The sequence below is a fragment of the Dermochelys coriacea genome, chromosome 3 (assembly GCF_009764565.3).
Source record: "Dermochelys coriacea isolate rDerCor1 chromosome 3, rDerCor1.pri.v4, whole genome shotgun sequence".
In the NCBI taxonomy this organism is placed as follows: Eukaryota; Metazoa; Chordata; order Testudines; family Dermochelyidae; genus Dermochelys; species Dermochelys coriacea.
The window spans coordinates 201,181,740-201,244,921 of NC_050070.1; the positions used below are offsets into that span (position 1 = coordinate 201,181,740).

The 63,182-nt window shown below is 44.3% G+C and overlaps 1 protein-coding gene across 2 annotated transcripts; it reads right to left on the reverse strand.

Annotated features, from left to right (window-relative positions):
* Window positions 1-24,271: 24,271 nt before the first annotated feature.
* Window positions 24,272-58,291, reverse strand: ANKEF1 (ankyrin repeat and EF-hand domain containing 1). 2 transcript variants are annotated; one of them, XM_038396231.2, is made up of 10 exons: window positions 58,148-58,291; window positions 51,982-52,369; window positions 51,118-51,317; window positions 47,242-47,391; window positions 45,422-45,545; window positions 43,673-44,492; window positions 37,279-37,505; window positions 33,565-33,746; window positions 30,893-31,027; window positions 24,272-28,947 (listed from the first exon to the last, which is right to left on the reverse strand). In XM_038396231.2, exons 2-10 carry the CDS (start codon window positions 52,325-52,327, stop codon window positions 28,795-28,797), a joined length of 2,337 nt encoding a protein of 778 aa, XP_038252159.1. In that variant the 5' UTR covers window positions 52,328-52,369; window positions 58,148-58,291; the 3' UTR covers window positions 24,272-28,794. The 2 variants fall into 2 exon arrangements, with proteins under 2 accessions (XP_038252159.1, XP_043368045.1); XM_043512110.1 differs by lacking the exons at window positions 51,118-51,317; window positions 58,148-58,291 and having other exon boundaries at window positions 24,280-28,947; window positions 51,982-52,127.
* Between the last annotated feature and the right edge of the window lie 4,891 nt (window positions 58,292-63,182).

Below are 63,182 nucleotides of genomic sequence, written 5' to 3' on the forward strand. Positions count from 1 at the left end.
GAAACAAACTGGTTTAGTCTGAATGGGATTTTCGGACAGAAAGAGTTTCAATGAAATTTCTCCACCATCTCGATTTCTGGGCTCTATCTCTGCCTTGTTGTCTGTTAGAACAGGAGTCAGGATTGGTGGTTTCTCTTTCTGGCTCTGCCACCACCTTTCTGTGTAGGTCCTTGGGTAGGTCACTTCCCTTCCCTGTACCTCAGGCTCCACATCTGTCCAATGGGAACAGGGACACTTCTCAAACTCTGGGCGGTCATGAGCCTGGGTGAGATAAGGAGCGTTAAAGCCCTTTGTGAAGGAGAAAGGGGAATTCTAAACTTTGCTAAAATATCTAGTCTGAGGAAACAAGAAATGGTCGGAGCCAAATTTTAACCATTGTCTTTTTTAAAGTCCATTCAGGGATGTGAGTCCCACTCTTTTAGGTACCTGGGGTTCTTTGCCAGGAGGAGAGAAGAGCATTTTTGTGGCCTTAACAAACCAGGTGCTGTGCCCCAGTTCTCATCTGAGATCCCAGAAAAAGAACATCTTCCCATCCATTAACAAGACAGTATCTATCTTTAAAGGGGGAACTAAGAGAACTCTGGGACTTACATCTCTAAGGGGAGGATTGTAAGGAGCAGGGCATTGTCCTTTGTCAAACAGAGACCTGTCCTAGGTCTTATCACAAACCTGGGAGAGAGCTGGGAACTTGACTAGGTCCTACCCCAGCACTTGCCCTGGTACACTCTCTTCTCTCCTCCCTCCTTGGCTCTATGAACATGAAACAAACAGGAACTTCTCCATCTCTAAGCCAAATTGGTTTATCAAGTCTGACTCCTCAATATATTTTAGGGGGTGTAAGTCCAGTACATTTACAGAACTCATTATACCCCACTCAGACCTACATCACACAAGGATATTCATGACCAGAGTGTTGTCAGCTTTCCAAACATAAGAACGGCCATACTGGGTCAGAACCAAGGTCCATCTAGCCCCGTATCCTGTCTTCCGAGAGTGGCCAATGCCAGGTGCCCCAGAGGAAATGAACAAAACAGGTAATGATCAAGTGGTCCATCCCTGTCTTTCTATGGTCTGACTAGGGCTCACCATGCATTTTGGTGCTGAACATCAGATGGGAGCTGATAGATTGTTCTTGATGGGCCATGTTCTTGTGTGTGATGGAGCTGTATGCCAGAGAGGGCCAGGAGCAGATGCACCACATATGGCCAGGCCTGGGCTAAACAGCCTGTATTGCTAGGGTGAGTCAAACCATGGCCACACATAGACACCTTGGGCATCCATGGGGACTGAATCTGAGCCCTTCACCAACAAGAGCACAACTCACTCCAACTTGAGTCATTAAGGAAGTGACCCCTGCCAGAATTAGTATTATCTCAGTATTTCTCTGTTAGCTGGCACACAGAGGTGGAAAGCAACTGGCTATAAGGTTACTCACAACATCACTGCCAGAGGCAGGAAGGAAGCATGGTACTGATACCAGTCCAGCTCCAACCACTAGACTCCACCCACTTCCAAAGCCAGAGAACCCAGGAGCACTGACTCTGACAGCTAGGCCTTAAATGACAAGATCAACTTCCCTCCCACTCAGGAAGCCATAGAAGGGACTATCTGCTGAGCTCCACTTTGCAATGCCACTGCCAGAGACCATTGCTAGTGGGTGACAAGTGACTGAGCAGGGAACTCCTAGAGAGACTCCTAGAGACTCGCAGGTGTTTCACTGTGACCCTCTGGGAGACATAGAAAGACAGCTGCATTGAAGAGACTCTCCTGCTACAACAAAGGGTTTCTGTTCTCCTAGATAGTCAGCCAGTGAGGCAGGATTGCAGAATTCGGAAGAGCCGTTTGGTCATGGGCTGGAGAATTCATCATGTAGGTGGCAGCAGCTGCCGTGCCTGGTGTCACCGTGGGCAAGCCTCCATTCCTGACACTCCAAGCTAATCTTCCACTGCTCTCAATGGGGCTTTGGCTTTAGCTGCTGGGCCTGCATACCTAGACAGAGGACTCAGGTATTTCCATCAGGCTGCTCAATGGTAAATGCAGCCATCCACAGAAGTGAAGAAGAATGGAAGTGAAAGAGCAAAGCCGGACCATCTGCTGAGCTGCTGCAATCAAGTGAGCAGCGCCAGGGAGAGAAGAGGGAGAACTGAAAGGTGGCTGACGGCAGTAGTGAGGAAAAGCAGTTTGGGAGCCAGGAGAGTCAAAATAAAGAGTTAATGATGAATACTGCAGGCTTTGTCTTGTGTGGTGAAGGGTTGAAAACGGGTCTCTTTACTATCACACTAAACTTTAAAATAGCTGTGTACGATGAAAGGGCAGGTCTCTAAAGGTAAGAGTTCACTCTAGGGGTTTAAAGTCCCAGATTCTGTGGCTATTGCATGCTTCTCCAGCTGATCTCAACCCAACAGATCCCTGAGGTGGTAGCAATAGTGAGCTCTTGTCCTCTTTTTCTGGACTAGCCACCAGAAAAAGGACACAATACATGTGGCCAAGGAATAGAGGGGCATGGGGGGTCACTTTCAGTGTTGCCTGGTAATATGGCTCTTGCGGGGGAGCCCAGCAGGTTACTTTGGACTAGGTAGGAGCCCCATGTCTCCAAACCTGCACATCCCGAGGCTCCAGAGACCTCTCTCCAGATTCCAGAGCTTCCTCAGAGTCCTACGGAGCCAGATGGAATCTGGCCTCTCTTCCCCCCCACCTCAGCAGTCCAGAAAAAGCTATTTGTAGATGTGTTATGTGTCCTGTCCTGCCACATTCCCCTGTTGGTGACTAATGCAGTCCCAGAGTCCAGGCTCAGTGTCCTACATTCCTCTGGGCTGTGACAAGCAGGAGGATGTGAGCTGCAATGGATCCTCCTGGGCATGGGCTGAGTGGGCAACCTCTCTACGGCTGTATCTGGTTTCCAGCCCACACGCACTAAGGAGGAGGTGATGGACTTACCCCAAAGTGGGTGTGGGAAGAAGCAGAGTGAAGAGGTGATCAGAGAGCCATCCCCTAGCATTCCTCCTTGAGTCACTCTTACAACCGCCTGGCTCCTTCCTGCCGTAGGCCGCAGCCCCTCTGGCTGTCTACAAGCTCTCCCACAGCCCTGTCATGCGAGGTAAGGTATAAGGTACTGCGGACTACGTGGCTCTGGGAAGAAGGATAAAGGAGTTGGAGGCGCAAGTGGTGTTCTCGTCCATCCTCCCCGTGGAAGGAAAAGGCCTGGGTAGGGACCGTCGAATCGTGGAGGTCAACGAATGGCTACGCAGGTGGTGTCGGAGAGAAGGCTTTGGATTCTTTGACCATGGGATGGTGTTCCATGAAGGAGGAGTGCTGGGCAGAGACGGGCTCCATCTTACGAAGAGAGGGAAGAACATCTTTGCCAGCAGGCTGGCTAACCTAGTGAGGAGGGCTTTAAACTAGGTTCACCGGGGGAAGGAGACCAAAGCCCTGAGGTAAGTGGGAAAGCGGGATACCGGGAGGAAGCACAGGCAGGAAGGTCTGTGAGGGGAGGGCTCCTGCCTCATACTGGGAATGAGGGGCGATCAACAGGTTATCTCAAGTGCTTATATACAAATGCACAAAGCCTTGGAAACAAGCAGGGAGAACTGGAGGTCCTGGTGATGTCAAGGAATTATGACGTGATTGGAATAACAGAGACTTGGTGGGATAACTCACATGACTGGAGTACAGTCATGGATGGTTATAAACTGTTCAGGAAGGACAGGCAGGGCAGAAAAGGTGGGGGAGTAGCACTGTATGTAAGGGAGCAGTATGACTGCTCAGAGCTCCGGTACGAAACTGTGGAAAAACCTGAGTGTCTCTGGATTAAGTTTAGAAGTGTGTGCAACAAGAGTGATGTCATGGTGGGAGTCTGCTATAGACCACCGGACCAGGGGGATGAGGTGGATGAGGCTTTCTTCCGGCAACTCACGGAAGCTACTAGATCGCATGCCCTGATTCTCATGGGTGACTTTAATTTTCCTGATATCTGCTGGGAGAGCAATACAGCGGTGCATAGACAATCCAGGAAGTTTTTGGAAAGCGTAGGGGACAATTTCCTGGTGCAAGTGCTAGGGGAGCCAACTAGGGGGAGCGCTTTTCTTGACCTGCTGCTCACAAACCGGGTAGAATTAGTGGGGGAAGCAAAAGTGGATGGGAATCTGGGAGGCAGTGACCATGAGTTGGTTGAGTTCAGGATCCTGACGCAGGGAAGAAAGGTAAGCAGCAGGATACGGACCCTGGACTTCAGGAAAGCAGACTTTGACTCCCTCAGGGAATAGATGGCCAGGATCCCCTGGGGGACTAACATGAAAGGGAAGGGAGTCCAGGAGAGCTGGCTGTATTTCAAGGAATCCCTGTTGAGGTTACAGGGACAAACCATCCCGATGAGTCGAAAGAATAGTAAATATGGCAGGCGACCAGCTTGGCTTAATGGTGAAATCCTAGCGGATCTTAAACATAAAAAAGAAGCTTACAAGAAGTGGAAGCTTGGACATATGACCAGGGAAGAGTATAAAAATATTGCTCGGGCATGTAGGAAAGATATCAGGAGGGCCAAATCGCACCTGGAGCTGCAGCTAGCAAGAGATGTCAAGAGTAACAAGAAGGGTTTCTTCAGGTATGTTGGCAACAAGAAGAAAGCCAAGGAAAGTGTGGGCCCCTTACTGAATGAGGGAGGCAAGCTAGTGACAGAGGATGTGGAAAAAGCTAATGTACTCAATGCTTTTTTTGCCTCTGTTTTCACTAACAAGGTCAGCTCCCAGACTGCTGTGCTGGGCAACACAAAATGGGGAAGAGATGGCCAGCCCTCTGTAGAGATAGAGGTGGTTAGGGACTATTTAGAAAAGCTGGACGTGCACAAGTCCATGGGGCCGGACGAATTGCATCCGAGAGTGCTGAAGGAATTGGCGGCTGTGATTGCAGAGCCCTTGGCCATTATCTTTGAAAACTCGTGGCGAACGGGGGAAGTCCCGGATGACTGGAAAAAGGCTAATGTAGTGCCCATCTTTAAAAAAGGGAAGAAGGAGGATCCTGGGAACTACAGGCCGGTCAGCCTCACCTCAGTCCCTGGAAAAATCATGGAGCAGGTCCTCAAAGAATCAATCCTGAAGCACTTAGAGGAGAGGAAAGTGATCAGGAACAGTCAGCATGGATTCACCAAGGGAAGGTCATGCCTGACTAATCTAATCGCCTTTTATGATGAGATTACTGGTTCTGTGGATGAAGGGAAAGCAGTGGATGTATTGTTTCTTGACTTTAGCAAAGCTTTTGACACGGTCTCCCACAGCATTCTTGTCAGCAAGTTAAGGAAGTATGGGCTGGATGAATGCACTATAAGGTGGGTAGAAAGCTGGCTAGATTGTCGGGCTCAACGGGTAGTGATCAATGGCTCCATGTCTAGTTGGCAGCCGGTGTCAAGTGGAGTGCCCCAGGGGTCGGTCCTGGGGCCCGTTTTGTTCAATATCTTCATAAATGATCTGGAGGATGGTGTGGATTGCACTCTCAGCAAATTTGCGGATGATACTAAACTGGGAGGAGTGGTAGATACGCTGGAGGGGAGGGATAGGATACAGAAGGACCTAGACAAATTGGAGGATTGGGCCAAAAGAAATCTAATGAGGTTCAATAAGGATAAGTGCAGGGCCCTGCACTTAGGATGGAAGAATCCAATGCACCGCTACAGACTAGGGACCGAATGGCTCGGCAGCAGTTCTGCGGAAAAGGACCTAGGGGTGACAGTGGACGAGAAGCTGGATATGAGTCAGCAGTGTGCCCTTGTTGCCAAGAAGGCCAATGGCATTTTGGGATGTATAAGTAGGGGCATAGCGAGCAGATCGAGGGACGTGATCGTTCCCCTCTATTCGACACTGGTGAGGCCTCATCTGGAGTACTGTGTCCAGTTTTGGGCCCCACACTACAGGAAGGATGTGGATAAATTGGAAAGAGTACAACGAAGGGCAACGAAAATGATTAGGGGTCTAGAGCACATGACTTATGAGGAGAGGCTGAGGGAGCTGGGATTGTTTAGTCTGCAGAAGAGAAGAATGAGGGGGGATTTGATAGCTGCTTTCAACTACCTGAAAGGGGGTTTCAAAGAGGATGGCTCTAGACTGTTCTCAATGGTAGCAGATGACAGAACGAGGAGTAATGGTCTCAAGTTGCAATGGGGGAGGTTTAGATTGGATATTAGGAAAAACTTTTTCACTAAGAGGGTGGTGAAACACTGGAATGCGTTACCTAGGGAGGTGGTAGAATCTCCTTCCTTAGAGGTTTTTAAGGTCAGGCTTGACAAAGCCCTAGCTGGGATGATTTAACTGGGACTTGGTCCTGCTTTGAGCAGGGGGTTGGACTAGATGACCTTCTGGGGTCCCTTCCAACCCTGATATTCTATGATTCTATGATTCTAAGGTCCTGCCTTCCCCAACTGCTTGGGGAAATCCTCTCAGAGCAATCAGTGCAGGGCTTTATGCATCTCTACAAACAGATCACTTTGTGTGATGTTGTCAAGAAGCTGCACACCCCTTAGCCGCTCATTTTAGAGCAACATTAACTCCCACAGGGATTTCTGCTCTAAATGCTCCAGGCCTGAGGGAAGGATTCTGTGGAAAAGAGGCCTTTCCTTTGCTCCAATCCAGGCTCTGCTGTCCTGATTCTGCAGAGGCTTGAGGGTTCCTGGAGAGAGTGCAGCAACACCACCAATCCCATGCTGCAACACCACCAATCCCATGCTGCTTTAGCCCTGGGGACACGTTCTCTTTCTCCCCCGGCACCTTCCAATGGAGGGAAGAAAGGGTCATGTGAGGTGGAGTCTCTCCCTGGCTTACAGATAACCCGTCCTGCAGTAACCCAAGTGTGGACTCAGGGGGATGCTGTGCTGTGGTATGTATGTGCCCTGCAAGATCTCACTCGTGAAGGGAAGCAACACCGCTCTTGTCAGCGGAATCTGGGCAATATGGAAGAGGAGTTGGAAATTCTCCCTGGGGAGGGGAAATGGGGAAACCCGGTGGGATGATGCGTCTGACTGGAATGTAAGTGTCGCTGGTTACAAGCCATTGAGGTAGGGAAGAGAGGGTAAAAGTGGTGGGCAGGGTGGCACTTTACATTAGACCAGGGGTTCTCAAACTGTGGGTCAGGACCTCAAAGTGGGTTGCAACCCCATTTTAATGGGGTCACTGGGGCTGGCTTAGACTTGCTGAGGGCTGGGCCAAAGCTGAAGCCTGAGCCCCACTGCCTGAGGCCGAAGCCAAAGCCTGAGGGCTTCAGCCCTGGGCAGCCAGGCTCAGATTACAGGCCCCCTGTTGGGGGCTGAAGCCCTTGGGCTTCGATTTTGGCCTCCCCAAGCAGGGTGGTGGGGCTCGGGCTTTGGTTTTTTCCCCCAACCTGGAGCGGTGGGGCTCGGGAGGGCTCAGGCTTCGGTCCCCCCTCCTGGGGTCGTGTAGTAATTTTTGTTGTCAGAAGGGGGTCAGAGTGCAATAAAGTTGGAGAACCCCTGCATTAGACACATCATTACCTGTTTTACGTCCTTGGTTATTGAGAACCCCAAGACCTCGAATGCATAGGGATCAATCTGCTAACTAACACAGCCCAGCAGATGAACCAGTTGGGGGCTGGCACAGTTCACTGAATCCAAACCAGAAAGCAGGAAATGTTTCTCCTTTTGCATCTGTCTGTGACTTGTGGGAAGAAATTAGGTTAGCACAGGAGACTTCCTATTGGGAGACAGACGGGGGAGGTCTCACGTAGCCAGCAGTAAATCATCCTTGGAGATTTTGAAAAATTATATATACTTTTCTAATACCAAGTTTTGTACCCAACTAGGGGTGACTCTACTGTGGGCCTCCTTGTGGTGGATAAAGATGAACTGATCATTGGACTGGATGTTCATGGTTGCTCTGGAGCCACTGATCATGACTTGACCGTATTCAGTAAGGACTAGTAAGGAGGTTTGGGAACAAATTGCGAAATTAAACAGCAATAAGTCACCAGAACCAGATGGTATTCACCCAAGAGTTCTGAAGAAACTCAAAGGTGAAATTGCAGTGCTATTAACTAATTGTGCTATGTAACCTATCCTTTAAATCAGCTTCCATACTAGATGACTGGAGGATAGCTAATGTTTAAAAAAGGCTCCAGAGACGCTCCCGGCAACTACAGGCCACTAAGGCTAACTTCAGTACCAGTCAAATTGGATGAAATTATAGTAAAGAGCAGAATTATTAGACACATAGATAAACACAATTTGTTGGGGAAGAGTGAACATGGTTTTTGTAAAGGGAAATCATGCCTCATGAATTTACTAGAATTCTTTGAGGGAGTCAACAAGCATGTGGATAAAAGTGATCCAGTGGATATAGTGTACGTAGATTTTCAGAAAGCCTTTGACAAGGTCCCTCACCAAAGCCTCTGAAGCAAAATGGGGTAAGATGGAAGGTCCTCTCTGGGATAGGGAACTGGTTAAAAGGCAAGAAAGAAAGGGTCTGACTAAATGGTCAGTTTTCAGAATGGAGAGAGGTAAATAGTGGTGTCCCCCAGGGGCCTGTACTGGGACCAGTACTGTTCAACATACTCCTAAGTGATCTGGTAAAAGGGGTAAACAGTGAGGTGGCAACATTTGCAGATGATACAAACCAACTCAAGTTAGTTAAGTCCAAAAGATACTGCAAAGTGTGACAAAGGAATCTCACCAAACTGGGTGCCTGGCCAACAAAATGGCAGATGAAATTCAATGTTGATAAATGCAAAGTAATGCACATTGAAAAACATGATCCCAACTCTACATCTAAAAGGATGGGGTCTAAATTAGCTCTTACAACTTAAGAAAGAGATCTTGGAGTCATGGATAGTTCTCTGAAAACATCCACTCAGTGTGCATTGGCAGTCAAAAAAGTGAACAGAATGTTGGGAAATCATTAGGAAAGGGATAAATAATAAGACAGAAATGTAATATTGCCTCTCTATAAATCCATGTGTAGTGGGGCAGCTGCTCCACTCCTGCAGAACAGGGGATAAAAGCAGCTCTGGAGAGGGCTGCGGTTGGGAAAAGGAGTGAAAGCAGCTGAGGGAGTAGCTGACCACAGATGTGGCCACCCCAATTAGGCCACAGCTGGCCCTATAAAGGGGCTGTGAGCCAGGATCTGAGGGAGCACTCTAGCTCTGGAGTAGAAAGGGCTAGCTGCCTGAGAGTAAGGTACCTGGGAAGTAGAGCAATGTTGGGGCAGAGTAAGAGGAGCTGAGGAGCTCCAGCCTGGTAAAACCCCGGTTGTAGGCCTTGGGGAAGGCCTACAAAGGTACTGGGGCTACAGAGGTGCAGCGTGGGAATAGGTAGAGGCTGCTGGTCCTAACCCCCTTGCCAATGATGAGTGGCCATTACAGACTGCAGTCTGCCCCAGTGAGTGCGGGCTAGCTGATGACTGGCGGTAGCCACTGAGGCAAAGTGGGTTTAGAGAGTTGGGGGTTCCCCTGGGAGGGGAGACCCAAAGTGTGGGGGTACTGCTGGGGCAGAACCCCCAGGTAAAGGGCACTGGGGTCTGGGAGGGACATGGGGCCAGCGGCAGGTGAGACACTGGCCTGCAGAGGGTGCTCCATATGCTAGAAAAGAGCTAAGTCCCAGATGACCAGCAGGAAGCGCTGTGCTGGTTAGTTGTCGCTTTGCTACACCATGGTATGCCCACATCTTGAATGCTGGTGCTGGTCTCCCCATCTCAAAAAGATGGTATTGTAACTAGGTTGCATCCAGTTAGTTTCCTGGCAAAATCCCAGAGACCAGACAATTCTGGTGCTTGTATTTTGCCTGTTGCTAATGTGTTGCTGGCAAAGGGTGTAGCATCTCTGTCTGATCAGGGTGATACCCTAGCTGGGGCACAAGGAGAGCAGAAAGGTGATCTGATTGTATTACCTACTGATGGTTTGAAAACTTGTAGCAAGAGGGAAAAGACTCCTGAACTTGTGTGTGGCAAAGGGAAGGAGGATGCTTTTGACTATGAAATATAGCAGTTTGCCTGAAGGGATTGTGTAGGAATCTGCCTGATGAGCCAAAGGTGATTCTGGATGTAAGTGAAACTCTGGAGTTAGTAGTGGCTCAGCTGAGCAATGCGGCCTCTGGCAGGACACTACTGAGAGTATCCATTCAGGACAAACTGCATGGAGAAGGACAGTCACAGCCCAAGGCTGGATGTCCTTTACTATTAAGGCACGCAGGCAAGCAGAGAGGACTTTGGTTTTACCCCACTGGCTAACCAGAAGTCATACAAGCAATTCCCTCAGATACTCCAGTTCCCTTGTATCACCACCAGCACCACTCCTTATGGGGTTGAATGGTTATGAAAACCCATACCCCAGTAAAAGAAAAAGGTTCTCCCAAGGACCAAGCCCCAGACCCAGGTTAATAAACAAGTCGGCTATTACCCACAAATCACAGTGTTGCCAGTCCTTTAGAATTTAAAATCTAAAGGTTTATTCATAAAAAAAGAAATTTAGATGAGTTAAAATTTTTAAAGGAATCAATTACATACAGCAATGGCAAAGTTCTTGATTCAGGCTTGTAGCAGTGATGGAATAAACTGCAGGCACAAATCAAGTCTGTGGAGTACATCCACAGATCTGGATGGGTCATTCAGGCCATTGTTCAGAGCTTCAGTTTGTAGCAAAGTTCCTCCAGAGGTAAGAATCAGGATTGAAGACAAAATGGAGGGGTTTCCAGGGCCTTTTATAGCCTCTGCCATCTGGCAGGACCCCTTTGTTCTTACTGTGAAAAATCACAGCAGCAAGGTGGAGTTTGGAGTCACATGGGAAGTCGCGTGTCCATGTATGACTCGGTTCTTTACAGGAAGAGCAGCCATTGCTCACGTGCTACCTTGAACATTCACAGGAAGGCTTCTCATATGTGGATTGGAGTCTCCCAAGGTCCATTGTCAGTTAAGTGTTTCTTGATTCAGCACTTAATCTGAAAATTCCTTTCTCAAGAAGCTGACTAATGCTACTTAGAATCAAACACATTGAGATACAAGTACGTAGCCAATACTCATAACTTCAAATGCAAATATGATACACACATACAGACTGCATAATCATAACCAGCAAATTAAACCTTTTCATAGACACCTCTCTTGACCTCCTTTGTACAAGATTTGGTGCAACTATAGGACCCTGGTTGCAACAATGATCTATACGGTAGCAGTTCACGTCAATAATGTCACAACCCTGCATTTGTAACGCTGACAGACCCCGGTCATCAGCGGGCAAGATCGAACCTGGGACCTCTGGAGTTTAGTGCATGAGCCTCTACAGCATGAGCTAAAAGCCAACTGTCTATTAGTTAAGGCTAAAGAGCAGACTCATTTAACGCTCTCTAAGTGGTCTCAGTGCCTCCAGGCGTGGTCCAGCATTGCGAGGGAAACTTGTGCTCACCTTAAAGTATAACCTTTTTTTACCCACTGATCTTACCAGCCATGCCCCCCGCCCCCCCCACCACTGGAAAAAAATCAGGGTGCACAGAATACAATAAGTAAAGGGACCATATGTATTTAATCATTGGCGCCAACTCCGTGGGTGCTCTGGGGCTCATCCAGCCACAGTGGTTCCATGGCCCCGGGGGCTGGCTGCCGATCAGCTGTTGGGCAGCAAATAGCTGGCAGGAGGCACTCGAGGTGGAGAGAAGCGAGCAGCAGGTGCGTGGCGGGGAGGGAATGGGGTGGGAAGAGGCGGAGCAAGGGTAGGGCTTTGGGGGAGGGGGCAGAAAGGGGCGGGAAAAGGCAGAGTGGGGGTGGAGCACCCACAGGGAAAAGAGAAGTCAGCACCTGAGCATTTAACCACATAGCGGGTTTCTGCCGAATGCCAATTTTGTGCTTTCCTGACTGCACACGGGAGAATGTCCCAATAGCAAAGCCCCACTGGGATGGTTCTGTGATGTTATGTTTTCTCCAAGCTTGTGATCATGAACTTTAGCAAATTAAGAAAGTTAGCTGTTCAGCGGAGGTAAGCAGCCCAGCTCCACTGACTGATTATTAGCTGCTGCGGAGGATCCGGCCCTAGGATTCTAATGATTTCTTTTTGGCTACATCGGCTAGCCGGGGTGTGTGTGTGTGTGTCAGATTCCACCAAGAACCAACAGTCACCTAAACACAGAGACCCTGCAGAAACCAGCTACCACCTCCCCTCCACCAGGGAGGGGTTCACACCTGCCAAGTGTGTGGGCAGTGGTTGCCCAGAAAGCGGTGCAATCCAGCAGGCTGGGGGAGACACTAACTCAGCAGTCGGCGTAATAGGCTCCAAGGGCAGGAGGCTCCCTAGAGCTATCCCTTGGAGAAGTTAAGGTGGCCTCTCGGGCAGGAGCCCGAAGGAAGGGCATGTACCACCACTTGCCCTTCCTTGGAGCACACCCCGCCTCAAAGGCAGAGGGTTCAGCTAATGAACCGATGCATAACTTATAGCTCCTGGATGAACCTGGACAGTAACCCAGGCTGACTCCCTGGGAACACAGGCTTCATTGAAGGGAAGTGGAGAACAGATGTTTTTAATGAAGGGCAAAGTGGGGTAGCTGGACTGATGGGAATAGAAATGTGCATGCCGGGGAGGGATGATTTACAGGTAGGCAAACATATTACAAAAGTTGAATTGCCATTCAGCACACACCACCACTTTACTTGCATGTTGCAGCCATTTTGCCCATTCTTCATCTCTTTCAAGCTCCGTAAGGCAGGGAACATGTTATTTTATGAAACTCTCATAATCTTCCCGTCTGTGTATGGTTTCTGCAGCCATTGCTTCATGGCACCTGATTGGAACAGGACAGTGCATTGCCCCACTGACAGACTGGACTGGTTTGGGTCTGTCCTGTTTTACAAGCTATTAACCATTCAACCATGTGGTCTCCATGGATCTGGAAATGCAAGCCTGATGACCCTTAGCTAGATTGGCTCATTACTCTTCTGCAAAGGAGGAGAATGTTTGGGAAAGGACCCCACGCTTGGGATAAGATGAATGGTTTACTGGAAACCATAATTAATACTTAGCTTTTATATACCACTTTTCATCCATAGAGCTCAAAGCAGTTTTTAAAGGAGGTCAGATCATCCCCATTTTGCAGGTGGGTAAACTGAGGGACAGTGACTTGCCCAAGGTCAGACAGCTGACCAGTATGACATCTGTTAATATCCAGTATCAGATCAGTGCAATACACCCAGGCCAATGGGTGATCTGCTGTTTGCCGGTTATAGCCATTTTTACAAGTTCTGTCAAATGTAACATGTCCGGGTCACCCCCTTGGAGTGAAGGCAGACCCTTCATTCACCTCACCCATTATTCCCTGGGCAACATCAGTTCTGTTACCCAGTCCTGGGGTGTGGCCCTCAAGCTGTACATTTTAGCAAGCCCAGCTCCAGTGGGTGGGTGTAAGGTGTAAGACAGTCCAAACCAAAAAGAACATGGTTCCAAAGCCCACTCAGGGCAGGGTCCCCCCCGCCCCTCAAACAAAGGAGGAGAAGCAAGCTTTCAGCCTCTACAGGGAATCTCAGCTCCCAACCTCCTGGATGGGTGAAGGCCAAGAATTACATTTGGGGATTTCACCAAAAGAAATAAGCCAGCCCATCTTCTTTCCTCAGAGGACCCAGGCTGGCAGCACTCCCACGCTGATCCTGGTCTTGGGGCAGGAGCTCTCATCGGCTCAGGGCACCACCTCAACCACTGAGCATCCCACCCTTGGGGCCTTCCCCCAAGCCTGACAAGGCCCATAGGTGCAGCAGGTTGGGTCTGATTGTGACCACAGGAGTTCTTTAACCCCTTCTTGCCTCTCCTCCGATGTATTATTACCTTTGAACAGGAACTGGCTGCTTTTGGAGAATGCCTCCCTTTTATATTGCAAGCCAACTGTTCAACATTTGGGATAAAAGTGTTCTGAGGACACCTGGTTGTCCCTTTTCCTCTCTGCCCTGGGGAATGCCTTGGCCATCCTTGCCCTTTATAAATGGTGTTTCAGCACTAGCCCTATCATGCTATCCAGCCCTCTCCCTCTACTGAGGCATGTGCTGCAGAAGGCCCAGCATATATTTTGAGCACCAGTGTAAATAATGTGAAGTATACGCTGGGCTGCTGATTGCTCCGGGCTTGTGTCTTGCCCGTTGAGATGTGACCTTGATGTGCACCTTTGTTGCTTTTTTGCTCTGCTTCTGGGCAAACTTTGGGTCGTGTCAGGGTCCCAGCTGGAAAACCTGGTAAAAAGCTGTGAAATACACAGGCCTCTTATCACTTATAACTATAAGAGAATGTTTACTATGGGAACCAGGAATGGGATTTTTACTAGATCTGGGTTTGGGATGTGTGCACAACCACTGACCCTGCTGGCCCTTTAAAATGGTTCCAATCTTGTAGAAGGTTTCAGAGTAGCAGCCGTGTTAGTCTGTATTCACAAAAAGAAAAGGAGTACTTGTGGCACCTTAGTGACTAACAAATTTATTTGAGCGTAAGCTTTATTATTTACAGGAATTCTGTTGTTCAAGGTATCGCACATGGACATCACCAGAGGACCATTTAAGCCCATGTAAGGTTGTAAGAGACATGGCTAACTCAATATCATCCCCGGGTCTTCTACTTTCCTGTCAATGCTAGTCAACAGCAAGCTTTAAAAAAAATGCCTTTTTTTAAAAACTGCTAGACAAGATAGATTTCTTTGACAACCATGGTATTTGCAGTCATCCACGCGTATTTAGGACTTGCCCAGCAGCTGTCAGCCTCTGATTTGTGATCCTATCTTTCCAGTGGTCCCCGGTAATTGAGTACGCTCTGGTTCTTCTGTCCCTGCAGCTACAGATTTATTCATTCTGCTTTTAAAATAACTCAGAAGTGACCTGGAGACGTCCACGTCAAGGTCTGCGTTTGAGAAGAGTGATGAACTTTGGAGAGGTGTTGTTAATTTGGGGGTAAGGCTAGGAGCTATGGAGTCTAGGGCTGGGTGGAGAAAGATAATTTGCTTTCCTGAAGGATTTCAATATTTTGACATTTGCTTTTGTTCCAAACTGGAACAAAACCTCCAACATTTGGCACAAAAGGGAATGGAGCCCCGGGCAGTCCATCAGGCAGCCTGCCCCAGAGCCATAGACCCAGTGCTTAATTTGTAATGAAAGAGGTGCCAGGGCTCAAGCAATATTTTTACTTTCATAACCGAGGCAGTGAGCCCACAGGTGCTGGGGCTCTGCCTTCGTAAGCCCTGGCACAAATTAAGCCCTGCATGGACCCTGGAAGTCTGGACCGCCAAAGAAGCCGATAGCCCAGAAGCCAGCCAGCACTCTGCTGGACAAGGTCTGCGGCTACAGAACAGCCCACCAAGTAGACTGCCCCATCACCAAGCTCCATTCCCTTTCATGTTAATTTTTGGTTTTCATTCCAAATTGGAATTTCAACTCCTATTAAACCCTGATGGAACTAAAAGATCTCTCTGAAAACGGACTGAAAAAACAGAATTAAAACTCTAGCTTTAAAGTTGTGCCTAGAATTTCCAGTCACAAAGACAAAACCAATATAACCACAACATAGGAGAATTACAACCCTCTGCATACGCACAAACAGGTAGCATCTCCAGCTCATCAGTATGCAATCAAGGTCACCCCATGAAACAATGAAAGGTGACAGCAGCTGATACTTAAATCCAGCCAAGCCCTGGAAAGAGGTGTGTCTTCCACCTTTAGAGACACTGTGGAAAAAGAGTACAAATTCCTCTGATCTGAGACATTCACTCTCTTACCCATCTGCATTCTCATGTTTATATTTTCTCATTTACTTGTACACTTACGCTCTTATGCTTACTTATTGATTTTTCAATTCAGTCAGTGTACTGAAAAACCAGGGAACATATTTGGTTTGGCTCTGATAATTGTCAAACTGGAAAAGTCTGTTTCAGGCCGGCAAACTCATGAATGTGCCTGTCACATGGGTGACTTAGGTTTGAGTAGGTCACATTCTGGAGCAGGGACTTGCACTCAGATCCCCTGTACAAGCAGCCCCACCATATGCTATTCTGGTGGGTTGCTCTTAATCTCTCCTTTTTGAAGCAGTTTTGCTTTTTCTAAGATACTTGAACATTCATTAGGCCAGAGAGCACGTGAATGACTCAATTAAAGTACTCCCCTGGGAGGGAAGTAAAGTGGCTTCAAATCCCTCTTTTGAATCATTACTCAACAGAGGAGTCCTATATCCACAATGCAGGCTTCCAGACTCTCCACCCAATCACACCCAATTGTGTGTAAATTGAACAGGAAAGGAGTTTACTGTGCAATGCTTTATAGGTTACCGGAAAATGCTGGGTTACCAGAATCACTGGCAATTTGGTCTAGAGCAGCGGTTCTCAAACTATGGGTCATGACCCCGTTTTAATGGAGTCGCCAGGGCTGGCATTAGACTTGCTGGGTCTGGGGCCAAAGCCTAAGAGCTTCAGCCCTGGGTGGTGGGCCTCAGGTTACAGGCCCCCTGCCTGGGCCTAAAGCCCTTGGGCTTCGGCTGTGCACCCTCCCTCCCCCCGAGCAGCAGGTCTCTGGCAGGTTCAGGTTTTAGTCCCCCATCCTGGGGTGGTGTAGTAATTTTTGTTGTCAGAAGGGGGTCATGGAGCAATGAAGTTTGAGAACCCCTGGGCTAGAGACCACAGTGTTTTACTTCCAATTTTGCCTTTCATAAAAACTCACACCGTTTACTACAAATTAAACCAAGCTGAAATCTGACATCAGTGCTTTCATAACACCATAGCTACATAATGAAACTCATGAGGAAGACCTTAGTTTGCTATTCATTTCTAGAGGGAAAATAAAAACAGCCCTGGCAATTAATGGTTTGCATGTCCACATTTCAAACTGACCTTGTGATGCTCTTACACCTTTCCACATAGCTGAATGGATAGCATTCCATCTCCTGCTCTGATTGGAGTGTGGACTATAAACCCATTCAATTGCACTGGAAACCAAATCAGAGAATCATATTACTTAAGGCGCCAGTCCAAAACTATAAGTGATCCGTGGTTTTGCTCCTCGTGTGGCTGTGTAGCGGATAATAATGGCCTGTTGAAAGTCTGTTTGCATCGTTAGATGAAGGCATATAACAATTCCAGGGCTAGGCTTTGTCTTGGACCTCATGCTCGCATAAGGAGTAAGGGAGAGTATGAACTCCCCCTGCATTCCTGCGCCAGCTACCCAGACTTTGGGTCCAGGCATGTAGGAGGAAGCCATGAGCCCATTTTCTCCCTCCCTGCCCTGCAGCCAGAGAATTTGGGTTGCAAGTGGTGTGGAATGGGAAGAGCAGCTTTGGGTTCATACCCTCTGCCCTCTGCCCACAGGACTGATGAGCCAAGCCCTTGAGCTGTAATTAGGGCTGACTGGAAAATGAAAAATTGTGAGGTTTGGGAATTTGTTTGTGTTACTGGAGTGAAACTGAGCCCTTCTAAAATTTAAAACAGGGGAATGAGACCTAGCCCATTATAGCCAATAGGTAGAGGTGAAAGTAAGCTGGTACTGTCATACCAGACTGGCTTCCCTAGGCCAGTGATTTAAAGGGCCCGGGGCTCCCTGCAGCAGCCGGAGCCCGGGGCCCTTTAAATTGCCACCCAAGCCCCGCTGCTGGAGCCCCCGGGGTAGCGGCAGTGGCCGGGGGCTCCGGAGGTGATTTAAAGGACCCGGGGCTCTGCCGCCCCCGGGCCAGGGCTCCCAGCTGCCTCTGCAGCTGGTAGCTCCAGCGGTGATTTAAAAGGCCTGGGGCTCCCAGCCGCCACTGCCGGAGCCCCAGGCCCTTTAAATCTCGCTGTAAAAGGGCCCGGGGATTTAAAGTCTCCGCCTCTTCTGATTGAGGCCATGCCCCTTCCAGTTGAGGCCCCGCCCCCCTGCTCAGGACTCCAGTGTACTGGTAAGTCCTTTAAGTTACTTTCACCCCTGCCAATAGCTCAGTGGTTAGGACACTCTCCAGGCATGTGAGATACCAAGGTTCAAGACCTGCTCTGAATCAGAGAGCCCTAGCTGTCTCTCTTGTTCTGGCCCAATGCTTACATAAAGTAGAACAGCTCTGAAAGGAAAGCTTGAGCGAGCCCCATCCCAGATTGTAGTCTAATAGCTATGGCACAGAGCTGGGAGGTGTGGGTTCAAGTCCTTGCTCCCAATGAGGCAGAAAAGGGACTTGAAACAGAGTCCCCCACATCCCAGGTGAGCACCCCGACTAATGTGCTATTGGCTACTCGAGGCTGTCGCTCTCCCACCAGAAATTCCACCTTGAGAAATCTTCCCAACACAGCCAATCACAGGCACCAGCTTCCCGCAGGCCCTGGGGGTGCTCAACCCCCCACTCCACCCCAGGCCCTGCCCCACCCCTTCTCCCAAGCCCCCTCTCCCACCCTGCCTCTTCCTGCCCAGCTCCACCCCTTCCACCGAGCACGCCCTGTCTCCACTCCTGCCCTGCGCCTGCCGCAGAACAGCTAATTGCAGTGGGTGGGAGGCGTTGGGATGGAGGGGGAGGAGTTGATTGGTGGAGGTGCTGGATGGGAGGGAGGAGCCGGCTGCCAATGCGTAGTAAGCACCACTAACTTTTTTCCATGGGTGCTCCCACCCTGGAGGACCAATGGAGTCAGCGCCTATGAAGCCAATATGTTTCTGCAAAAGCTTTCAACAAATGGGTATTTTCCAACAAAAAGTGTTTACTTGAAAGATTCCTGACCGCCTCTAGTTGTAATAGCTTGTGACTAGGATAAGCCAGCAGCAAATCATTGTCCCCACCCTCTGGTACAAGGAAGAAGCAGAGGAGAGGTTATGACTCTGAAGCACTATCCTCCTGGGGCTATTCTAAGGTGCTGCTGCTTATTCGCCATCCCTTGTTCAGATCAGAAATGAAAAGTCACAGTTCGGGCCCTGGACCATTGCTCACATGGATAGTCCCTCTTTCTTGAACTACACTCAGCATATTACACCACTGACCTCTGCGAGATTACTTGCACGGATATGGGTTTGCAAGATGAGGCCCATAGTCAGCATAGCAAGGTCATCCTCCTCTGAGATACATGTGAAACAGAAAAAGCCTGCAGAAAAATGATCTGTAAGGCACAAGATTTCCACCTGAAACTTCTGCCTCTGCGAGGCAAGCTAATGGCTGCCCAGCCAATTACAATCAGACATTTGATTCAGCGAATCCCAGTCAATGTTTTGGAGAGGGATTGGTCATGGTGTTTCAGCGTTAGGATTATCATGTCATTCACAAGCAGATATGTTTGAGTGAGCAGTCACTGCTCATCCAGAGGGTGCTTTAGAGGTTGCTGTAGAAATGTATTGTTTATTGGCGCTCTGAACCATTGACGATCTTTCAGTTACCCATATCCCATTACCTGGTTGTTCATGGGCGGGATCTGAGTCTATTCTTCTTCCAAGAAGAGATTTTCTGCATGAACAAAGAGACATTTGAAAAACTTCTTAAGAAAAGACAGAGTTTTGCTCACACAGATAATATGGAAAGCATACTAAATATTTAAATGGCATTTACAATAACAATACCCAATGTCAATTAATTTCATTAGTTTGGCCAAAGAATTAATCATGGCACACAGGACAATGTGTAGGAAGATGGGGTAGTGGGGGGAATGTAGCAGCCCTTATCATGCAATGGAACAGTGTAAGAGAAACCCTTTTTTGGGTATCAAACCAAAGCTAATATCAGCTTCCTCTATCCCAGGTAAAGCGATGTGAAGCCACCCTTGAAGGATTCCATAGGTAATAGAAGAGACCTTGAACTCTAAACAAGACAAATGCTAAGGATGATTAAGGCACATTTTAGGATAACTTAGTCATTTCATTCACAACAAGGACTTAGGTATGCTGTAAATACACTGCTGCTACTGCTGTGATCTAACCTGGCTGTATTTGCTAACTCAGCCTCTACATCTTGTTCATGTCTCTGCGTCCACAGGAAGTGAGGTACTGCATGGTGCCCTGAAGAAGCTGTGTCAACATTCAGCTTCCTGCTGAAAGAGTGCTGCTTTATCATCCTCCAACGGACAAGGCTTGTTGTCCCAATGGAGGGGAGAGCAGTTAAAGAAAGATCTGAAAATGGTCCCTCCAAAGATTACATGCCTAGGGAAAGAGAAGGTAAGTACCTGGAAAATCAAGCCCAGATAAGGAATGTGAATGTGTGCTAGGCTTTTTGAAGCTGGACAGTGAAACTGAGCTGTTATATACTGAAAAAAAGATTACATGATACCTCTGAGAAATCCATGGGGGAAGGCAAAGATCCAGCCCTGACTGCTGTTGGGAATAAGGGAGGTATTTTTATGTGGGCAATATTATTCATGCATTTCCAGCCTTCAGCCCCTCTCTATTTTTCAGACTGGTCACTTTCTTGCCCATCAAGAAGGCCTTTTTGTAAAAAGATATTCAAGTAGCAATTCTGACTTCCACCTGATTTCAGGAAGCATCACAGCTAAAGGCAGGGGTGAAAGTAACTTAAAGGATTTACCGGTATGCTGGAGTCCTGACTGGGGGCATGGCCTCACCCAGAAGAGGCATGGCATCAACTGGAAGAGGCGGGGCTTTTAAATCAAGATTTAAAGGCCTCAGGGCTCCGGCTGTGGCTAGGAGCCCCAAGGCTTTTAAATCACCCCAGAGCTACCAGCTGCAGAGGCGGCTGGGAGCCCCGGGGTTCAGGGGCGAATTAAAGGCGCTCAACTTTTACAGACTACTGTACCCCTTTCAGGAGTCTGATTTGTCTTGCGTACCCGCAAATCACACCTCACTTAACAACTACTTGCTTACAAAATCAGACATAAGTGTCACAGTATGCTATTACTGAAAAATACTTACCCTTGGCTGAGAACCACTGCACTAGCCTATGCTATGGAAAGAGAACTGAGAGACTAAAGGCACTGAATAGTACTTCACACTTACATAACTCTTTACATATTCAGTGGACTGACATTGACTTAGTCTACATGGTGCCTCTGTGAGGTATGTGTTATCTTTGGGTTACATACAGGGAAACAGGCCTGGTCTATACCGAAAACTTAAGTCAACCTCGCTGCAGCATTCAGGGGTGTGAAAAATGTTGCACTCTGAGCTCTGTAGTAATGTTGGCCCAACCTCCAGAGTAGATGCAACTAGATAGACAGAAGGATTCTTCCACTGAATTAGCTACTCCCTCTTGGAGAGGGGGATTATCTACATCTATGGAAAAACCTCTTCTGTCGACGTAGGCAGCGTCTACAGCGCAACAGCTGCTGTAAATGCAGACATATCTTGAGACCGAGAGAGAGGTTACGTGATTTGCCCAAGGTCACGCAACCAGTCAGTGGAAGAGCTGGAATGAGTACACAGCACTTCCTGACTATATATTCAGGTGACTGGGCCAAGCAGTGAGGGTTACTAGATTTCAAATTCCCCAGGTAGAGGGGAGGGGAGCTGGAAGGGGCATTTGGGAGGTTCTTGAGGGGTATGTGTGTACTGGGAGGGAGTATTTGGGGGTGTTGGAGGGGGTACTTGCAGCGGGGGTACACATTGGAGGTGGGGGAAGTGTTGCTTTCTGTCATGGTGTCAAAGTCGATCACTACCAGGGCTGCCAGGGGGTCAGGGTGGACAAGAGGGGCAATTTGCCTCAGGCCACTCATTTGAGAGGGTCCCCAAAATGACAGAGGCATGGCTGGGCCCCATTTGAGAGAGCAGTGATGCAGCCTGATGCATGGGGTCGCACTGCCACTCAGGTTTGGCGCCTGTCAACAATAATACGAGGAACAATTTGTCTGCCCCCGCTGGGCCCAGATCCCACCATGGCCACTGCTAGCATCATTGTACCAAGCCTGAGGTAACCCACAGGCTGAGAGCCTGGAGGAAGAAGCAGGGTGAGGGATATTGCCATGACTAGCAGAAGGGCCAAAGCTCAGGAAGAGGTGTAACCAGGAGCAGCTGCCAGGCTGCATGCAGGGCAGAACCTCCCCATCCCTGTGGGGAAGACAGAAACTCCACAGGCCTGGTTCCCCTCTGATCATGCACCCCTTCCCCAACTCCTAATCCCCACCGGGAGGCCAGAGATCACACAGGCCTCAGCCGTCTCTGATTCCCCAGCCCCTCCTTTCTTCTTAAACTTTTGTCTCCATGATAATTTTTTTGGGAAGGACAGGGCAGAGGTGTCTCAGGTTCACATTTTGCCCCAGGTCCCAAAAACCTCTGTGCAGCCCGTCCCTTGGCTAGGCCACTAATGTTCGTAGCTTGGAATAAATGCGTGCTGTGAGGATTAATTAATGTCTGTACAGCGCTCTGCGTGAGTTGAGTGCAAAGCACTTCCAAACTTTAGTGGTGCTAGGTTTATGCTGTTATGTTTTCATTCCACTATAAGTTATTCAGGCCCATTTGGTAACTAGGTATTTACTGATTTTTCCCCCCTCTCTTTTCTTTCTTTACTTGAATTTCCCATTTTGTGGTCTGCTCTGCATTTGCTAGTCTTGAGTATTGCATTGCTTCTTGAGCAGTGTCACTGAAATCAATAGGTTTATTTGATGAGCAAGGTACTATTTGATCTTTATTAGCCAAGAATGTGGCCCATTATGAGTAAAGATGGTAGACACTGGGTTATATGTGTACTGCAAAGAAATGTTGACTCCAATAGAGGCATTTTACTGTAGATATTTATGGCTGAAATCACTTTTGATATCTCCAGCTCTCTCATATCTATTTCTTGAGACTAGATCAACTTTGTTTGTTTTTTAAAGCCCACTGATTTGGAACTCCTTCGGCATGATTGCCATTAAGGCAACTTCCCTGTTAAGGGTACTGGGGCAAAGGCACAAATATATATTAAAAGTGGGCACTTGCAAAACTCTGATTTCCTTTCATTCTTGTTATGCCAATGCAGGTTGCACTGCCCAAAATATTGCCAAAGTCTTCAGCCCTACTGGTAGAAGAAACCAAAACCATTGCTCTAAATATGTGAGTATGTTTCTACTCAGTCACCTTTAAATGTTAATTAACCTTTGCTTAAGACACATGACAGTTGCATCCATGGAAGAGAATCTTTTAGCAGACCCTAAGTGTTCTTTAGCCAAAAAGAAAAAGGGAAGATCCCTGTTATGACGGTAATTGTGTAAGTGGGATTATTGGACGAGAGACCAGAAGTGCCTCTTGTGTCATGCAATGTCTATAAACACCGTCTTACATTTTATTGGCAGGGCAGTTGTCCTCACTTTTCCCCTTGATTTATTTGCTTTGGTGCTATGAAACTGAGAGCCCTCTAACCTAGATTAAAATTGTTTGTCACTGCATGTATCTTTTGCTGTATCCATGTATTGCAAAATGGAAATTCACTGCTGCGATAGTTTGTGCAACTCAAAATAAATCACCACAATAATCCAGTCAACTGGCTGTCTTAATTCTTATGGCCTAACACAACTTTTGAATCTAAAGCGAAGGCCCCAAAGGCGTCTATATGATCTTTCCAAAGTAATTTAGTATCAGATATGACCCCTAAGAATTTGAACTTTTTAACTATATCTCTTTGTTCTCCACACAGATACTGTTCACGTACCTTTGTAACTTTCCTTTCTGTAAAGATCAATCCTTTCATTTTAGCAATGGAGAACTTGAAACCCCAGGCACTTTCTTGTCAGAGGTCTCTCGTAACTCTTTGTTGGTTCTCTTTTCTGCCACCTCAATATTTCCTACTCCTAATCCACAGGGCACAACCATTTGCAAATAGTGACACCTTATTCACATAAACAATAATACAGAATCACGCAACATATGCAAAGTTCATTAAACACAATAACCTACAAAAATAAAATTTAAAAAGTCCTAAGGGCTACAGAGGCCAGAATGCCATCCCCTCCCCCCCCCCCCGTATTTTTGCTGAAGATCAGAGAATTCTGCAGAACTGTTCCTAAATGGAGAAGAATCTACCTCTTGATTTCTCCAGAGGGATGGTAAGCCGTTCCATCCTGGCCAGTCTCAATTTCTATGAAGGGACATAAGGCAAACAATCCCTTAGGCAGATAGACCTTCTTATTTAGGGCTTAACTCTAACTGCTGAATAAAAGCCACCCAAGTGCAGATCACAGAGCAGAATTTAGAGGCAAACTTGTCTCTTTTCTGTCATGTGATGCAGGTCATTTTCACAATTACATACAAGATTTTGATTTGTCTACACACTTGCAGACAGGTTTCTGTTCACTATCTTCATACTGGCACTCTCGCAGAAAATCATGGCTCATATCCTACGCTCCTCTATAGCATAGATGGCAATTACTTTTGCCATTGAAAGCCCTTGAGGAATCAGGATGCTGCATTCTGCATTAGCTTTAAAGATTTTATTTAATACATACTAATTTGCTATTAAACATACAAGTAACAAAAGTTTTTCCACACACATCCCTGGGCTTCCTGAACAAGAGCTTGAGCTTTTCAAACATATAACAGGTACAAATACCAAGTGGGTAATTTTAAGGCAGAACATTCCCACATATTTCATAGTTTCATATTTATATATAGCAAGTCATGTCAGACACAGTCAAAGGCAACATGACCCTGAAAAGCTCTCCTCACTTGAGCAATCTCTATTCACATGAGGAGATTCACTGAAATCATGCAAAATCCTTACTCACATAAATAGTTTTGCTGAACGAAGCTCTAAATGATACTCCCTTTTCTCTGCCAAACTGAGAATATGTAACCTTGGCATATGAGTGGCCTTCAAGGATAGCTCCAGATAAATCATTTAATATAGTGCAGTAGCACTCAGTCAGGGATCAGGGCCCCAGCACGTTAGTCAGACTACAGAGTAAAACACAATCCCTGCCCTGAGTTTACAATCTAAGGCCCCAATCCTGTAAACACTTATGTATGTGCTGACCTTTACTCACATGAGTAGTTTCATTAACCCCCAATGGAAATGGACTGCATTCCACATGACTCTGCACAATGTGGTCTGTTAGTCTGTGAGGTTATAAAACACCTGAGGTGTGCTTTGAGGTGTGAGGTAAAATCCTGAATGCCTTCAAGTCTGAGTGTAGTAATCCCAAGAAATGCAGCACTTGGGGTGACTTACTGCAGCTGCTGCATCAAATGGAAATGATGTCTCCACATTAAAAAAAAATATGTTGGTTGCTGTGCAGATTGTTGATTTGCTAAAAATCCCTGGTACAGATGGAACAAAAAACATAACAGGAGAAAATTGTGCCACAAAAGGACTTGATTCTGCAGGCTCACACTGTACCCATTACTCATGTGAGCATGGATTTGTAGGGTCAGGTCCAAAATTAACCAAACCAGGTCTTTACAAACTAGTGTTGCCTCTGAATTGCCCTTCAGTACTGAAAATTATACTTATATAGGTTATAAATACACAACCCCCCCCCCACACACACAAAGGAGTTTTACTTTCAACATTTACTTTAGGGCTGTGGTTCTCAACCTATTTACCATTGTGAGCCACATATGCAGCCCACAACGTGTTACGTGGGCCACATCCAATACTACCTGTATTGCTCTGAGGATGTCACATGGGCCGCAGCTCTGTGCTGATTGGGTTGTAAGCAGCACGTGGGCCACAGGTTGAGAAGCTCTGTTTTCGAGGGTGCTTTTTATCCTATCCCCACCTTAGAACACTATGGGCCAAATGGTGCCATAAATACACTGGCACCTGTTGAGAGGTGGGGCAGAGCCTCCCTGAGCAGCCTGCCGTGCAGACGGACTTCCCAGGCTACCTGAACACAAACTGCTCCTCCCATTGCACCCAGCATGTTGTTCCGGGTTGAGCTGTGTCTTCACCTCCTTCTTAACCCCCTTCCCTTCCCACTTTTGGGCAATGTGTAAGAAAATGGTGGATCCCTACACGGTCCCTTCCCCCTTTTTTTGCCTGCGTGCACAGAGGGGTCAGTCACAAGTGCCCAGGGGTTGCAACTATGCACTGGAGAAGTTTTTTGCATGCCTTTCAAAGGCCAGTCACAATCAAGCCTCACATTGCACAACACAAAACAATGGGAGAAACAGCATTGTACACTGGTTAGGTTAAACTCTTCTACTGCATCCAGACAAAATCCTTCTCCCATCCAGTGGAGCCACTCATCTGTGTAAGCCAAACAGGACATTGCCCTTAGTTAATCATAGCAGTAATTACCTAACGGTAGGCTATTTATTACGGTATTAATGAGTAGCTGACATTAATGCTGAGAAAACTCTCCCAGCTGATTCCCATGATACGCCCGTGTCCTGAACATTGTTATTTACTTTCTGAAATAATTGACTTATGAATTTCCCCGCTCCCCTCACCCCCATTTCTATCTGTGAAGTCTGCTTTATTCTAGCGTGTATGATTTATCAAACTGATCCTGATACTTTTTCTGTATGTACAGATACAGCTTTATTTTTGATCATTTGTTGTCTGCCACCTCATCCTCCTTTGCATGGTTCTTTCTGAATAGTTTTAATGCAATTATTTTATTATTTTGAACTATCTGGGTATAAACTGACGATCAAAGATACCATGCCCATATATTGAGAATCCCCAAACAACTTATGTCAACCCAGGACACCCTATTTCCCTTGAAAGGCCACCATTACTCTGAAATATACAAACTACAATACCAGTAGTATTGGGGCATTCTTCCATGCGAAGCAACTTGCCCTGAGAATTTTCATCAGGGCGAAGATGCCAATTCCATTCTAAATAATTACATGTTAAATAAGGTCATTTTAAATTGCACGTAATATTGCACTGGGTGTGTTCATCTTCAAAAGAAAGGAAGCACAAGGGCTCTGTTGATGTAAAATCAATGGAACTATGTGCATTTACACTAGCTGGGAACCTGGCCCCAAAATTTTCAAATGTCAAGGACATAGCTCATTAAGAATTATTTTAATAACAAAAGGTGTCTAAGTCATTTGCTTCAAGTTTCTGTCTCCGTATCAGTGAACAGAACGTCTATCGTTCTGCATGCAACTAGGATAAAAAGCATTGGGCTCATTTGGGTAACTGGGCCAGTAAGAGGCATGGGTAGAGAAATGTAAAGTACCACCACTATTAAGGTCTCAATCCTGCAGTCTTTACTCAGGCAAAGCTCCCACCGAAGTCCATGCTATCCTCAGCAGTGCCTGTGCACACCCATTAAGGGCAATGTGGCTGCACAGATGTCATTGAGGGCAGAATTTGGTCTACAGAATCTTTATTACTGGAGATGATGCACATGGAGGAAGGAACCCAGCCTGACTCTCAGATTCCATGTAGAGTTGGCAGGACTGACAGAAAAAAACCCAAATATTTTTACCCTTGTAAACTGAAAAAACTGGATCTAGAGCTCATGGAGACACAAATATAAATACAAGCACCGTCACACTAGGTCAGACCAATGGTTATTCTAGTCCAGTATCGTGTCTCAGAAACATACTTCTGATGGAGATGCCAGCATCTCTGCAAAGGAAAATTATAGAATAATCTAGCCACAAGGAAACTTTCTTCCTAACACATTCAACTACTAATTAGCTTAGGCTCTGAAGCATGAGGGTTTGTATCCCTTATATATATATATATATATACATATATATATAAAAAGGTCATCTCTGAAGTAACTATGGCTGTTCTCATAATCCATATAAATGTCTACATCTTGTACTAAGTTATTGTCCTCAGATATATAGTAGCGGGGAGTTCCACATGCACTATGGAAAAATTATGTACTATTTAAATGACACACAACATCACGCTGGGCGTTTTCATCTTCAAACAAACAAGGTGTCTTATAATTCTCTTTTTAAGTATGTTTTCAACCAGTTTTTCTGGTGCTAAAACAAGGCCCCCCAGTCTATAATTCCCAAGATCACTCCTAAAGCCTATTTCTAAGGTAGGGACAATATTCACTGGTCTTCATTCCTTGAGTATAGGACATCCACTGACTTCAAAAGGCCTTGTATCAAGCCCCATGAGAGCAAAACTACACTCCCAGTACTGATTATTTTTGAAACAACATAAGAACAGCCATAGTGGGTCAGACCAATGGTCCATCTAGCCCGGTATCCTGTCTTCCAAAAGTGGCCAGTGCCAGATGTTCCAGAGGGAATAAACAGAAAAGGGCAATTTCAAGGGATCCATCCTCCATCATCCAGTCCCAGCTTCTGGCAAGTTTGTTGAAAATACACCATGGCCTGAGTCACAAGTGTGGTGCACTGGCTCAGAACTCGAGTAATGCAATACTGAGCGAATCCCTGCATGTGTCCATTTTGCAAGTGTGTGTAATGGGATACGAAAATATCAGTTCAGGAATTAATACCAGAACTACTCATTACTCGTCTATTTTCAAATTTTAACTAATAGGAATGATGCCATATATCTCTCTGGAGGATGATGCTTTGCTCTTGACTGTCCCGTAGCACTGGCTAAGGACATCCCAATAGAGGACTTATCCTGCTTGCAATTTACCCTGTTCTTTTTTTAAAAATATCCTAATAAGAGAAAGATAAATAAAAAGCTACTTGCCCTTGGATGAGTCTTGCCCTGTGTTCAAGAATATGGCAGCATAAAGCTGTAGCCAATAGTGCCTATGTTTATAAATTTTAAAGGATGCATTGTTTTATGGAACTAGAGTCTGTATACACTGGTAAATCAGAGCCTGATCCTTTCAGGATTCTAGAATCTTGGTGTAGCTCAGCCTCTTAGAAGATTAAGCCCTTAACTACAGGGAAACTACATAATTGTACAAAGGAAAAAAAAAGTTTTGCTACAATTTTATCATAATTGAGGGGCATTAAATAAGGGTAACATGATTCTGCCTTCAAAAAAGAGCCTCTACTTTTAAGCCCTTTCTGAACTTTGATGCAAAGAAAGGCACGCATTAATTTAAGACGCCATTTCTAACGCCCGGGCTTTTCCCATGAAATTCTTCTTAAAGGGCATCATGAAGTCTTCAAAGTCCACCTCGTAAGTAAAGCGCTCACGATGCAATTCCCGCTTTCTTATTAGACTAGCTGTTGTCGCTTCCGGGGTCCAAGTCTGAAAAACAAAGGTAAATACAATTGTAATAATTAAGCGCTAGTATGTTCTAATTAACGAATAATGCTTATGCAATTGTCTCAACATTTTTGATACAGTTTTTTTTTAAATTAGAATCAATATCAGACAGACAAACTATTGGTTATTTAGTTGAATATTTTCTTTATCAGCTGGGAGATCTGTGATTTGAATTCTGAAATTCACCCTGATATTACATTACTTCCAGCCAATTGAGGGTGGAATTTTTACAAACACCTAAGGAAGTTAGACACCTAACTTTCATGGACTTCCAGTGGGAATTGGAATTCACTTATAAACTTTGGAAAATCATACCCTGTGTCCCTTAGACACTTTTAAAAATCCCACCCTAAAAATAGTCTGTACAGTTACAAAACCTCTTCCTCACTGAGTAAAATATTAGTGCACATGGGAGGGCACATCCAGCATTGCTTCCTGCTTCCATACCTGGCACAACCAACTAGCTTTCCCTGCTAAAAGACGTCATAGTGACAGAGAGTTACCCAACGTAACTTCCAAACGTCTTTAATAGCTGCAGGGAAGCATATGCCACAGGCTCTTTACCATTGTCACTTGACAACAAATATCTGATATAGAAAAAAATGGATGTCCAGCACTCCTGCTGAATAGCCACTGATGGCATCAGAATCTGCAGCTCTGTGTGACAAAGGAGGGCACAGGCCTTTATTGCACATAGCGCATTGTAAGTGAGGACAAACGTTTACAAACATGCTTTGAAAAAGGACTGGGGCCTGACTGTTCTTTCAGTTTGCATGTGCAACGCCCACAGCTTTCACCTGCAACTGATGGATTAATAGGGGTCCTGGTGTGTATCTTACCTGTTAATTGTTACAGTAACACAGAGACTGTCATTCCGGATCTGAACAGTGACCCATCGAGCCCAGTATCCTGTCATCAACAGTGGCCAGCACCAGCTACTTCAGAGGAAGGTGCAGTCATGGGATAACTTGCCCAAAGGGAAAGTTTCCTCCTAAGCCCCATCAGTTAGAAGTCAACTTATGCCTGAAGCATAAGAGTTTACAGCCTTTAAAGGTGTTATTTATTTTTAACATACATTTAATATAGTTACAGTTGTAACTATGGATCCACATTAAATGTCTAATCCCTTTTTGAATCCTGTTATGATGTTGACCTCAGTGACATTAGGTGGCAATGAGTTCCACAGGCTAACTGTAATTTCTTTAATTTCAACAGTGCATATCTTGAAGGAGAGAATGACTCAGGGAAAAAAATCAGTTGTCTTCAGCAAGGTCTTTTCCTCAAAGATTATTGTTTATAACAGGAAAGTCAAATAAGCTAATAACATAACTGACAAGTAAGTAGAAAGATTCCCTAGAATGGATTTAAGCCAGACAAATGACAGCCCTGCTCTTCTAAAGGTACTCGCCCCCCTATCTCCAAAGCAGCCCTTCTTATAGCTCTTCCTCTTAATAGCTGTAGAAGAGGTGAGGAAAGCTGATCTGGAGTTAACCCTTGGTACACTAGGATCATCCTTACACCCTGATACAACTTCATTGTCAACATTGTAAAGCAACTTTCTCAGAGAGAAACCACCTGAATTTTTACAAGGTTGTTGCTCTTTGATCAACTGATTTGTAATAAAAATACTGAAGGCTATTAATTTCTAGAGTCAGATCAAAATGATTTCTCTTAAGCGGAGCAAGCAAAGTGATACTAGTTATGAAAGCCATGTTTCCAAATCATGCAAACAAAAGTTGTATATTTTTGATATTTCTGAATATATTGGGCCAGATTCTTTGCTGGTGTTAATGGGTTCAGCTCCACTGAATTGACTTTGACTTCAATCAAGCTGTAGATATTTACATCAGCAGAGAATACAGGTCTATTGTCATATTCATTTCAGTGTCAAAATGCAGCAGTATTGAGGCTCTGCTAATATACTTACTTTTCTGGGTATGAATGTAATATTAACTTTCTTAGTAGTGCCACTGGTTATTAAAGAATTCAGATGAATAACATTGCCCTTAAAGGATTCTTTCTTTTCTTCAAAAATAGATTTTTCTGCGATTGGTGGAGGTGGCTGCAAAAGTTTAAGCACAAGACAAATATGTCACCCTTTCAAACACTGTTCATACTAGTTGTTGTAGGATATTTCTTTTACCAGCCAGCCAAATAGATGTGTGTGTGTGTGTATCCATTCTAGAAAGGATTTTTGTTATTGAATCATTTAAAAAAAAGGTTTAAGCATTTATATTGGAAATAAAAACAAAGGAAGCATTTTAAGAATCAGGCAAGTGGATGCAGTTCTTAGGAATTTATAGATTGAACACTCATATTTTCAAAAGAATTGGTTGACAAGTTTAGAAAGCTTGATGCTTTTTCCATGTATCACAAGTATTAACTAGCAAGCCTGCAAAGAAAAAGCCCGTAGGGCATCAACACCAAAGGGGTAAACCAGAGTTTGACTTCTAGTCTCAGTCACATTCTCCCTAGGTTGTCAAGGGCAAGATTATTGTAAGGAAAGCACTTTTAGTCCCAGAGGGAATAATTGCATTGCATCTCTAAATAGCATCCCCTGGGGCTGATTAAGAAGCAGCGCTGATAAACTCCGAAGAAAGTCACAATTGAAAATGCCATAACTATGATGAAGCTGCTAAGGCTGGTGTTAGAATGTGTATTGGGGGAAAAGATCAGGTACTCAAGGCTCTGGCTGGGGTGCAGAGAACACACCAGGGAAAAGAACACTCAGAACAGAGGCAGGGTTTGAAAAATATAACTCAAATAGTTCAATATCTGAAGAGGTGGAATATGTGATAACTGCAGACTCACTACTGGGAAAAAAGTCAAGGGGCTTTATCCAAAGCCCACTTAACTCAATGGAAGTCTTTCATTGAGATTTCGAGGGCTTTAGGTCAGGCCCCATATGCCAGATGTAACAAGGTCTCCTTTAAACATATCACAATCATGATGACAGTAAAGATTATATGAAGGAAAAGGACATTTCTCTACCTTGTGTTTAGGTACCACAGAACACACAATCCCTGGAATATCACACACCAAGCAGGACAGTGGGCGACCCTGCACTAAGATAATTACCCAATCCACAGTTGTAGCTGATGAATGAGTATGACATGAGTTCAAAGCAGCAGGAGAGTGTCATTCAGAAACCACATGTTGCAAAGTATCGACTTTAAACAAAGTAAATACTCTTGGTGAGGGTCAAGTGCTACAATAATACATTTGGATGTCCATAACTAGGATAGCAATTATGTTCCTTGAACGTTCTCAGTGGCCAGATCTGTGGATACAGCCAAGGCCACGAAAGTACCAGAGGGTTCTGGGTACTGACTGTGCGGCTTAGCAGAAAGGAAGGCTGAAGTTTTGGGTAAAGGTCTGACTCTGATGATCTGGGTTCTGTTCATGGCTCTGACACAGACTTCCTGTGTGACCTTTGGAAAGATACCTAACATACTTAGATTGAAAATTCTTTGGGACAGAAAACGTCTTTTTGTTCGGCGTCTGTGCAACACCTTGCATAATGGGATCCTGGTCCATAACTGGCACTACTAGGTATACAGTAATACAAATAATAAACTCTGTGTCTGAGTCCCGCTAGCTGCAATGCTCTGCACTCTCATGGTCTATGCTGCCAGCCTCTTGCTCCCTCCAGAATTCTCTACCCTGGCCCTGAAGCAAACTGTAGCTATTCCTGTTCTAGTTTGAAGATCAGGCAGAATGCTTCCCACAGCTCCTGCTAGGCCAAAGGGGTTGCACTAAAGAGCTGCAGCTAAACACTGACAATTGATCTCTTCTTCTGTAACATTCTCCATATCTGTGAGGTCCAGACTATCCCTCAATCACTACGTCCGCTTGGTATAAACCTCTGGCACACCCTCTCACCATAGGTCAGCTCAGAAGCATGCAGACTTTACAAAGAACTAAATTCCAACCCAATCCAGCCCGCACCACCATCAAGACTGTATTTTGGAAAGTCTGATCTGTAATTTCCTTATCTTGTGCTGAATCTGCCAGGATAGTAAATAAGGGTATTGCAAAACTTTTTTAAAAATGGAGTCATGTTGGCAAAAAGTGATTTACATGATGCCAGTAGGTAGGTGTGACAGGAGTACCTGACGGGGCACTGGTAACCATGAGAAGAGTGCTGCTAAGCACTAGTTCAGAGACCAGAGAAACAAAAAAGCAAGCTCAAGTTACTGTGGAGATGAAACGGTCCTTATACCATTTGGCTGGGGACGTGCCACACGTGCTATTGTTAATATGAAAATAGCACCTAGAGGCCTATGTGACGGGCACTGTCCCTGCCCCCAAAGAGTTTATAGCTAAATAGAGAAGGGGGGGGGAATGCCCAAGATCATACAAGGTAGCCTGAGTTAGGAGATGGGGGTTCAATCCCAGATACCCAATGCCTTAATCCTTTCTCACAGTCACTAGTTATAGGGCTAGAGTGGTTTGTGTAAGTATTTTGTAGAGCATCTTTATAGCTTTTGTCTGGAAAATAAATGAAGAAAACAAGCATCTTAGTAACTGTTGGCAAATCAAAGCAGCTCCTTGGCTGTATTTCATTACCCTCCCCCCCCCCCCCGCTATCTATCATACCTCCTCCTTTGCAGCGTCAGCCTCCCCCCGCGCGGGCTTAGCAGCTGATTTAGGCTTGCCAGGTTTCTTCCCTTTATCTGCTTTGGTTTCTGGTGGTTTTGGCAAACGGTCCAGTTTTTGTTGAAGCAGGTCAATTAGTCTAAAGTCAGCGTACGCCTTCGCAATGTCCAAAGCATTTTGGCCTTTTTAAAAAAGCAAAAGCAAAAGCAAACAAAGTTCACGATAAGAATCACTGTCAGTAGCTGTATCAGCCATGAAAATAAAAGGTGACACTGATCACCATAATGACACTGCAATTCACTGAGCTCAGTTACAGCTCGAGCCTCCTAACCATGAAACACACGAGTTGTGCTCACTCATGCTATCAGCCTTGCCGACATCAGTGGGAATACTTGCAGGAGTAGGCACTATTTTTGTGACTAAGGGTTTTCAGGATCGAGCCTCTAAACTGTGTATCACATGTATTCTTTGGTTGGTCATTTTGCTTGTAATAGTTTTTGACATTTGTTGTTTATATTTGAACTCCTGTAGAAGCGAATTCAGCAAGATGACGACTTTACTTGGAGGCACTCAACATCTCCCAGGAAGCGGTCAGCATATTGCAGGGCCAGGGCTTTAAAACAGGCTAGAGTAGATCTCCACCTCTTTTAGGGCCCTCAGTGGAACACCATCATTTTAAAAGTTATTCCTCTGTGGCAAGACTCAGTGGAGCTGAGCACCTGCAATTCCCTGTGCACTCAGTAAGTATTACAAGGCTCTGGCCTAGAATTGGATGGGGAATGGTTTTGGGGCCACACAAAAATTTCTAGGATTTCAAAAAAATTTCCAGTTTAACACAGGGGGAAAAAACCCCTGAAATCATTAGAATTTGTTCCTTTTTTTTGAAAAATCAGAGAGACATCCCTCCCCACATCCAAGAACAGCTTATAGTCTGGTAGGTAGGACTCTCCACCGGGATGTGAGAAAGACAGTGACTTGAACCCCCATCCCAAGTGAGCACCCTAACCACCAACCTATTTGCGGGGGCTGGAGAAAGAGGGGGAGCACACACATTTTGACCAGATAGTGCCCCATGGACCTGAGAAACCTTCCCATGCAAGCTTCATTGAAACTGACCCTTTCTTGCAAAGTTTCACTTTTAACAAAACTATGTTTTTGGACAAGCTATGGTTTCCAAATCAGCTCTACTGAGGGCCCCCTGGATCAAGCATTTCATTCCCTCACAGATGCTCCCATGTGTTTAAAAAAAGAAACCTACAAGATTAAAATGTTCAGTAACAGAAATAGAAGTTTTCATTTTAAATGATGCCAGCTACATCGATCACATATAATCATTGTTTTAGTTGAACAGCTGCTGTGCATCTCAACCCCAGAAATAAAGCCACATTTGCCAACAATTTTGACATTTCACGTAATCATACCTTATAGAAAGTACTAAAACGTTTCACAATAGTTTAAAAACAAACAAACCCTAAATGTGCACTATAGCTGATGAAGGGAATGGTTTTAAGTTTGTTTAACAATTAGAAAGGGCTAGTATGAGAAGTTTTCCCCCACTACTTACAACTGTTTGCACACAGAGGTGTGATTAGAACAGAGCGGAAGATACATATACATAGTCAGATTTTCAAAAGAGCTCAGCTCCCAGTTGCAGACCTAAATAAGGGCCAGATTTCCAGATTGCTCAGCATCCGGCAATTCAAATGCTCATTTGAAAATCCAACTACTTATTTAGGCGTTGGATGCTGGGCTATTTTGAAAAACTGGCCCACAGTGAAGTTTACAGCTGGAGCAAGTTTTTCCTCTTTTATTCAGAACAAACGTGTCCCCTTACGATTACTTAAACAGCATGGATTAAAGAGGACTTTAAGCCCCCTTCGTGGTGTTGGGATTTTGGTCTGGTTGGCGGGTAATGCAGCCTCCAGCACAATGTAGAGTGGCCTCCAGGGCTGCTCTAACTACAGCAGCCTGCAATCTGGAGTTGTCCAGAATCCCTTTCGAGGAATGAGCTATGAAATCTCCCTTCTTGCCCCAGCATATCTTCTATGCCAAGGCTTCTAGGGGGACCTGTGTAGAGCTACTGACCTTCACCAGAAGAATTGTCCTGGAGCCCTTTTCTGACCACTGCATGGTGACATAACAGTGCATAGGGGCTGGAGTACAGGTGCAGAATTCCTTCCCTGGAGTTTGCCAGCTGAGGTCAATGGGGACAAGACTGCATCAATAAATACCAGCAGCTGGCCAAAACACCCAGCCAATATATTTTTAATTTAATAATATTTATTTTACTGGGAGTAGTTTCTGATGTATGACATCTATTGGACACCTCTGAAGACTGAAGTTAATGAGACTCTCCCACTACATCATGTGAAAACCAAGGAAACTAACAGAGCTGCACGAGATCCCTGTCTCTACTGCTACTAAAAGGTAATAACTTCTGTATAAATTCAGATAATTTTTGTTGTCATTTTTGCTAATGCAGAATAATATCTATCCAATTGCTAAACAGGAAGAAGCACATCAAACAAGTGCCACATACAGAATTAAAAGTAAAAACACAATGGCTATTATAAGTGGGTCACAATTAAAACCTTTACAATTTTGCTTTACATAATTAGCATTATCTCATTATACTACTCACTAATAACCATTTGCAAACCAAGAGAGCCACTACAGTCCTAGCAGAGTTGTTTTCAATGACACTCTATTTCACTGCAAAAAACTTTGTTAACCTAGAGTTAAGCTTGAATTTTTACATAAAGAATAAATCAAAACAAAAAAACCCCAAAACTCCTGAGAGCCACTTTTTTCAAAAAGCACAAAATGATAGAAATCCTGAACAGAACATATCATAATGCCACTATATAAATCCAAGGTATGGCCACACTTTGAATACTGCATGCAGTGCTGGTTACCTCATCTCCAAAAAGGTACATTAGAATTAGAAAAGGTGCAGAGAAGGACAACGAAAATTATTAGGGGCATGGAACATTTTCACACAAGGAGAAATTAAAAAAACTGGGATTATTCAGTTTAGAAAAGAGATGACTAAGTGACATGATAGAAGTCTATAAAATCACAAGTAGTATGGAGAAAGTGAATGGGGAAGTGCTATTTACCCCTTCACGTAACATAAGAATGAAATCCACTCAATGACATTAATAGGCAACAGGTTTAAAACAAATGCACGCACAAGACACAGTCAACCTATGGTTCTCGTTGCCAGGAGATGTTGTGAAGGCCAAAAGTATAGTGGGGTTCAAAAAGAATGAGAGAAGTTCATGGAGGATAGGTCCAGCAATGGCTGTTAGGCAAGATGGTCAGTGACAGAACCCCATACTCCAACATCTGGCATTGGCCATTATCAGAGACATGATACAGGGCTAAATGGACAACTGGTCTGACCCAGTATGGCCGTTCTTAATGTTCTAAAATGTGGGTTCCACGTAGTAAAAACTGAACTCCTAAACACTGGAAAATAGGAACATACCCACTAAATTTACTAAGACAACTTTAACTCTCTCCCCAGAGCACCATGCTGACAACCACCAGAAATGTAATACAGCCAGATCCTCAAAGAACATATCACTTCATTTTACTTCTTTCACAATATGATCCACTGTCTCATCAAAGCTTACGTGTAACTGAGAAAAACTCCAAACCCTCCCCCTGCCTTTTTAATCGAAAGTGACCACAAATAATGTGGATATTTACCTTTTCTGTTTTCCATCTGGACTTTCGCTCCAGAATCAATTAAATATTGCACTGAGTCCAATCTACAGCTCTCAATAGCTCTCATCAATGGGGTGGCACTGTTGATTGTAACTGCATCTATCGCTGCTCCATACTTCACAAGCAGTTCAGTAATGTCCTGTTGACCTGCATGGCAGGCATGGTGCAGAGGAGTCCACATGAAATTGTCAGTTGCATTTACATCAGCCCTGTAAATAAATAAAACATAAGAACATATGAACGGCCATACTGAGTCAGACCAATGGGCAAGCTAGCCCAGTGTCCTGCCTTCTGACAGTGGCTGGTACCAGATACTTCAGAGGGAATGAACAGAACAGGGCAATTATCGAGTGACATCCCCTGTCATCTAACCCCAGCTTCAAACTGTTTCACCTCTAGGAACACCCAGAGCATGGGGTTGCATCCCTGACCATCTTGGCTAATAGCCATTGATGGATCTGTCCTCCACGAACTTCTCTAATAAAGAGGTACTGGGTACATATAAAGATGAATACAACTACTGTATCTAGATTGATTGTTTCACAGTTTCAGGTCCAGTAAACATTAAATGCATGATGTTACTTTTTAAATGTAAGAAGCCTTTTCATGGGTTTTCATCTCTCTGTCATACAGCTTTGAAATATTTTAAAATACCTGACGTGGCTTATCATGGAACTAAATGAATTTTAGGAGTTCGTATGGCTGATGACCACTTAGCTAACTAAGAGCAACAAAAATTATTAAAGGTCTAGAAAACATGATCTATGAGGGAAGATTGAAAGAAATTGGGTTTGTTTAGTCTGGAAAAGAGAAGACTGAGAAGAGACATGATAACAGTTTTCAAGTACATAAAAGGTTGTTACAAGGAGGAGGGAGAAAAATTGTTCTTTTTAACCTCCGACGATAGAACAAGAAGCAATGGGCTTAAATTGCAGCAAGGGAGGTTTAAACTGGACATTAGGAAAAACATCCTAACTATTGGGGTGCTTAAGCAGTGGGAATAAATTGCCTAGGGAGATTGTGGACTCCCCATCACTGGAGATTTTTAAGAGCAGATTAGACAAACACCTGTCAGGGATGGTCTAGATAATACTTAGTCCTGCCGTAAGTGCAGGGGACTGGACTAGATGACCTCCTGAGCTCCCTTCCAATCCTATGATTCCCATCTTGGAACAGCTGTATGGTGCCTACTCACGTTACTGCAAAAATGCTTCCCTAAGGAGGGGAACAATAGGGTTGTAAATGATTCATGTCATGAATCAAACATATCGTTTTTATAGTGCTGCTACAAATACTGTGCTTTGGCTTCCATTTGGGCCACCTGGTGTGATCTTCTAATCCTTATGGCTATGTTTTATGTTCTTTAGCAAAAGATCAGCACCCTTAGACTCTTTTTACCAGAACAATTCAGATTGACTGTCACTTTAAAATCCGTCCTGAGTTAAGGGGCTGCATGCTACTCTGTTGATTCAGAAGCAATGATCCAAGGGACAGGAATCTGCCACTGATCTAGACCAGGGATTGGCAACCTTTGGCACGCGGCCTGTCAGGGAAATCCGCTGGTGGGCCAGGATGGTTTGTGTACCTGCAGCGTCTGCAGGTTCGGCCGATCGCAGGTCCCACTGGCTGCGGTTCGCCACTCCAGGCCAATGGGGGCTGCGGGAAGCAGCATGGGCCGAGGGATGTCTAAAGGCATGTCTTCACAGCCCAGTTAGCTCAAGTGATAACTCAAATGTTTCTCTTTCCTCAACTCCTCTCCACTCACAAAAATCTCTTGGTCAAGTTAAATGGTGCTTTAAACTCTAGTCCGTCAGGGGTGGAGGGTGGGTTTAAACTCAAGTGACATTGAGGCTGGAGCTAGTAATGCTGGGGGGATGCAATGGCGTGACTTACAGTAACTCATCACCCGACCATCCAGTCACACTGCGTCACTGCAGTGTTGTTTTGCAGTGTGGTTGCTCTCACTGGGGCTAGGTTAGCTGGAGTCGAGTAACTTGAGCTCACTGATGCAGTGAAGACAAGCCCTAAGGGACAGGCCACAATAGATGTGAGGCAGAAACCCTTCCAGGTGCTCTAGATTCTGGTTACATCATTTACTTCAGTTCCCCTCCCACTTTAACATTTTCATCTGTTGAATGTTCTTCCACAGCCCAAAGAATTACAGCCTATGGACTCCAAACAGGGATGACAGTGAAGAGAGACATGAAAGAGAAGCTGATCCAATTATCAGATCATTTCCTTGGATTTTCATTAGATTTTTCTCAACCGTTTTTTTTAAAGTCAGTATACCCGATTCTATTTTGAAATAGTTACGTCCTATAAGGGATGTGGCCAAGTAGTTTACTACCCAGTTTTCACCATACTTTAACGGATGCATATTGTAGAATCAAATAACACTCATATTTGCTTTTAACATTAAACAGACTCTCTCTGATTATAAATTGCCAGATCTCTGACATAGATAAGTGTAACTCTACTGAAAGTAGAGTATCTATGCTGATTTATACAAGCTGATGATCCAACACTGCATGCCTGTACAGCTTTAGGTTACAAAATTACAGTATTTCTGTAATTATTCAGAGCTAGAAAGATTGATATTAAAAGCTTCACACTGGTGTAATCGGGGGATGTTTTCAGTATTGTTTATCTAGTTTATCCTACATAGCAGTACAGCAATGATGGCATGACAGAAGTGAAATGTGCAACTTGAGAAAAAGCATAAGAGTTAGGCTAGCAGAAAGAATATAAATATTTAATTTTACTACAGAACAGAAATAATCAACGTTGCTGCAATATTGTTGACATAGCTGCTTCATAAAATGTGACCTGAATAGCAATCCTGATTATGCCGCTACACTTTCTACATCTTATATTCAGACTTTTCCCTCCTTCTTCCATATTCCCTTCTGGTTAATTTCATATTTTTAATATTTCTCCATTCATATTTTTTGAATTTGCTTTTTCTTTTACTCACTCTTCTTTTTTTTTTTTACTTTGTGGAAATGAAAATTTACATGATTTAAAAAAAGAATTGAATTAACAAAAATGCAGTGGTTTGAAAGACTGTCTCCAGTTCAAGGCAATTAAATCCAGGGATGCAGACACCTGTGTGCAAGCAGGACTCTGCTGAAGTTAATGAGGCCTGCAGGTATGCAGGGGTCCATCCAAGCAGGACTGGGACCCAGCTGATTGTGGTACACTTCCCTCAGGTGGAGCTCAGAACAGGAGGGGCCCCATCAGCCACTTCTCCTGGCTTATCACTTCACCAAGGTTCCTTCACAGTTATCAAAGGGGAGAATGATGCTCCCTCCTGTTTTCAAACAAGCCACAAGCTCTTCCCATAATCCTCCCCAAGTCTGCTGCATCTCACTGAATGGGTTTACAAGGAGTAAAAGACCTTTGAGGGGTTCTTCCCCAAACCCCCCCTCCCCACACACACACACACGCCCCAGCTACATCAGCTTCATTGTATCTGGGACTGTCCCATAGAGGTACAATGTAGAAATTGCTGAACTGGAGCATCCATTAGAACATTAGTCCAGGAGCCAATACCAGATGCTTCACAGGAAGATGCAAGAAACCCCACAGTTATAAGATGTTTCAGAATAAGTTTCTTCCCAACCCACTCTGGACAAAAGGTCACTTATGCCCTGAAACACAAGGGTTTGCATTCCATTCACACGTCTTTTAAATTCTTTACTAATGTAGTCCTGGATGTTCTTGTAATCTATATAAATGTCTAATCTTTTTTAAAATCCTGCTGAAGTCTTGCTCTCAGTGACATCTTGGCAATAAGTTCCACAGGCTAACTGAGTCTTATTTGTTTACCAGTTTTAAAATTTGCTGGCTTTCAGTGTCATTGAATAACTCTTGATCTTGTGTAAGAAAGAGCGAGGGCAGAGAAGTGCTCAATCATCTCCATACTATACATTATTTTATACATCACTATCATTTCCTATTCATCTCCTTTCTGGAGTAAATGATCCACAATCCTACCAGTCTCTCTTCATATGCATTAATTTTCCATACCTGCAATTATTCTTTCCATGTGTTCACTGAACCCCCTCTGCTTCTATTTTATCCTTTTAGGACAAGCTGATCAGATCTGAACAGAGTATTCCAGGGGAGGGCATAACATTGATTGACATAGGACTTGCATGTTAGCATTGTTTCTTGCTGTATTTTTTTTTTAAATCAAACTGATTTATAATACTGCTCCAGCAAACCTGTGCAAATAAACCATAGCACGCACTGCCGATTTACGTTCAAACTGCACCATATTTTATAACCTTAGATGAACATACGGAACACTTTGTATTCCACTCGATATGGTTTGTTGAAGGACCATATTGTAAAAAGGAGCCCAGTTAGATTCCCATAGCAATATTTTCACCATGTACTGAAATTCTATCTTACCAAAAGGTACAAAGCTAACATTTACTATGGCACTTTACCTCTGAATTTCCTATTTTGTCTGTTTAAAATCCCAAAATTAACATTGCTTTACCATGTTACAAGGTCCAAATGTTAAACATAAGGGGCAAAATTTATCCTAGATGTAACTCCATTGAACTCAATGGAGGTTTGATGAAGTCAGTAAAGATTAATTGGCCCAATAAGCTCCAAGAATGCACAGGCTTAAACATGTACGTAACTTTACAAATGTCCCATTAATGTTAGTGGGCCTGCTGAAATGCACTAGGTTGCATGAGTTTAAGTCTCTTCAGGCTTGGAGCCTGTAGGCAGTGTAGGCCTTACTGGAGCCCTACACACAACTAACAGTAAGAACCAAAGGTTGTGAACCAGAGGAAGCCTGGCCTTGGCAAAATTTCAATGCACCAGGTATTAGCTAACACCAAGTAAGCACATTCCAGGCCTGAGAGGATGATACAGGAACACCCAGAGTTCTCAAGTAATTGCATGAACACATCCCAGGCGATGATTGAGGGACAGACAGACCCCTCATAAGATATTGAGGGAATGACAGGATAATGGATGAGGATGTTTTGTTAGAACTAGCAGGTGCAAGGTAGAAGAAAAGAATGAAAAGCATATGGAATGTAACACGTAACATCTTCATATCAATGTATAAAAGAAAAAGATGTAGGAGGGGCCTCTTTATGCTGGCCTAGGGAACCAAATCCTAATGTCCTGGTTGAGCTGGTACCATTGTCGCAGGCATACATATATTAGTGTACCTGTAGTTCCTATGGGGCATTGGAACTGTGCTTTGTCGACATCTAACCTGGCTGAGTGCCTTCAGCATTGAACCAAGCCCATGGTCTTTGTGAACCACATCGAGGTCTGCTGAATCAGCAAGCTGCTGGTGAAGCTGATGGATACAGGAGCACCTGCCAGCCTCAACAAGGCTTCACTAACAACAGAGCCTAAGACTGTCAGTAACTGCTCACCCTTGGAAATGGGAATTGCTATATGTAGAGAGTAATGCTAAGGTAAATATCATTGTCTTTCAAATTAAAAAAAAAGGGGGGTTTAAAAACCCATCGCACTTGTGTGTAGCGATTTTTGCATATAACACAACATTCTGCTCTTTTGTTCTCCTCGTTGAACAGAGACACCCTGTCGTGCCCTGGTACAGCCCTACAGTCATTCAGATAAATGCCTAAGGGAACGTCTTCCAAATTACTTAAATGAATCATTAACTATCATTCAAAATAAAAATCCTACCTTTTATTATTTAGATTTCCCAAGTGTGTCTGCTGACTACAATCTGCCGCAGAACTTTTAAAGTGATGAATATATTAGATAGCAGTGTCTGACTACAGCCTTAAGCCTAATCTACTCAGCACATGTGTCAGTCTGCTGTGGCTGTAGAATAGAAGTACAGTAATGCTTTTTTTTATGCACCAGTCTCAATTCACACCTTTGCCTCTAAAGGCAGTGGGAATCAGGAGATCTAGGATGTATTCCAAATTCTGCCACAGACTGCTTGTGTGATCTTGGGCCAGTCACTTAGGTCAACATTTTCAAAAAGCATCCACTAATTTTGAGTGCCTCCGTTTTTGGAATGCCCAAGTTGGGACACGCTGAGGCTGATTTTCAGAGGTGCTGAGCACCGGCAGATCCCATTGACTTCAACTGGATATTTAGGTACCCAGCACTTCTGAAAGACCAAAAGCTCAGACCCCCCAAATTAGCAAACACTTTGAAAACGTTGGCTTTAACCGACTTTGAAGATCACCTTTAAGCTAAATTCATTACTGCTTGCAATGCTTTGATTGTACAGTGATAAACACTATGCAAATTCTTTAAAATAAAGTTAAATATCTCCAAGTTTTCTTCTTTTGTGTCTAAGTGACTATCAAATATATACACTGCAAAAACAACAAAAACAACCCTCCTCACAAAAACTTACCCCTTCTCTAGAAGATATTTCACAGCATCCATGTTTCCACTTCCACATGCAGCCATCAGAGGAGTTTTATAATATACATCTCTAATGTCCACTGGTACCCCCTCTTCAAATGCTTTTTTCAGTGACACAATGTCTCCTTCTTTAGTAAGATAGTTAATCTTGTTGTAAGTCTTCTCTGGCTCATCAATGTACCACGCAGAATCATCCTGCAAAGGATGTTCAGGGGGGTGATCCCGATGAAAGCGGTTACCATCGGTCACATTCTGATAGGTCTCAATCATGTACATAGGGAGCCCGCCATCTGTTCGGCGTGGGCACAAGCTCTCTGGAATGACACAGATGGGCATGGGGATGGAGAACTTGCCTTTCTTGCCTTTTCCTTTCTTCCCTTTCTTCTTTTTGGGTCCAAAAGACGAAATGAGATAGGCTTTTTGCAAGTATTTGGAACCTTTAAAGAACTCTTCAATGTTAATTCCCCCAGCACGAGACTTATCATGTGCCTGGGCAATGGTTTGTATTAGTTCAGCATCTACAAAATCACACTTCTCCTGAATAACTGATGCAAAATCATCTTTGCTTATTGTTCCGTCACCTCTGTCCACCACCTCAAATGCCTCACGAAGGGCTGTCTGATGTTCTAAGGACCAATCGTGCAACCTCATCGCAACACGTGGATTGGCTTCCTTCGCTCCAGGTTTGGTGATTTTAGCATGGAGTCGTTCAATTTTGCGCAGTTCCTTTGATGCTGCTTTAAAACCACCTTCTTTGGCAGTCATTCTTGGGGTTTTTGTTAGTAGGTTCTTCCATTTGGGATCACAGCCTAAACATACAGACATTGTTTTACTGAAAAAACAAGATGGTGTATAAAACTAGCTGAGTCTTGATTCAGATTTGCAGCCAACTGCTGCAGATAATTTTAACACGGGTCTATAATGTTATACTGTCTCGAATCTAGACAGAACTATTAAATTGCACTTTTTAACTAGGGAGTGGGATAGTTATAATACACAAATACACAAAAACTACACTGAAAATATTAAAGATTTTACTTAAACCAATAAAAGAAGTCATGAAGAGCAGAGCTAAGCTTGAAATATTATTTTTAATTCACCATTCTGTACCCAAGAATTGCAGTTTGGCTATGTGTGGTGCCATTCCTTAAAATGTTTGTACCTCATGAATACAGCATGAACAGATTTTGCAGATTCATGTGGTGACAGTGAAATTCCAGGGGTGACACTGAATTTGATTTTAGTCAGCATGACCACAGCTTCTTTGAGGCCAAATCCAATGCCCACAGAGATTAAGGGGAGTCATTCTGTTAACTTCAATAGGCTCTGGATCAAGCCCTTTAAGTGATACAATGATTATTTTCCTTTGAAATGTAAAGGTTCCAAAGCAGCTGTGGACACTCACTTCTGAAAGAATTAAATCCATCCCAATGCTAATGGAATATCGTTCCCACCTGCATATGCCTAAATACTTAGCCCAGTGTTGTTTTAAATGATTCAAATCTATTGAGCATCCACTGCCTCTCTTGAGAATTATTCTACAGTCTTACAGCCACACAATTAGGAAAATATTCCTGACAATCTATATTTGTCAGTGGATTAAAAACTCATTACAAGTGCAACTGTGACAGTTCTGGAAAGTTAAATCCTCCATTTATAGAGAAGTGAAATCCTGTATTTAGCACAGAAGACAAGCAAAGATTTGTATGATCTATGTAAATACACATTTTTTGTTTACCTCTTTGCCCTATAAATTTGCAGCAATCCGCAAAGCCCCCAGCAGCAGCGTAATGAAGTGGCGTGTTTCCATTCATAGCAATGAGCCCCACATCTCCATTATAAGCTGAAATAATTCTTAGGATCTAGAAAAGCAAAGTCAATGCCATTAAAAACCCTGCACCAAAATGTCTGGGGTTTGTGGGTTTTTTAAAAAAAAAATTAATAATTGAAATTAGGGCTGTCAATTAATCACAGTTAACTCAAGCAATTAACTCAAAACGGATTAATGCAATTAAAAATTAATTGTGATTAATTGTAGGTTTCATCGCACTGTTACACAATAATAAAATACCAATTTAAATTTTTTTGTCTACATTTTCAAATATATTGATTTCAGTTACAATGCAGAATACAAAGTGTACAGTGCTCACTTTATATATTTTTTAATTACAAATATTTGCACTGTAAAAAAGATAAAAAAATAGTATTTTTCAATTCACCTCATTCAAGTACAGTAGTGCAATCTCTTAATCGTGAAAGTACAACTTACAAATGTAGATTTTTTGTTACATAACTCCACTCAAAAACAAAACAATATAAAACTTTAGAGCCTACAAGTCCACTCGGTCCTACTTCTTGTTTGTCTTAGCGATTGGCTGAACAGGTTTGTTTACTTTACGGGAGATAATGCTGCCTGCTTCTTATTTACAACGTCACCTGAAAGTGAGAACAGGCGTTTGCATGGCACTATTGCAGCCAGCGTTGTAAGGTATTTACATGCCAGATATGCTAAACATTCGTATTCTCCTTCATGCTTTGACTTGTACACTGCACTATCTTTTGTTTTATCTTTTTTACAGTGAAATATTTGTAATCAAAAATAATAATATAAAGTGAGCACTTCACACTTTGTATTCTGTGTTGTATCTGAAATCAATATATTTGAAAATGTAGAAACACATCCACAAATATTTATAATACATTTACATTAGTATTCTATTATTTTGTAACAGTGCGATTAAAATGGCGATTAATCACGATTAATTTTTGTAATCGTTTGACAGCCCTAATTGAAATATTGTGTATCCATGCACACGCTCTGCAGCTCTCTGTCCCTCTCCACTGATTAGTCTACATACAAAAGTTTATGAGGTTGCTACAGTTATGTGGTTCCTTGGCCAGGCAGTAGGAACTTCTGTTTTTAAATCCAGAGTGCCCACTTTCAATCTCTATTACCATCAATCCATCCAAGGCTGTTGTATTTTAAGAAGCAATTACCTGTGATAGATAGAACAATACTGCTACAGTAAGTGACCTAGATCCAAACAACAGGGTACTAATAGGGTGGGCATTGCCTCCAGGCTTCTCTATAGCAGAAATGTAGTGATCTTTGGGGTAGGAATGGGGGTGGGGGGTAGTTGCTGCTGATCAGTTCCCCCACCTCTGTTGAAATTACAGGAGGCAAATCCATAGCTGTCCTCAACATGCCTTAGAGACAACAGGGAAGAAAAGAAGCCGCTCCCCCATCACTGGGCATCTACAAGCAACACCTCCTTTGCGAGACACAGCCAGGACACATAGCCTTGTGAGACCCCTCTGCCCTGGTGGGCCCACCCACATAAGACATAAGTAGGAACATGTATTTATAGGTACCTCATAGAAAACTGTTGCAGATTTATAAAAGAAATACCGTAATTTCTAAATTCCCTTTGATGGTTTAATAGAAGCCATTCATGAATAATGATTTCTCTGCTTAATCAGAAAGCAGCTTGACTGGGGGGGGGGGGGAACAGGCTGAGTAGCTTTGAAGTTAAGTTTCAGTACTATCAACAAAAATACCTCAAAAAAGCCTCCTTTGGCGGCAAAATGTGCAGCATTATGTCTTTCGTTGTCAAATATGTTAACATCTCCTCCTCTTTCAAGTATGCCACGCACCATCTCTATTACGCCTTCTCTTGCCGCTTCCATTAAGGCCGTGCGACCAGTAGCCTACAAATTAAACATCTGTGTTTTGTGTTTGTTTTCGTGTGAGACAGTCAAAGTCAGTGTCACAAGGGAATAGAAGAACTGAAGGTCTCCTTTATGCATCATCAAGAAGCAAAGAAGGGTGGGTGCAAGCCCAATAATTTCAAAAGTCTTCTGCAAGTCACCTTTAAGAACCTAATTCTACAGTTTTTAAAACACATGAGCAAGTCCCACTGTCTTCTCTTGAGTAAAAGCTACAGGATCAAGTCACATAAGCCCAATCCTAGAAGTAACTACGTGTGTAGTTTTACTCAAGTGAGTAGTCCCTATCAAGTCAATGTGTCTTCTCACTTGAGTAAAATTATGCAACAACATGTTTATGGGATCGGCCCCTAGATATTCAGAAGAGTTCAGCTCAGCCATTTGGGTACTTCAATGAAGTGCTCCTCAGCCAGCAACTGACATTGTTCTCATACACTCAAAGGGCTTGTTGGATCTTGCTTTTAGGAGGTCCACAACTGTGGACACAGACTTAAAACAGAGTACCATTGTTTTTCCATGTCACAGATGACCTAGAGAGAGACACGGGACCATAGGCTCCGCTAGCCCAGTGGTTCTCAATCTGGGGGTACACAAAGGTCTTCTGGGGGTACATCAACTCACCTAGACATTTGTCTAGTTTTACAACAGGCTACAGAAAAAGCACTAGCGAAGTCAGTACAAACTACAATTTCATACAGACAATGGCTTGTTTATATTGCTCTATAGACTAGACACTGAAATGAAAATACAACACTTATATTCCAATTGATTTGTTTTGTAATTATATGATAAAAATGAGAGTCAGCAATTTTTCAGAAGTAGTGAGCTGTGACACATTTGTGTTTTTATGGCTGATTTTGTAAGCAAGCAGTTTTTAAGTGAGGTGGAACTTGGGGGTATGCAAGACAAATCAGACTCCTGGGAAGGGGACAGTAGTCTGGAAAGGTTGAGAGCAACTGTTCTAGCCAATACCAAGAACTTTTTGCAAAATGTGCCTGAAAACCACTGGTGCTAGATGTGTCTATGTGGTAAGATGGACGTGCAAGGGAAGACTGATTCAGTGCACCAGCTCTGTCAAGGAGGAGCAATCAGCACAACTGGGACAGTGGTTTATTAGAAGATGGCAGGGTTTTGGGAATTCCACCAGTATTATTATATCCCCAAGCAAAACTAGCATATGCTCGTACAAACATCAAATTTATGCATGACATCTATATACATTTAGTTACAACAGAATATACTCTCTTAGGAATGTCTGGCTTTAGGAGACCCAGAGACCTTTCCTTATACATAGCACAGGGGTGGGCAACCTGAGCAGGAGGAGGAGCCAGAATTTACCAACGTACATTGCCAAAGAGCCACAGTAAAACGTCAGCAGCTTGTCATCAGCTCCCACCCTCCAGCCCTAAGCGCCACCTGCCCACCAGCAGCCCCACCCCCTCTCCCTGCACCTCCCGATCAGCTGTTTTGTGGCATGCGGGAGGCTCTGTGGGGGAGGGGGGAGGAGTGAGGCATGGCAGGCTCAGAGAAGGGGGCTGGAAGGGGTGCAGTGGGGGCAGGGCCTGTGGCAGAGCCAGGGGTTAAGCAGTGAGCACCTCTTGGCACATTGGAAAGTTGGCGCCTGTAGCTCCAGCCCCGGAGTCGGTGCCTATACAAGGAGCCGCATCTTAACTTCTGAAGAGCTGCATATGGCCCCGGAGCCGCAGGTTGGCCACCCCTGCCTGACATAGCATATCTTCTCAGATAGTCAGTGGCACATGCTCTGCCCCTTACTTGCTACAGCAGGCCCACATGTTGGCGTGTGGCTTTATGCTGGATATCCAGTGAAATAACCACAGGATAGTGCAGTACATGAAGGGTTTATTGATTCATGGGGCTATACACCAATCCAAGTGTACAGTGCAGAATTACTTGGATTTGGATACACGACCTTTCTGCATAGCTGCCTGCACATTTTGTCTCTTTCAAATGTGTTTATGTGAATAGGAAATATAGTCTAGAATTATTAAGACATTGTGCTGTTGTTCTTTACACCCCAGAGGCAGGCACATTTCAGTGGAGTCATATATATATATATATATATATATATATATATATATATATATATAGTTTGTGAAGCACTCTAATATAAGAGATGCTCCAGTCATGTAAAGTATTATTAGCTGACCAGAGGTGGAGGAAATAGAATCTCCTTACCCTTGGCATCACCCTGGACATGCAAGCCAGGCAGTGTGACTCTCTTCCTTTGAAAATTATTCTGTACAAGCTGGGGCCAAACAGCGTGTCATAGTGAGTAAGAAACTATTTGTCCTAGGGAGTGGTGAAGATACTGACTGAGTAGAAAATAATTCCCTATGGCTAAGCTCTGATATTAAAATGTTCCTCATTGCCTATCACTGTTAGGAGGAGGTGCCAGGGATTCTTTTATCTTATTAAAAAAAAATTCAGTTTTGCACTGCTTTTTGACCCAATAAGAACAAGCAGATTAACTTAATAGTTAATAAGTAAAGAAATTTGATTGTTCATACTTTATTCTGGTCTATTTTGAAGGGTATATTTGGGGTAAGGGATGGAGTAGCTGCTGTATTGCTGGTAAGTGGCTGGAGTGATTATGCTTGTGCACATTCCAAGCAGGCTGAATGTGTCTTGTGGGGCTCAGGGAGTTTACTGTGGAGAAATGCTGTTAAGATTTGGGGGGGGGGGGAGGGAAGGGAATGCATAGCCTGCAGGTCCCTGTTCCAGCTTCAATCCACCAGATGGTACTAAGGGAGAGCAGGAAAACAGCCCTAAGCAATACCCTACTGAGTGTCTTGCACCATCTGTAGTACTAACACTCTCCTTTCTTTGCACTCTGGAGCTCAAATCACCCACAATCAGTAAAGCCATTCCAGTTGGAGGCCCCCACAGTTTAATAAAGAGATGCAGCTGGAAGGGCACTCTCTGTGAGTGGCTTTGGAACTCATTCCCCCTCTTGGGCTGAAATAGCCCGAGTCTCTTGGCCTTTAATGCATCGTCATCTTGGAAGACAAAAATGCGATAAGGGATGGTGTTTGTAAGCACATGAAGAATGTTTGGACTGATTAACTTTAACTAGAGGGATGAGGATAAGCTCCTGGATTTGTGGTTACCTGAAACGCATGAAACATTGAATGGGCCCTGAGCACTGGTCTGGCTTTTTTAAAATGTCTCATTATAATGAGCAAACAAATAAATGACCTGGATTATGGCTGTCCCTTGCATAGCTGTGCAGACGGAAAGGAGGGTAAAGGACACGGTTTCTTGTAACATTTCACCGCCTTGGTTCTCATGCAGGGCAGGCCACTATGCTTCTAATTGTATTGAATATAATTTCAACATTTAAAATAATAGGCCAGATCCCTCGGCCAGTGTAATGGACACAGCTTCACTGAAGTCAACAGGCAATAGCACTTCACACCATTTGGGGAGATGACTTGGTTGTTTTTATGCATATAAATAATTGGATCTCAACCTACCAAAATCCAAAACAGGAGACAAATGATCCAGGTGTGGGACCTCAGTAAAATAAAACAAGAATGATGGAGAGGTGCTATCAGTGGTAGTAATACGTATATTGCCCAGAAGTTAACTAACTGATGTGTCTTATAGATGAATGGTCCTATATTGTAGTGGTTTTACAACTGAATTACAATAGTATGTATACATATTTAATTATAGGAAGATTCCTACTAGGTTTATCGCATTGGGGTTTGCTCCTCTTTCCAAAAATTTCAGACATATTTCTTTAATCTCGTGTGCTTGTTCACAGGCTTGTAGGAATACTGGCTTCCCATTGATAGTACAGTTGTTAACATCTGCGCCACATTCTAAAGCGATCTGAACGCAGCGGCAGTGCCGTTTCGTAGGTAAAATACAGTAAAACAAAACACCTGTAACAAAAAACAAAATGGCTGTTAAGCAACAAATGTTAGGGGGCTGAATCAAATAGCAGGAAAGGCCCTGATTCAGGAATCTGATCTGCACAGACAGACCCCTTGAACCAGTATAGTGACCCATTCATTTCTCAGGCACAAGGGTCTGTCCATTTGAATCAGATTACAGGATGAAGACTTTAGAAATTAACACATGAAATGATACTTGGGATTTCAACAGGACCGCCTGTGGAGTAAAACAATATTTAATGAGAGTGAGGGTATCAGAATCTGACCCTTAATAGTTAGGCACATATAAAGCTAACTATTGGAGAGAGCTACCAACGGAATGCCTGATCCAGCAAAAATGTCCTCACTTTCAGCACCACAAAAGCTCTGAAGAAAAATGGCTTTGTTGGGTTGTATGTGTAGTGAACACCCACCTGGTGCTTAACCTTAGGTTGTTCAGTACCAAGCCACAGACCTTTGCTACATGAGCCAAAGAACAGTCCCTGCAGCAGAAGACTCTTACCCATTACGCTGACCAGCCACTAGAGGGGTACATAACACACATGGCTAGCACGTGATATGTGGTGAGAAAGCAGGACTGCAATTTGTTGTGTTGATTCTGGCTCCAAAGATACTTTTTCTGTCTAATATGATTAAGAGGGACTCTTTTTACCTTTTCCTTCATTATCAACTATGGTCATGTCTGCCTCGGCCTTCGCTAGTTTATCCAAGGCTAAGTCGTGGCCTAGCTCGGCTGCTTTCATTGCAGGAGTGCGTCCCATTCGGTCTTGAACATCTGGATGAGCTCCTTGCTCCAGCAGGAAGTTGCACATGTCTATGTCGTTTGCGATGCATGCCAAATGAAGGGCACTATCTCCATCGACAGGCTCTGTGAAATTAATGAGTTCTGGGAATCCAAGTTTGGTCAGCTTCTCTATCTGCCTCTTGTCCTTTTGGCGAACACATTGGAGAACTTTGTAGATCTGCAAATTTTCAAGTCTTTTGTCCGTCAAAGACATCCTTGATCAACTGAAGTTAGTCTTCTTCAAAGGGAAGGCTTTCTGGGAAAAAAAAAAAAACAAAAAAAAAAAACACGTGTGAAGTTATTCTCCTTAGAAGCCATAATGGGTTTTGATCCAAATCGCATTTAAGTCAATTAAAGTTTTTCATTTTGACTTCAGAGGTCACTGAGCAGCCTCATAATTCTTGATTTTATATGTGCATATATATAATTCGAACTGCGGCCACTGGGAGCTGCGGGGGGCCGTGCTTGCAGATGATCAATGTAAACAAAATGTCTTGTGGCCCGCCAGCAGATTATCCTGATGGGCTGTGTGCCGAAGGTTGCCAATCCCTGTACCAGCCTATAATTTAACGAATTGCCTTTCCAGAGGATGTGGCTTTCTCCAATCTAAATATCACAAGGAATTAGATTATTATTTATTTAAATTTCTATTACCATAGCTCTCAGCAGCCCCAGTCACGGACCAGGTCCCCATTGTGCTAGGCGCTGTACAAACACGAACAACAAGATATTCCCTGACCCAGAGAGTTTACAATCTAAGTGACAACCTGTTTAGGCAAATACTTGGATTGAAATGTTAAATTCTATTCTGGGTCGGTTCTTATACCATCCTTGTTACCATCGCATCCACACATCACCCGGTAGCATCCTAAGCAAAAAGACTAACCTCAGTCATGTGTGGTTTGTCATTTCATCCTCAGACATAATGCATTTGATGATTCTGTCAAAGGGAATAAATGCAGTCGCTTGTAACAGACAATCATGAATGTCTTGTATACTGATGCGAGCTGCATCCAGGGTTCTCGCCCCAGACTGAAGAGAACTCAGAGGTGCTCTCCATTCCAGATCACCAGGGAAGCTGTAACCCACAAGGGCGTTCAGCTTGGAATGTTAACAAGCCACTGGGAGCAGAGACTCAACACAACAAGTCAGCATGGGAGCCTGGCCGCTGCGGGCAAAGGGGCGTGAGCTCTGCAGGGCTGGGGTGTCTGAAGATGCTACGGGGAACAGGAGGAAGTCCCTTGTAATTTGCAGTATGAATTCTTTGCCTGTAGTCACGTTCCATTGCCTGCTGGCATATGAGGCTAGGGAAGACTGGATTCACTTTTTAAAAATCTGACATGTTTTAGTGGAGCCCTTCTTCTCCACTCACCTTGTTGTTGATTTGCATTGTGGTAGTGCTCAGAGATTCTGGTCACCCTTCCCCCCTCCCTCCGCAAAAAAACACAACTATGTTATTACAAGGCACAATTGTGCTGGTGGCTGCGTGGGGGGAGTGGGTGCGCAAAGAGTCCTTCAGCTGCTTTGTGTGTCCCTACCTCCGAGCAACAGCCAGGCATAATCATAGTCCCTGCTCCTTCTTAGTTCTCCGGAGGTAGAAGACATCCCAAAATGGACAAGGAAGGGTGGGAAGGTTCCACCCCGGCCAGCATAAATGGCTCCTCACCAAGAGGAGAGCATGCTGGAACACCCAAAGGGATGGTGCAGGTTGTGCATTCCCTGTGTGCACTGGTGAGCTTTGGGAGGCACAATCCCTCCAAGAGCTCCTCTCTGGGGCCATGAGACTCCCCATGTGAGCGGTGCCTACTGGCTCTGTCATTAGCTGTACCCTCAGGCTATGAGATCTTCTATCCAAGTGATGTTCAGGAAACCCAAAGTTATCCCAGGAGAGAAGTGGAGAGAGGAAGGACATACAAAGCTCCTTGCTCTCTGGAAGAAGTGCAAAAATCCTTCATTGTTCTATCTAAGACTTAGAGATAAGAGTACGGGCCAAGTTGCCACCCAGCTGGTGATAACTGGCATAGCTCCACAGAAGTGAAAAGAACTACATTGACTGATTTACACCAACTGAAGATCGGATGATTTATATAGTCAAGATTATTGCTTTTATGTACAAATCTGAATGCGATGCGTACTTGTAAGTGATGCATTTAGGAGCAAATCTTACTTTTTCTTCCCTTCCATATCCCACATAAAAGCCTAAAGACAAACTTTAGGTTCCTTCTCACTGGAATGGGGACAGTTAGGCCATAGGTTTCCCATGTAGGGGCAGTGTCTCAATTTAGAAAAATAAGTATTTGCCAGCCACATGTAGTACCCATACATAACAGGTGCGATGTTCCACGTGTCTGGCTTTGTTTTATGAGACATTCTTTGATTCAACATACTGAATGTAGCTTTTTTGTGTGTAATAAACAGAGAATGTTAAAGTTGCAAAGTCAAGCACTCAAAATTTAGGAAATGCCAAAATTAAAGTTGCCTGTGCAACCTTAATTTGGCTGCCTTGTGTGCACACATTATGATACTGTCTTTAATTACATGATCACGTACTATTCATTCCACAGGATCTCTGCCCCAGTAAGTACACAGGATGGATGGCGCTCACTGAATGAGCTGCTATTCACTATCTCGTTTAACCCTTAGTGTTCAGTATGTGGGTTTAGGTCTTATTTACTGCATACTATTCAAGCCCTGCTCTGAATCCAGGATTATTAATTTCCTCTTGGGCTCATCACTGTGAATGTTTCACAAACATTAATTTTCTCAACACATCTATGAGGTGGGGTAGTATTATCCCCATTTTACAGATTCCCTACAACCCTGATTCCAACCCCGAACACTGCCCATCCTGTGCTCTGAATGAGGTAAGAGTCCTGTGGAATAAGAGTATATGATCATGTAATTACAGACAATAGCATAATGCATATACACAAAGGGACCAAAATAAAGATGCATAGACAATCTTAATTCTGGCATTTCCTAACTTTAGAGAATGTGACCTTGCTACTTTATTGTTCTTTTAATAACTAATTTTGTGTATATTTTTAACCCTGAAAAAAAAACAGATTCCATCACGTGGAACCATACTGATCTTCACAAGGGTCTTCAGCAGGGTCAGAACTGTGATAGCCACAGCAGAGACTTCTGCTACTTGAGCTAATGGAGTAACTGAAAGCAATAGTAGGCTGTCATACTGGACGTGGACCAACCACTAGGAAGGGATGAGTCACATTTTGCCAGTGGTTTCACAGATATTAGTTGACAGATTTGGGAAATAGTGGGTGCCATTCCAGGGTCTAGAAGGAAGCATGCGCCAATAGCCACAGACCCTTCTGCTCCTCTCTCCTCCACAAAGGCTGATCCCTTCTGGGCCCTGTCCCTTTCAGCTGTCTCTGTCCAAGTCCTGTATTTCCCTCCCAGCGCCTCATCCCAGTCTTCCCCCAGCAACTCCTTGTCCCTGTCTCCCTCTCCCCAGGCTACTCATCTGAATCCCCACAAACCTAAGCTCCTCCTCGCAGTCCCACTCTCCCACACCAGACTCTTCAGTCAATTCCCAGTCTTCCCTCTGCCCCAGCTTCCAGTTCCATTCTCCCCCCAGGTTTCCTCTTCCTTGTCCAATCAGTCTCAGTATCCTACTTCTCCATGCGGTTCCCCCTCTCCTGACAGACTTCTCATCTGATCTCAGTCTCCAGCAACTTCTTCCTTCTCCATGCCCGCTGGGCACCAGCAGTGGGAGTATGAACAGCACAGGAAAAAGATTCCCTGCTTTCAGTTCTGGTGCCCAACCTCCTGCAAATACAAGGAAAGTCTTGCTTGGCAGCCTCTGCATTCCTAGGGCGGAGCATGTCCAGTGCAGATTAAACTTTCTGAGAATTTAACTGCCAAACTAGCATCCCTACTGAGCATGTGCAAACTGATTTTTCAGAGGATTATAATTTGGCCAATTTTAGCAGGTTTTCACAACAGCCACAGAAGGCACACCCCTGACACTAGCACGACGTCCCTGCCAACTTTCAAATCCCTGCTCCAAAGCACAGTGGAGTTGGAGTTTCTTGTGAAAATGGTTGTACAATTTTTTTAAAAAACATGGGGGAAAAACAATATTTTTCCCTAAACTCATTCTTGGAAATCGCGGAACCATTTTTGCTGAAACTTTTCTAAATAATTCATTTCAGACAAACACCCAGCATGGAAAATTCCAGCCTAAGCAGTTACAGTTTGTCAAAGTTATAAACAACTGAAAACAGGCCTGGGAAGTGTCAGGGAACATTAAAATATGGGTGATGTTACCAACGCCAACTCTAATTCTGTGCAATTTGCAACTACACTGGTATTGATTTTTAAAAAATATTATTCAGCATCTTGCTAGTCTGCGTTGTTAAACAAATATTTGGAACTGAACTCATTACATAGTTTTACCTGTTATGTATTATTCTTTTTGGGAGGAAGGACTGATAGCATAGCTTTGAGCCAGGTATACTCTGGTGAGCATCTCACATAGCTATGCCAATAAACCTAAATCCAAACCTGTAATACTTCTGACTCTCTTGATAAACACTGAGGGAAACTCTAGCTAATCGTGCCAGATTCCATTGTGGTTTTGTGATGGACTAGGCTGAGAATAAAAAACCTCATTTTTATTTCAGTTTAATTATTTTTCCAGTGCACCAATTAGTAGGAAGATCCTTTTAAGCAGATTCTTGCTTCTTCATGGAACTTGCCAAACCAGCTAGATGCACAAGGGGAAAGCTTTTCAAGGGCACACAAGTGTGAGTTAGATGTCCAACTCCCATTCACTGACTTTCCATGGAAGCTGGGGGCCTAATTGCCCCTTATGTCTTTGAAAATCTCCCCCACTGTGGCCTTCTCAAAGGCCATTATCAACTATAAAAATATCACACTGCTTTCAGATTTTTTCCCCGTTATTGTTACCAGTAACACCTAAGGCACAATCCTGCAAACACCTACATATGCACTGTGCTTTACTCACAAACATAGTCTCAAGGATTACAATGGGTCTTTGCAAGAGCAAGGCCTTAAGAGTCAAAAAATGAGAAATGTTTTTTCCTCTGTTTTGTGTGTGCATGTGACAGCACTTTGTGTATATTGTTGGCTCCTTGCCCACTGTTTGTGTGGGAGACAGGCCCAGCAACAACAACAAAAAGAAACACTTAAAAAAACAACAACCCTGGAAAATGTAAAACCACAAAAACTGGCAGAGAAATACAGGGACAGGTGCAGTCACTGAAACTACTTTTACGCATTTTCTAAAAGCTAAATTTCCAGTTGACAATGTCTCTTTTAACAATGACTGTTCACAAATCAGTAAACAAAGTTATCAGATTTTTTATTTAAAAAAAATAGGCATTTAAAAATTTCTAATTAGTTTATACATTGACTGTATCCAAGCATGAACCTTATATTGTGACATAAAAGAACATAATATGGTAACAATACCCCATGCGTTTATTGCTTTATACAAATAAAGACTCCGTTTGACTCATGTTTAATGGGACCTGAGCAACAAAGTCTGATGAAAATTTATCCCAGGACAGCAAATAACTACAAGGCTACAGTTAAGGCTCAGATGGATATCCCCTTCCCTTCTAAGCCTTTTAGTTTTAAGTTGTAGTCACTTCTCAAAAAAATGTTCTGTTTGGACAGAGATACACTGTGTACCGTAGAGCGAATGGACACTGCAGGGACTTCACACCGGACTCACGCACCCACCTAGGAAATTGAAAATCAGCGCCACTGTCTGTTTCTAATTTGTAATTGCTAAATCTCCAGTTCCTATTCTGAGCTCCTCATGGGTTGACCTCCATGGAGGGTAGAGGGGTTCCACATTGGTGCAAGGATCTGCCTGTGCAATCCTGATCAAGGATCAATCCTGAGCGCCACACAGAGAGGCCTGTGGCTAAGCAGGCCTTGAAGCTAAAGAGTAGGGCCTTAATGTATCGATTCTTCCGCCCTCGCATGCAACATCTATGAAGATTAACGAGAAATACATTCACACAGCAATGGGCTGACATACCTCTCCAGCAGACACGCTCCTCGCCAACTCTAATGAAGGGTTTGGAGAACACACCAGACCTGGCAAAGCATGGGCCAGCCCCGTGGCGTCACTCCTGCCCAGGCCAGGGCCAAGCGGAGCACAAGCGTCCCTCTGTGCAGGCGAGCAGGCTTTAGGGACAGCCGCCCCCCCCCCGGCATCTCTATTGCACGCCTCCTCTAGGGTGACCAGCTGTCCCGATTTTATAGGGACAGTCCCGATTTTGGGGTCTTTTTCTTATATAGGCTCCTATGACCCCCCCCGTCCCGATTTTTCACACTTGCTGTCTGGGCACCCTAGTCTCCTCCTAAAAGAACTTGGCCAAAGTTCCCAACAGCGATGCACAAGGATCCCCTTCACCCAGGGCTAAAAGGCAGCCACCGCCCTGGAGCTGCACCCCCCACTCCTGCACGAGGGCTCGGGAGAGAGGCGGGAATCCCGTCCCACGTGCCCTGGGGGCGGTCCCTGCGCGTGCTCCCTTGTGACGTGCTGGAGCGAGGGGAGCGGGACGGACCCAGCACGAGCCCAGGACTCACCGCCCGCTGGGGGGAGGAGGAGGAGGAGGAGGAGCAGCAGCAGCAGCAGCCGGGCGCCGTGGCTCAGGCGCGCGTGCGCGCTGGAGGGGCCGCGCGAGGGACGCGGCTACCCCGCAGCTCCCATAGCAACCGGCAGCCCCGCCCGCACATGCGTCATAATGCCAGCCCTGCCCCGCCCCCGCGCAGGGCGGCCCCGCCTGGCGAGCGCCGCTGGTGCTGCGGGGCGGGGTGACGCCAGCCTCTGTGGGCAGCTGCGCCCCCGTCTCATTCCCCCCCTTCTGGGCCCCAGTTCCCTGCCCCCCCCCCCAGTCTGCAGCCCGGCTCCTTGCCCCCCCCTCATCCGCACCCCTCCGTTCCCTGCAGGTCGTCCCCGCAATGTGCATGATCCCCCCATTCCCTGCGCCCCCCTCGTCCGCGTCCCTAACTCCTCCTGAAACCACAGGCAAGAGTTGCGCTCGCCATGGTTTGGGATGAGGGCCAAGGTGGGGCCCAGGTTGCTGCAAAGCTTTAGCAAGTGGAGGTGCAAAGGGGCAGGCGGAGAAGAGCAGCGTAGCCAACCTTTTCCCCTGTGCAGTCCCCTGGAAAGGATCTTTTACAGAATCATAGAATATCAGGGTTGGAAGGGACCTCAGGAGGTCATCTAGTCTAACCCCTGCTCAAAGCAGGACCAATCCCCCACTAAATCATCCCAGCCAGGGCTTTGTCAAGCCTGACGTTACAAACTTCTAAGGAAGGAGATTCCACCACCTCCCTAGGTAACGCATTCCAGTGCTTCCCCACCCTCCTAGTGAAAAAGTTTTTCCTAATATCCAACCTAAACCTCCCCCTCTGCAACTTGAGACCATCACTCCTTGTTCTGTCATCTGCTACCACTGAGAACAGTCTAGATCCATCCTCTTTGGAACCCCCTTTCAGGTAGTTGAAAGCAGCTATCAAATCCCCCCTCATTCTTCTCTTCTGCAGACTAAACAATCCCAGTTCCCTCAGCCTCTCCTCAGAGCCCCTTAAGGGAAGCGTACACTGTGGCTCCCCGAGCCCTGGAATTCACAATGCCAAAAATGCACTGCAAGTCGCCGCTCCTCTGAGCAACAGGCTTCCCCTGACCCCCACCCCGTTTCCGATGTTGATTTGTGCAGGTGAATTGGGTCTTAACATCACTATGCAGCAGCCCTAGGGGTAGCAACGCTCCTAATGCAGATCTCCTCACATTTCTGTCTTTAGAGGGCACGGCCAGAAAAAGAAGTGAATGAAATGTGTGTCTGACCCATGCCCAAAATTCCACAGCTGCTCCCGGAGGATTTCATGAGGCTCTGCTGTTCTGGGGATCACCCAGACCAATAACCTTGCTTTTCTTAATGCGTGCTGCTGTGGCTCGGTACTCTGACACCAATAGCCAGCCTAAAAGCATAAGAAAAGGAGGACTTGTGGCACCTTAGAGACTAATACATTTATTTGAGCATAAGCTTTCGTGAGCTACAGCTGTGCTCAAATAGGCTCAAATAAATGTGTTTGTCTCTGAGGTGCCACAAGTACTCCTTTTCTTTTTGCGAATACAGACTAACACGGCTGCTACTCTGAAACCTGTCATTCTAAAAGCATAAGAGTCACCCTGGGTGCTCCAACCTAATTACTCCTTGCAGGGTAAAACCTTTATACTTTTAGGCTGTCTGCTGATATCAGGGCTCTGCAGTATAGTATAGTATAGTATAGTATAGTATAGATGCCCAAGGTTACTGGGCAGGTGGTGACAGAACCCCTTAGTGGCCTGGGTAATCTCCAAAATGTGACAGCCATATAAAATCCTCAAGGGGCAGCATCGCTGAAAATCCCACTTGATGTGCATTCGAACTAGATATTTTGGGGAGAGATTTTGAAAAAAAGTGTAAGAGACTTGAAGCACAGAGCCCTTTTAAAAATCTTGTGCTCTTAAGTCACTTAGAAGGTTTTGAAAATTCCGCCCTTTGTGATGAGTGAGCTATTTCTTTTATGTCCATTTTGATCAGCATCTGATTTCAACATCTGGGCCCGGACTCTGCCTGCTAATCTGCACTCAGCTCCCACTGACTGAGTTCAACAGGAGCTTCGTGGACACCGGTTGTTGGCAGGATCAGACCCTTGCATTTAACATCAATTTGGTTATCATAATCAGGCAAGTTATCCACTTCTTATTCAAGACAACTGTCAAAACATCCCCTCTAAAACACTTTCAGAACCAACTGAAGCATAGGGCCAAACCCTTGTTATGTATTAGGGCTGTCAGTTAATCGCAGTTTTAATTGCACTGTTGAACAATAGAATACCAATTGCGATTTATTAAATATTCTGGATGTTTTTCTACATTTTCAAATATACTTATTTCAATTACAACACAGAATACAAAGTGTACAGAGGTTACTTTATATTTTTTTAATTACAAATATCTGCACTGTAAAAATGATAAAATAAATGGTATTTTTCAATTCACCTCATACAAGTACTGTAGTGCAATCTCTTTATCATGAAAGTGCAATTTACAAATGTAAAATTTTTTGTTACATAACTGCACTCAAAACCAAAACAATGTAAAACTTTAGAGCCTACAAGTCCACTCAGTCCTACTTCTTGTTCAGCCAATCCTTAAGACAAACAAGCTTATTTACATTTACGGGAGATAATGCTGCCCACTTCTTATTTACAAATTATGTCACATGAAAGTGAGAACAGGTGTTCACATGGCACTGTTATAGCCGGCATTGCAAGGTATTTACATGCTAAACATTTGTATACCCCTTCATGCTTTGGCCACCATTCCAGAGGATATGCTTCCATGCTGATGATACTCATTAAAAAAAAATGAGTTAATTACGTTTGTGACTGAACTTCTTGGGGGAGAATTGTATGTCTCCTGCTCTGTTTTACCCACATTCTGCCATATATTTCATGTTATGGCAGTCTCTGATGACGACCCAGCACATATTGTTCGATTTAAGAACACTTTTACTGCAGATTTGACAAAATGCAAACAAGGTACCAATGTGAGATTTCTAAAGATAGCTACAACACTCAATCCAAGATTTAAGAATCTGAAGTGCCTTCCAAAATCTGAGAGGGACAGCGTGTGGAGCATGCTTTCAGAAGTCTTAAAAGAGCAAAACTCCAATGCAGAAACTACAGAACCCAAACCATGGGTTGAGTGCAGTTATTTTTTGTACATAATTCTACATTTCTAAGTTCAACTTTCATGATAAAGAAATTGCACTGCTGTACTTGTATTAGGTGAACTGAAAAATACTACTTCTTTTGTTTCTTTTTTAACTGCAAATATTTGTAATAAAAAATAAATATAAAGTAAGCACTGTGCACTTTGTATTCTGTGTTGTAATTGAAATCAATATATTTGAAAATGTAGAAAACATCCAAAATATTTAAATAAATGGTTTTCTATTATTGTTTAACAGTGTGATTAATCGTGATTAATTTTTTTAGTCTCTTGAGAGTCCTACTATGTATCAATATCTTCATCAAAATGGGCAGCGATGCATAGGCGGATCCAGGTCCAAAAGAAGAGACATCCTGCTGCCACAAAAGAGGATGGCTCCTATTGCTTCATTTCAGTATGTGAGCTCTTTACTGCTTCTCCTAACAGGAGTGCCATTTGCATGGTAGCTGCTTCCAGCTAGCACTTGCTTATGGTGGGAACCTGAGTTAGCCAGACTGTGGGCCAATTATTACTTTAGTTCAGCTCATCATTCCTGCTTTGGCAGAGGTACATGCCCCAGTGCATTAGGCTGGTGTCACAGTCATTGTGCTTTTGTATAGCAGGACAAAATGTAGTCTGCTCACCCATATTGTTGCACCTATTGCTGTATTTTTGGGCCTTCTGAAAGCAAGACCTACACTAATATGGGTGGCAAAATTCTATGCTGAGGAACTTTTGCAAATATTTCTTTTTCATTTTTGGTTTTTAAAGTAGACAATTCAAGATGGGAAATGCCAACCTGATTAATTTGAAATTAATTTAATGCCAAAATACAGGAGATCCAATTAAGCACACACACACACACAAATAAGAATAGGAGTACTTGTGGCACCTTAGAGACTAACAAATTTATTAGAGCATAAGCTTTCGTGAGCTACAGCTCACTTCATCGGATGCATGCCGGACTAAGCCAAGAGATCAGAGAGGGTGACAACTATCATGGCAAAAGGTGGCAACTTGGACCCATTTACCAATTCTGTCTTGTCTATTATTATATGTCTGGCATAAATATATCTCCAGACACTATAAGTGACAACAATTCTGTTGAGAATTGTATAAATAAAGGTGAAAATTGATTAAGTCTAAATTAAATAACTTGTGACTCAGTTTCCCAACTTTTTAGCTCTTCTTGGTTGACAACTCAGTTTTGGAGATGAGCCAAGTATGATGCCATGTCAGAGGTAGAGAGACTGATGCCACAAAGATTTGTGACTGGAAAAAACCAGCTTCCATAGATGGAGGG

Excerpts from the sequence above, each read along its gene's own strand:
- ANKEF1 (XM_038396231.2), bottom strand. The coding sequence starts at position 52,327 with ATGTCTTTGACGGACAAAAGACTTGAAAATTTGCAGATCTACAAAGTT. Across the intron at positions 45,546-47,241 it reads CCAAAGGAGGCTTTTTTGAG|ATCCTAAGAATTATTTCAGC; the intron begins GTATTTTTGTTG and ends TTGCTTTTCTAG. Across the intron at positions 44,493-45,421 it reads CAAATTTATAGGGCAAAGAG|GCTGTGATCCCAAATGGAAG; the intron begins GTAAACAAAAAA and ends CTGTATGTTTAG.